General features: G+C 41.4%; 3 protein-coding genes across 3 annotated transcripts; 2 read left to right on the top strand and 1 right to left on the bottom strand.

Moving 5' to 3' along the window:
- The first annotated feature begins 26,470 nt into the window (after positions 1-26,470).
- LOC114300076 (uncharacterized) lies at positions 26,471-27,697 on the top strand. Its single transcript, XM_028244931.2, has one exon. It carries the CDS (start codon positions 26,471-26,473, stop codon positions 27,695-27,697), a length of 1,227 nt encoding a protein of 408 aa, XP_028100732.2.
- Positions 27,698-27,876: 179 nt separating this feature from the next.
- Positions 27,877-30,923, top strand: LOC145819912 (uncharacterized). Its single transcript, XM_082913934.1, has 6 exons — positions 27,877-28,270; positions 28,425-29,637; positions 29,779-29,976; positions 30,160-30,211; positions 30,528-30,632; positions 30,681-30,923. Exons 1-6 carry the CDS (start codon positions 27,877-27,879, stop codon positions 30,921-30,923), a joined length of 2,205 nt encoding a protein of 734 aa, XP_082770060.1.
- A 463-nt stretch (positions 30,924-31,386) lies between these two features.
- LOC145819929 (uncharacterized) lies at positions 31,387-39,271 on the bottom strand. Its single transcript, XM_082913980.1, has 4 exons — positions 38,974-39,271; positions 34,055-34,312; positions 33,798-33,968; positions 31,387-31,499 (listed from the first exon to the last, which is right to left on the bottom strand). The coding sequence occupies exons 1-4, from the start codon at positions 39,269-39,271 to the stop codon at positions 31,387-31,389; spliced, it is 840 nt and encodes a 279-aa protein (XP_082770106.1).
- Positions 39,272-72,089: the final 32,818 nt, after the last annotated feature.

A 72,089-nucleotide genomic window follows, 5' to 3' on the forward strand; every position in this document is an offset into this window, starting at 1 on the left:
AGGATTATGCCATGAGTGCTACTATTAACACTCCATCAATTATTTTGGACCCCCCATTTTTTAGATTTTTTAATTATAATAATAACCTCAAATAAAATTATTGAAAAGGACATCAATAATTTTGGGACACTCCATCTCACAATTAAGCCATACGTCCACTACATTATTAGTTAGGTTTTATAAGAGCACCCACCTCAGTTACCACCTATCAATCTTCCCCAAATCTCACACCTTTAAAACCTACTCACCCTCAAAACCTTGAAAATCCTTTGGCAACAATATTTCGGCGGCAACGGTAGCAACTATTTGATTACGTACACTTCTCTAGCAATGACAATGAGTGAAATTTTTTTTGGCAACCACAACTCCATGAGATGAGAGGAGTATAACAATAAAAGCTCAGAAGAGGTTCATAACTTTGATGGTATTTTTAGCACATAAGAGATTGGCCTTATAAGGGTAAGTTTCTTGAAAAAAATGACAAAAATAATAAAACCACGCGTCATTTTTTCAAGCCTGAACTCCTGAATATATGACCGAAATTCGGGAATAAGGACCCGAATATTTTTTATTTGTTTGGGAACAAGTAACCAAATATTTCGTATTTGCTCACACAAAGAACATACAAGCATAGTGAGGCCATGAATAAATTACAAAAAACCAACCAAGAAGTATGAAAGTGGATTGTATTGTGTGTGTGAAAAAAGGTAACATCTCAACTAATGGTTGGGACCTACTTTAATTGCACATTAAAGTCACCATAAAATCATTTTTTTCCAACAATCTCCCATATGTATAAAAATTGACCGAATAAAGAAAACGGGCAACGTTTACACCAAAGACTCGGAGAGAGAGCACATAGACTAACCTTGCATCAGAAAAAGTAGTCGTTGGTCTTGAACCTTTCGTAGTGAAAACCTATGGAATTTACTAGCTGACCGTTGAACATGATGTCTTGAACTGTTCAGCCGTTTGTGTAAAGCGAGACAATAGACCTCACACAAGAGTTAGTCATTGTTCTTGTTCTCACTGGTGTGTTTGGTATGGCCCTAGAACACTAGCTTGGTTCAGTGAGTATTTTTAAAGAATTTAGCCTTACAAATTCTTAAAGAAGCGGCCCCACTTCGCACTCACATAGGTGACCTATATAAGGTATCTCATTATACCACGATTGATTATTCATCTCGCTTAGGTTCTTAAAAGTATTAGCTTTACCTACCACCCTCACAAGGTATCACTGTACAAAAGAATGGGTAAGAGAATTTATCTATTCAGTGACTCATCCATTACACGAAATTCGGTTGTCCCTTTGAACCTAGATCTTGGGATCTCTAGTCAACTAAGTTGGGTTTTCTATCCTGGTAACATTACTAAAGGCCTTAACTTCATTCCTCTTGATGACGTTTCTACTAACTCTCGAGTTAACCCTTTGGTCAACGGATCTGCAATGTTGTCCTTAGACTTTACGTAGTCTATTAGAGAGTAGTTATCATATAGAATTATATCTATAATGGATATGTCTAAACTCTTCATTATACATAATACTCTGTACCCATCCAATCGCTGATTAGCTATCACAATGAATATAGATAGCAGGCACAAGTTCCGGCCAATGTGGAATATCCTCAACGAATTAGTGAAGCTATTCATCTTTTTCAGTTGCTTTATCCAAAGCAATAAACTCAGATTCCATCGTTGATTTCGATATACACGTTTGCTTGGAAGATTTCCAAGACACAGTTGCCCCTCTGCATGTAAACGCATAACTATTGCTGGATTTAGAGTCCTTTACATCAGATATCTAACTAGCATTACTTGTGAGACCCCTAACTTTTGTAAACCTTATTAGGTCCCTAAATTTTGAGTTATTATAATAAAGCCCTTAATTCGTTGATTATTCACAAATTAAACCCTAGAACCAAAAACGCATCATGGACGAACCCATACATACCCTAATTGACCCTGGAAGCTTAGAAATCATTTCTAACACTCTAATATTTATTATTTAACTCTCAAATTTTAGATTAATCGCTCTAAACCTTAACTTCCAATTTTCACAGTTTTCGTTCGGTTATTTACTTTAAATTCAAAGCAAAATAATACAAATTGAATTATTTTTCCTAACACTAATTTATTAACTCTACACTTGAAATAGATACTTTAATTGAGCCCAAGTCCTCACATTTTTATTAAATCACAAATTGACCCCAAACAAGTACCATTATATATTTATATATACACTTGTATCCTAAAATCTTTTTTTAAAACATTTTATTTTATAAATTCCAACAATGTACAGAAAAAAATAAAATATAAAATAAATATAAAATAAAATATAAAACAAGTCCATCAATTCACCATCACATGGCTAGCCATCACCATTGTATGTGTAATGAATGTACTATGAGACAATTTTCCATGATTTAAGGAAGAAAAATCTTTGACTTGGTACAAACTTTTATATACATGTATATAAGCAACTAGGCTGGTTTGATTATGAGGAAAACCCTAACTAGATCATATTTAGGAACCTAATTAAGACCTTTAATCCTCCACTATTCCATTGAATTCAAACTAAATCCAAACTATCCAATCCAATTCCAACCAAGGGGCATTTAGGAACCTTTTTCACTAAATTCATTATATAAACAACCCCTCCCCTAGCATTTTCCATACAAGAACAACACTTATACACACTATATTTAGCTGAGAGAGAAGAAAGGAAGGAGGGTGAGCTTGGTAGAAGAGAGGAGAGGAAGAAAAAGTTTGCTAGCAATTCCAACAACCCTCAAGTAAGCCACAACACAACTCTTTCTTCCATTTTTCTTTTTCAAATACATGTTATTAGAAGTTTAAAATGGTATTTTTAGATGTGTCATAATGGTATTCTTGTGTCAAAAATGAAAGGAGTTGAGCCTTGATTCTACCCTTCTTCTATTTCTCTTAATCGGTATAAGACTACATTTTCCCCTATCAATCTCTGAAAATTTTCAAAGGCACACCTTCACCTTAAATATCTGAGTTTAATACATATTATTTAGCATGTTTTCATCACAAGATAAGTGGAAAATTTCCCCTAGCTGACCTCTTTTCTCACAAACTTTCTATTTTCAAAAACTGTGCCAGAAAAGTCTGTTTTACAGCCACCTTGCGAAAATTGTAGAACAATGTATAAAAATATTTTGGACCTCCATTTTATGTAAAAATCTTTCTTAAGGAGTTATCTTTCAAGGAAAATTAGTTTCATTGAAAACGAGTGAGCGGTTTGTGAGAAAATCTGATTTTCGTAACGATCGCCGAATCTAGACAGAGCTGAAGTATTTCTGAAATAACTACAAATCTGGAAAAGCTATTCCATTTCCGAAAAATGTTCTGAAAACCAGATAAAATTCCCTACGAACCATAGGAAGGTCGGGCTCTGAAAAAATCTGAAATAGCCCTTTTGAGTATAATCTTTAGGTAGTACTGAATCTGGAAATTCTGTTTTCATTAGTGTTTTATGCTCTTGTGTTCATGAATATGCTTATTAATTTATGATCATGTCTCAATATGACATTTCACATGTCATAGGTTTATTTATTGTATTCTAATCCTTCGATGGTGCTCACATTTATGTAAATCTGGAAATTATATCCATGTGCAAATTTATTCCTTTAACTACTTGAATATGCCCAGAGCTACTTACGCCTATCTTCATATGTGAATCTCATGTGTTGTAACCTTATTTCCTTCTATTTGTACTATTTAGTTGTTCAAACTTGTGCAATAGATGTTGTTTCAAGAGCATGTCCTAACTCTAACTTAAATTATCTAACTCAAATGGGAAACATAATGGGTGGTAATGGATTGCGAATTTTTGGACAAGATTACTAAGATATTGATTGGTTGACGGAATGCGTTCCCTATTTGGAAGTTAAAATCTTGCGCAAGTGGTTTTCGGAACCCTTGAACGGAGTGGTTGTATTCGGACCCTAGGAATTTGGTGTAAGGAGGGATTTGGGCAAGGCCCATTATTACCGTCTCTTTTAAGTTTTCCTTAGAGAAAGTTTGGAACCATTTTGCTCATTAGTCTAATTGTGCTTTTATTTATTCTTTTTGGATTGTAATAGTAATGGAACTCGTGTTGTAAATTTAAAATTTGAGACGCTGTAATTATTATTTACTTTGTAATCCTATGCTTATCTCTGCATTGCTTATGAGACCTTGCGCCAATGCCTTTTAAGATCTATCAAAAGGGTGGTGCCCTACCTAAGAAAGCTGGACTTAGAAGGGAGGCTATCTTGACTCTTCCGGCGATCTGGGATCTTACTCTGTTATTGGCCATAGGACTCATTAGTGTCGTTTCCTAGACTCCTAACGTTAGATAAACCTTGTATTTAATTGATAATATATTCTCTGAAGTTCGCGATTTTTGGGGCGTCACATTACTATACCCTTCTAATATCGCTGGGTATCTGGTATAATGTACCCCATAATCCCGAGTGTAGCGTAGATAACCTAACACCAGCATAATGCCCCTCCAATGAGTAGCATTCAGATTACTCATGTATTTACTAAGCCTGCTAACAGTATAGGCTATATCCGGCTTTGTACAACTCATCAAATACATCAAACTCCTAATGACTTGAAAATATTCTAGTTGAGAGACACTCTCACCGTTATTCTTGGTCAAGTGTAGACTCAAGTCTACCGATGTCCTAGACACACTTGTATTTGATTTACCAAATTTCTGAAGTATTTTCTTAACATAGTGAAATTGAGAAAGTACAATACCACCAGATGTTTTGATAATCTTAATACCCAGAATTACATCGGCAAAGCCCATATCTTTCATGTCAAACCAAGAGTTGAATAATCTTTTGGTAGTTCTATCATTTCATCATTACTACCAACAATGAGTAAGTCATCGACGTATAGACACAAAATGACATAGCCTCTGTCTACGTCTTTGACATATACACATTTGTCACACTCATTGATTTTAAACCCATTTGATAACATAGCGTTGTCAAATTTCTCATGCCATTTCTTAGGAGCTTGCTTCAAACCATATAATGACTTGACAAGCGTACATATTTTCTTATTTTGCCCCCCAGAACTGAAAACCCCTTGGCTTGCTCTATGTAGATTTCTTCATCTAAATCTTCATTTAAGAAGGCTGTCTTTACATCTATTTGATGTATCTCTAGACCACGTAAAGCGGCTATCGCTATCACCATCACCGTGCGAATGGATATAATCCTCGTCACAGGTGAATACGTATTAAAGTAATCTAGGCCTTCTTGCGGCTTGTAACCTTTGATAACTAGCCTAGCTTTATACTTATCAATTTACCCATCCGCTTTCATCTTTTTCTAAAGATCCATTTACTCCCCAAGGCCTTACTGCCTGGGAGTAGATCAACCAACTCCCAAGTATAGTTCTATAAGATGGAGTTAATTTCACTCTTAATTGGTTCTTTCCATAAGGGACTTTCAAGTGAAATCATAGCTTCATGAAAAGTTCGAGGTTCTCCTTCTAACATATAAATCAAGAAGTCTGAACCAAAGAACTTGGCAGTCCTAGCCCTCTTACTCATTTTTGGCTCATCAACTTCCTCATCTTGATCATTTACTTGATCATCTTCAAGTTTTTTTCTCAGAACTTTGATCCTCTCCTCGGTTTCAACAAGGAAATACATCCTCAAAAAAGGACGCATTCCTTGACTCCATTATGTATTCTTATGTATATCTGAAATATTAGACTTGTGGCCTTTCCATAATTCATATGGAGTCTTGTCTACTTTCTTCTAAGGTATTCTATTTAGAATGTAATTCGCAGAGAGAATTGCTCCCCCCCCCCCACAAGTTCTGTGCCAACCCAGAACTTATGAACATTGCATTCATCATTTCTTTTAACGTTCTATTTTTCCGTTTAGCAACACCATTCAACTGAGGGGAGTAAGGTGCTGTGGTTTGGTGAATAATCCCAATTGAGCACAAATCTCAACAAACAGAGATTCATACTCACCACTACAATCACTTCTTAAAGCCTTGACCTTTCGGCTTAGTTGATTCTCAACTTCAATATTAAAAAGAATAAATTTATCAATCGACTCGTCTTTGCTTTTAAGCAAATACACATAACAGTATTTAGTGCAATCATCAACAAAAGTGATGAAGTACTTGTTGCCACCACGTGATTGTACGACTTTCAAGTCATACACATCACTGTGCACTAAATCCAAAGGCTCGGTACTTCTTTCAACAGAACGAAAAAAAGTCCTTGTCAATTTTGCTTTTATACAAGTTTCACACTTGTGATTTTGATTAATCTTGAAAGATGATATGTGATCTAACTTGATTAATCTACGCAAAGTGTTAAAATTTACATGACCAAGTCTACCATGCCATAATTGAGGGAACTCAAGCATATACGCAAAAGAAAAAACTTTCTCATTAATCTTATAGATAATAGTTATTATATTGAGCTTAAACATACTGCCTGACAAATACCCTTTCCCCACATAGACCCCGCTCTTGGTCAACACGACCTTATCAAACTCAAACACCATGCGAAAACCATACTTGTTTAAGAGCAACCTCGAGACAAGGTTCTTACGAATGTCTGGCACATATAGAACATTGTTCAGAGTCAACTCTTTTCTTGAAATCATCTTCAGGACCACCTTGCCTTTACCCTCAATAGTTGAGGTAGCAAAATTCCTTATGAACAACTTCTCACCATTTGAAACTAGTTCAATAGTTGTGAACGTCTTATTCTCAGCATATATGTGGCGAGTGGCCCTAGTGTCCACCCATCATTCTTTTGTGTTGGACCCCATCATGTTCACTTCTGAGACGATAGTTGACAGATGCATGTCATCCACATCTTGTGACATATCCTCCATTTCAGCCTTGTGGGCATGACTCTTGTTCTGTGGAGGGTAATTCTTGTAGGATTTTGTCTTCTTACGACCGTCAACCACCCGATGCCCATCACTTCCACAGTTGAATCACTTTCCATTGAATCTAAAAGTAGGTTCTTGTGGCTTATAGACCGGCCTTTTGGAGACACTATCTCTTGCCCCCAGCTTTGAACTTTTGCCTGTCGGTGGCTTTTTCTTTACCCCTAAGGATTGGCCATGCTCAACCACGTTTGCTTTCACAGTGGAGGTATTCTTCCCCTTTCTTCATCTTGTCTTCGTCAATCCGGAGCCTGACAACGAGCTCTTCGACAATCATCTCCTTTCGTTTATGCTTTAAGTAGTTCTTGAAGTATTTTTAGCCGTTTGGCAGCTTTTCAATCAACGCAGCAGCCTGGAATGATTCACTTAGGAACATTCCCTCTACATGAATCTCGTGCAGAATCACTTGGAAATCTTGGACTGACGGTTTTTGAGTCCACCATTTTGAAGTCTAGAAACCGGCCAACAAAAAATTTTTTTGCCTCAGCATCCTTGGTCTTGTACTTCTTGTCCAAAGCATCCCACAGTTCCTTTAAAAAGTTCTTGGCATAAAACACGTTAAAAAGTGAATCTGTCAAGCCATTCAGAACATAGTTATGATGAAGGAAGTCTGACTGCTTTCCTAGCATCTAGAGCCATGAGTTTCTACTTGTCTTGCTCATTCTCTTCCACAGCTAGTGGGTCCTCACTATAAAACCTTGCGAGGCTTAGAGTAGTTAGGTAGAACAGCATCTTCTGCTGCCACCTCTTAAAATTCACTCCAATGAACTTTTCTGGGTGCTCATGATGGTTGAGCGGGCCTCCCGGAACAGCAGGAGCAACAAGGGTTAGCCACAGAGGTCATAACAACAAGGTAGACCACAGAGGTCACAGTAGCAGGGGTTGGCAAGCCAGTTGCCCCGAGGTTCTAATCCCTACCAACATTAGCAACAACAGTAGCATCAGTGACAGTTGCTATTTCTGAAAAATACAACAGAATTTCACTATTTTGTATTTCTAGAAATTAAACTTAACACTAGAAAATCCCAAGGTTGAAAATTTAATTCAAAACTAGTCTCACCACTTAATCTAGAATTGAATATGGTCAGGAATGTTTCCAAGAAGACTGGAGAGGTCACACTAGTCCCACTTAAAACTCAATTAACCTTAGACAAAATTTTCAAGAGCATGTTAACTCCTAATCCATGGAAAACAATCTTTAGAATTACATTTTCCAAGGGATAAAATAGGTTAAACCAAGCCAAGTTCCAAACTTACATGCAACTTTAAAAAGTACTCACAACAATTACAAGTAAATAAAATGCTTCAACCTTGCAAGCAAACAAGCTTGCTTAAAAACGTAGGTAATTAACCACTACTAAACACAAGTAAAAAAATTGCTTCAAATATAAAGAAATATAAACCAATCCAAATAGGATTCTTTTTGGTCCAAAATCTCTTTCCACGCTTAGGTATTTCTGTTCAACAAAAAGGTTAGTAGTCTAAATTTTTATTGGATTTGAATCTTGTTTTTTATTTATTTATTTTTAATGTTAAGAATTAGACCAGAAACACAAACTGGAAGCAAACAAACATGAAACAATTAATTATTAAATAACTTGAATTGCAATAGTAGACTTTTTTTGTTCACCCTTTATGAATAACAGTAACCTTCTATATGCTATAGGTAGTCTACTTGAATAACAAAAGCAGTAGCATAAAAAATTAATAAGTTGGAACATCTCATGTGCAATACTCAAATGGAAAAATGCTTAATCATGATCTTTAAGATAATGGGAAAGAATACTGTTTCGGTTTCCAAAAAGCAATAGCAATCAGTTTTTTTTTTTTTTTTTTTTTTTTTTTTTTTCAATCACTTAGGAGAAACCAATTTCCAGAATAACATGTAATAATTCAAAATTATTAACTGAAGCAGAGAAAGCTCCTACATTGCATAAGAATTTATTTATCCGATTTCATGGAAACTATAGAATTTGTTTTAAGATTGTTGTCTAAATTGTAAAATAAAATAAAATAAATAAATTCATGTTTGATAAATTGAATTACAGAACGTGAAACATGATGAACAGAAATACATATGAAATAGAAATATTGAAAGACAAGGAATCAAACCGAAGCTTGTGTGGTACCACAGTCTCCTTAAAACAGATTTGCCATCTCACCGTGGGTGCTGAAGGTACGTCAGTGTCTGTCTCTTAGGATACGATGGCTTAAACTTGCTAACACAGAAGCACCTTCAGTTAGCTTTTGTGAAACGACAATAGCAGCACTCTCTCACACTGGAAGAAGATTACAGGAGCAGACTAACTGTATAATGGAAGCCAAAAAAATTCTATCTTGACAACCAAAGAAGTTCATCTCTATTTATACACCATGGGAGAGAGAGGAGAAGCCTCCAGCCATGAAGGCTAGCAACCAATAAAGCCCATTACTCCTGCAAAATTGCTAGAGTAATGCACAAAACTGATGTGAATTCAATGTGTGAGTTACACACAATATACACATGTGTATATGTACATATTTGCAACCACTTAACAGACTTGGCCCAAAAAGATTAGGTTGGTGGACCACCAATTTGGCCCAGCTCAAACCTAACCCATTCCAGCAAGTCTCAAGCCCAAGCCCAAGATCCACGACTCACGACCCACGAATCACGAACCTGGTCTAGTTTGGGCAAGTAGGCGGGCAACGCACGCGTGACAATTTTTCCATAACCAACTTGGACTATAGTTTTGACCCAAGCCCATCCTTGAAGCATCCATAACTCACTTCCTTTGAAAAATTTGGATGTCCCAAAGGGCTCATGCCCTTATCAAAATCTTGAGGTTTAAAAATCCATCAAATTTTTCCTCTACAATCAATGTGGGATTGGTAGTTATACACAATTCTCAATACCTCATTCATGAGGCCAAGTTTATGAGACAATTTCTCATTCAATTCTTAATAATATTTTGTCATTCTTTTTGTGGTGTAAAGATCTTGTTACAAAGAAGCTAAACCCATTTAATCTCACCTCAACTAATGATTCAGACCCACTTTAATTGCACATTAAAGTCACTATAAAAGCATTTTTTCTAATACTCTTGACTCACTTTATAAAGTGTATCATGCCTCCAAACTTTCAATAGTCTTTTTTTAGTCAACGGAGAATAATAGTGTATGTCTCGCGGTACAAAGTAGATTATAGCTTAGTGTTTGCTCCGATGGTGGGTTGCAATTTCAATTATAATACCAATTTTCAAACCCAAACCCAAACCCAAACTAAACTTGTTGAGCTTAAAATTAACACATCCCATAATTGCTACAATTTTAGAGTGATCCAAACGCGAGAGGGTAAACTATCAATAAGTCATAATAGTTAGACTTAATTTTTATCAAATTTTATTAAAAATAAATCACAGTAAAATCATCGCTAAAAATAATTTTTTATGACGATTTTTTGTGTATCACTAAAAATTGACAATTAATGACTTTTTTTGTCACGATTTTTATAAATTATCGCTAAAACTTACAATTCTACGACGAAATTTGTAAATTGTCATTGAAAATTGAAAATTAGCGACTTTTTTTGTGATGATTTTTTTTTAAATTGTCGCTAAAACTTATAATTAGTGACATTTTTTGTGATAAAATTTTAAAATTGTCGTTGAAAATTAACAATTAATGATATTTTTTAATAGTGTTTGATGAAAAATGTTATTAATTATCATAGGACCTATTGGACAATAAGTTCACCTATTAGGACCTACACGTAAGTCCCTGAAGAGGAGAAATGGGGGGGGGGGGGTCATGGATTTGGAAAGATAAAAGGAAAAGTTTCACCTACTTTTTCTTTTTTCCTTTTCAAAGCCTTACCCGAATCCATGAAACAAAAACCACCTAAGGCTGTATTTGGTTGGAGGATTTGATGAGAGAAATGGAAAGGGAAAAGGAAATGTAATTCTATTTTTTGTTTGGTTATAATAGAAAACACAAGGGAAAATAAAAAGAGAGAAATGCAATTCTACTTTTTGTTTTTTAGGTTCACTTACACTATTTTCTTTCTCTATTTCCCAATGTTTTAAAAACCGGACCGGTGAGCGAACTAGAAAATGGTCGGGTGAATGGGTCATCGGTTCAACCGTCGGGTTGAACCGGAATTGAACCGTGACACAATAAATATATTAAAATTATATTTAAATAAAAATATAAATAATAAAATTAAAAATTAAAAATATTAAATAATCTTAAATATTTGTCCTAATATTTTTTTACAGAAAAAATATAATAATATATTTTAAAATATTATTAATTTTAATTTTGGAAGAGGAAATCAAATATTTAATATTCCCTCCATATGATTGTAATTCAAATAATTTCATTGAAAGAAGAGCAAAACTTTTGGAGGGATATCAAAATTTTAATATTCTCTCCAATACATTTGATTGAATCCCACAAGGATTTCTTGAGTTTTTTTGAAATAATTTTTTTCTTATAAATAGGTGGAGACTTTCACAATAATTTGAAGCTCCTAAATGGGATTCCTTACAAGAGGAGACCCTTGAAAGAGAGTTTCCAATTAAAATTTTCTTATACTCTTATATATTATATGTGTGTATATATATATATATATATATATAATAAGAAAGAAAGAAAGAAAATAAAGAAGAAGAAGAAAAAAAGTTAGCAGAAATCAAAAAAGAAAAAAAAATTCCAAACCCATCAACCCGATGAATCGGCTCCGAGTCGACCGGCTCACCGATTCAACCGCCGATTTTACTGGTTCTCTCTAAATAGGCCGATTTTTAACTTCGAACAGTTTAGAGGGAATATCTGGACCGGAACCCCGACCGGTCGACGGTTCAATCGGCCGGTCCGGTCCTATAGCGATCCCGATTTTGCCCAAACCTTTATTGTGCTCCGGACTCAGATTCCGTGATTGTACATTGTTGTCTATGTCTTGTTTCATCCCTTTAATTCTTTGAATTTGAGTTTTGGGACTTGTTGGGCGAGTTTGGAACAGGTTGGTTGTCTTTTGGTACAAATAGTTGTTGAACAGATTTTGGCTTCTTCGCTTTAGCGAGGCTTTCTATGCTCGAGCGAACCCTGTGAAAATGTTTCTTCACTCGAGCGAGGCTTCTTGCGCTCGAGTGTGTGTCTGCGTTGAGTGGCAAACCTGAAGCTTCAAATTCTACGCTTGAGCGAGGCGACCTTTGTGTGTCTGGTCGCTCGAGCGAGAACTCCTTCGCTCGAGCGAGCCTATGTATATCAGATCGCAGCAGTGATGTTTTACATCACTTTTTGATTTCATTTCTTCCCTAAAACCCTAATCCGGCTGTCTCTCTCTCTAAAACTCACATTCTCTCTAAGATTTCATCTAAATCCATTGTGTTCTTGACCCTAGTGTCTTTGAGAATAAGGTAAAGGGCTTCAAGAGCTTCGTTTTGATCCAAGAAGTAATTGGTTTCGTCATCTTTGAAGTTTCACCTTGTTGCTTGGGTTTTCTACACTTGAGGTAGGGAATTTCTACACTCTCATATGTTTTTTAGCTTAGTTATTGGCTATTGTGTGTAGATGATGAGATTTGGTTATGGTTTAGACAAATCTAGGATTTGGGTGTGAAATGAAAAGAGGGGTTTTGATGAATATGAGGTAAATGAGTATGAAGCTTGACTATATGAACGTGTTGTGCCAAAGTAGTTGATTTTGGTGTTTGGGTTGATATTTGGAAAAATGGAGATTTTGCCCTAATTTTGATTAAATTGTTATTTTGTATAAATAATTGGGAATTAGCATTGAAAATGCGAAATTGGAAGGTTATGAGTATAGATGGTGCTATTGGATATGTGTTATCTCACCTACGTAAGTTTTGAATAAAATATTTATTTTGAGATTAAACATCTCTTTAGAAATAATTGTATTGGGCTATCAGTGGAGGATAGCAATGATTGTGGTACAAATTGCATGAGGATTAGGCGATTTAATGCTAATCCATAGTTGGTGTCATTGAATATGATCATGTTATAAATATATTGCATATGTATACTTGTTTGGGAGGAGAAAGGGGATGGACTCCATTTTAAAGCAAGTTGGCCAGTATGTCTTGGGTGAAAGACCCGAAATTTCACATATAAATGGGTGCTGATTCCTTCAGACGAAATATCCGTAAAATGGCAGATTTGAAGTGTTTATGTGTGTTTTGCATAATTGGAAACCATTGAGTTGTAGTCTCATTTTGGTTATTGAAAGATAATGAATTTAACTCATGAATTGAGTAGCATATATGAACTTGAAATAAGTTGAAGGAAAATGAAAATGAAATTGGTCTTAGTGGCACATGGATATGCAGGCCTTGTGGATGCTTCCATATCAGTATTGTTTATATACGCGGTACTTATACCTTTGCTAAACCTCATACATTGTGCTAGATTATCTCTACTGGGCTGTTGGCTCACGCTATACGGGAATATCATTTTCAGGTGCAGATGAGATGTTTTCTCCAAGGCAATAGCGTGGATGGACTTTCGAGAAGCAAAAGCTTCTTATTTAGGCCTTATGTGTGTATGTTTGTTATTTGTGAAACCAAGGGCTTAAGATGTAATGAGCGAGACTCAATTTGTGTAACCAAGCAATGACTTGGAAAGATGTAAGCCTACATGGCATTTAACTGGTTGTTAAACAGTGAACTCTGATGTATGAAAGTATGTTGTTTCTCATATTTATTCTGCATATCAATTATCTTTATTGTATTATTTTGGGGGCGTTACAACTTAGTATTAGAGCGTACTGGGTTTGAAAACTTTGGGTACGTGGGGAGTGGTTAGCACCGCAATGGGTTTGTCTTGCTTGATTGAGACGTTAGCATGTGTTGTATGCTTATGTGATAATATGCTTATGTGCTTATGTGAGTATGGGATTTGATTTCTAAGATGTTGATTGAGTCTACGGGTTTGTGGAAGTCCTATTAGAAGAGCACTTGATCACTGCTATTTCTAACTAGAACTCTAGCAACACCGTGGGACAGTTATTATCTAGGAAAGAAATTCGTATGTGTTTATGTGATTACATGTCTATGTGGAGTGATTTATTGTTGTCTAATGTATTAGGCCACGAGTGAGTTAAACCTGGCATGTTTATAAATGTGCTAATCTTGTTGTTACCTTCATTAGGATGTCAGGACGTGGACGTGGTAGTAATAAGCGTGGTTGGCCTAGAAGGCATGAGGTGCCTTTACCGGAATATATTCCGACATAGGAGGAAGGAGTTGGTCAAGTCAATGTGGCTGAGCCGGTTAATCAACAAGCCATGGAGGCCTTAGCCCGTGAAATGGCCGGAGCATTGAGAGAATCTATGGACATTCTCCGAGCTGAGAATCAAGTCCAGGCCCAAGTAGCTGAAACAGGGCCATCTTTCTTGAGAAGGGAGTTTTTCCGATCGAATCCGAATGAGTTTTTGGGTGATCCTAAGGAGCCATTGAAGGCAGATGAGTGGCTAGAATAGTTAGTGAAGACATTCGAGATGCTTGGCATCGAGGATGATCAGTTGAAAGTGACCTTGGCGTCTTTCCAGTTGAAGGAGGATGCGAGTTAGTGGTGGAAGTATGCGCGTGAACACATTAGAGGAATTTGGGAGGCTTTTGTTGAGGCTTTCCAGGACAAATTTCTACCTCCCACGACTAGGGAGAAGTTGAGAGATCAATTCTCTAAATTATTGCAGTTGAACCCGCCAGTGGCTGAATTTGAGGCAGCCTTTACTAGTCTGTCGAGGTTTGCACCTGAGTTGGTGGTGACTGAGGAGCGCCGTTGTTTGGAGTTTCAAAAGAGGTTCAGGACTAGGCTAATGTATAGAGTTGTCGGTTCCATGACTGGAGATTATGGGCACCTTGTGCAGTCTGCAACCCATCTTGAAACTATTATGCAAGCAGAAGAAGAAATGATGAGGGGCTCCAAGAGGAGTCAAGATAGTCAGGGAGACAGTAAGAGGCAGAGGGGTTCCTACCCTCAGCAGTCTCGGGGGACTCAGTCGAGGTCCACTTTTCCAATACTGAGTTCAGGTTCTGGAAGAGGTGGACAGGGAGATTTTACTTGCTTTAAGTGTGGTCAGTTGGGCCACAAGTCTCCAGCTTGTCCTCAGAGAGGAGGAGGACAGTGAGCAGCATCATCTTCGGCTTATTTTCAGAACCAGAGTCAGGGAAGAGGCCAGCTGCTCACTTGTAATTAGTGCGGGTAGGCGGGGCACCTGAAGAGGTTTTGCCCACAATTGGGTGGTACACCTGGTGCGTCTGGTTCGAGACAGACACAGAGTCACCAATCAGCACAGTCAGCTCAGGCCTCGAGGGCCAATCAGGGAGTCTCTTCAGCTTAGTATATGCATCAGGCTTATGCTTCGAGTGGTGAGCAGGTTGAGCAGAGGCCTACTGGACGTATGTATACAGTTGTAGGGCCAGATCTTGTACCTGATCCGTCTATAGTGAGAGGTACTTTTTTGTTTTGGAATTCAGTTGCTAATGTGTTGATTGATACGGGTGCATCCCATTCTTTTATTTCGTATGCGTTTGCATTAGTTTTGGGTTTGGAGTTGGCACAGTTAGCATCTCCTATTTGTGTAGAGTCACCTATTGGTGGTCAGACTGTTTTGACACAGGGATGTCGGGGTTGTGACATCGAGGTTGCTGGTCATTGATTACCTTTTGCATTTGTATTGATTGACATGCTTAGTTTTGATGTCATATTGGGTATGGACTGGCTATCGTCATGCCGGACTGTTATAGATTGCTACCATCAGAAGATTACTGTATGTGCCTTGAGCGATGATTACTTTTATTTCTTAGGAGACCAGGTGGATAGAGTCTTATCACCGATATATGATCCCCGTGGACGGAGTGAACTTAGTTGTCTCCTTGCTAGCTTTTTGAGTAGTGAGTGTGATGAAATTCGGGTTGAATTGCCAAGAGTAGTTTATGAATACTCGGATGTTTTTCCCGAGGGTCTTGTTAGTTTACCATCTCACCGAGAGATCAGGTTCTCTATTGATTTAGTGCCTGGCACGGCACCGGTTTCTATGGCTCCATATAGATTTGCACCTGCTGAATTAAGTGAGTTGAAGATTCAACTCCAAGAATTGTTAGATAAGGGCTTTATTCGCCCTAGTACTTCACCTTGGGGAGCGCCAGCTCTCTTTGCTAAAAAGAAAGATGGAGCATTACGGCTTTGTATTGATTACAAGAAGTTAAACCAGGTAACTATTAAGAATAAGTACCCAATGCCTCGTATAGATGATCGGTTTGATCAGTTGAAGGGGTCTTGCTGTTTCTCTAAGATAGACCTGAGATCGAGTTATCATCAGTTGAGGGCAACGAATGAGGATATTCTGAAGACAGCATTCCATACGCGTTATGGCCATTATGAGTTTCTTATGATGCCTTTTAGGCTAACTAATGCACCAACTGTGTTTATGGATTTAATGAATTGGATCTTCCGTGAATTCTTAGATCGTTTTGTGGTTGTCTTTGTAGACGACATTTTGATTTATCCACCTTCTGAGGAGGAACACGAGGAACATTTACGAGTAGTACTTGAGTTACTTAGAGCCCATAAGTTGTATGCTAAGTTTGGGAAATGTGACTTTTGGTTGGAAGAGGTTAAATTCCTAGGGCATGTAGTGTCAAGGGAAGGGGTGACTGTAGATTCATCCAAGATAGAAGCAGTGCAAGATTGGGCACAACCTAAGAATGCTTTCGAGATTCGTAGTTTCTTGGGGTTGGTCGGGTATTACCGTCGGTTTGTGAAAGATTTCTCTAAACTAGCTTCACATTTGACTAGGTTGACAAGGAAAGAAGCAACTTTGTGTGGAGTGAGACTTGTGAAAAATCGTTCCAAGAGCTCAAGATTAGACTCACCACTACTCCAGTATTGATTATACCGGAGAGGGGTTTGAGTTATTCAGTATATTGTGATGCTTCAGGAGAAGGTCTAGGCTGTGTATTGACGCAAGAGGGTAAAGTGGTAGCCTATGGCTCACGCAGTTGAAAACACATGGAAGAAATTATCCCACCCATGACCTAGAGTTAGCAGCAGTGATATTTGCCTTGAAGATTTGCAGGCATTATTTATATGGTGAGAAATTTGAAGTGTTCTCTGATCACAAGAGTCTGAAATACCTATTTACACAGAAAGGCTAGAATTTGAGGCAGAGGAGATGGATGGAATTCATAGAAGATTATGACTTTGAGTTGCATTATCATCCCGGGAAGGCCAATATTATGGCCGATGCTTTGAATAGGAAGCTAGTTAGCAGTGTAGCTTCTATCGCCATCCGAGAATGGGAAATGTTGGGTACTCTTAATGAGTTTGACTTGGAACTGGGCGAGTCTGTTGAGTCTGCGACTTTGTTGAGTCTGCGACTTTGTTTTCAGTAGTTGCACAACCTACACTTGTGAATCGAGTGTTAGAAGCGCAAAAAGGTGACCGTGAGGTGGAATCATTCCGAGAGAAGATTTCCAATGGGAAGGCAGAAAGAGGTTTGACTGTGTATCCCGACCTGAGTGTGAGATACCATGATCGTTTGTTTGTGCCGGAGTCTTGCCGAGATGAAGTACTCCGAGAGTTTCATCATTCACGCCTTGCGGTGCATTCGGGAGGCACAAAGATGTATCATGATCTTAGTCGCCAGTTTTAGTGGAGAAGTATGAAAAAGGATGTGGCTGTGTTTGTATCAAAGTGCCTTACTTGTCAACAAGTGAAGGCCGAGCATCAGAGGCCAGCGGGTTTGTTGCAACCCTTGCCTATAGCTAAGTGGAAGTGGGAGCATGTTATGATGGACTTCATTGTGGGCCTCCCGAGGACTCAACGGGGTAGTGATACCATCTGGGTGGTCATTGATCGGTTGACTAAATCAGCGCATTTTATTCCCATATGCGTAAATGACTCGGTAGATTATCTGGCTGACTTGTATATTAGGGACATAGTAAGGTTGCACGGGGTCCCCGTGATGATTGTTTCAGATAGAGATTCGCATTTCACTGCTCGGTTGTGGCAGAGTTTGCAGAGTGCCTTGGGCACTAGATTGACTTTTAGTACCACGTATCATCCTCAAACTGACGGGCAGTCTGAACGTACCATTCAGATCCTTGAGGATATGCTTAGAGGCTATGTCCTTGATTTTAAGGGGTCGTGGGAGAGACACCTACCCTTAGTGGAGTTTGCCTACAATAACAGTTTCCAGTCGAGTATTGGTATGGCACCATTTGAGGCCTTGTATGGTCAACTGTGTAGATCTCTAGTGTGTTGGGCCGAGGTGGGTGATACACCTTTGTTGGGTCCAAAGTTGGTTCAAGAAACTGCGAAGAAAGTTGTACTTATTCGTAAGAGGCTATCTACGGCTCAGAGTCGCCAGAAAAGTTATGCCGACCGTAGAAGCAGACCTTTGTCATTTGAGGTGGGTGATCATGTCTTTTTGAAAATATCACCTAGACGGGGTTTGATAAGGTTTGGGAAGAGTGGAAAATTGTCCCCTCAATTTATTGGCCATTTTGAGATCCTTGAGCGGATTGGGGAGGTTGCTTACCGTTTGGCGTTACTGCCACAGATTTCTGGGGTTCATGATGTGTTTCATATTTGTATGCTTCGGAAATATGAGCCGGATCCATCGCACGTGCTGGATTGGACCGACTTAGAGGTAGATGAAGATGCCTCTTATGAGGAAAGACCGGTAAGAGTCTTGGATAGACAGGATCAAGTTTTGCGAGGCAAGACAATTCCCTTGGTAAAAGTATTATGGAAACATCACAGAGTCGAGGAAGCGACTTGGGAACGTGAATTAGAAGTCCGAGAGAAATATCCGGATTTGTTTGTTAATGCATGAGCATGTATTGAGAATTTATTGCATTAATGAAAAGTCTAAGCATTGTATATGTTTTAACTTATGAAAAACATTGTATATGTTATAGTTATTTGGGAAGAACATGGATTCAATATAAACATTGCATATATTTTGAGAATTTGGAATATTGATGATGTTGTATCATGTTCAGAAGCATTATACACTACAATAAAAAGCAGATTTGGCGACTAAAATTGGATATTTCGTCGCTGAAAGTAGTAGAATTGGCGACTAAAATGGAATTAGTCGCCAAAATTGGTCACTTTTGCCGACTAAAAGAGTTTAGTCACCGAATATAAGGGTTTTAGTGACTAAAAGTTAGTTTAGTCGCCGAATTAGGGGTTTTAGCGACTAAAAAATTTTTAGTAGCCAAAGGTTAAGGTTTTTGGCGACTAAAAACATTTAGTAGCCAAAAGTATAGGTTTTGGCGACTAAAAAACAGTTTGGTCGCCGATTCTACGTGTTTTGGCGACTAAAAACAATTTGGTCGCTGAAAGTCAAGCTTTTTGGCTACTAAAAAAAAATTAGTAGCTAAAAACAGTCAATTGGCGACTAAAATTCACTTTAGTAGCCAAAAGGGGACGTTTTTGGCGACTAAAAACAGGTTTAGTCGCCAAAAGGGGACGTTTTTAGGCGGAACATATTTTTTTAGCGACTGAAAATTAATTAGTAGCCCAAAATTATAGAATTGGCGACTAAATCCATTATTTAGTCGCCAAAAGTGATCTAAATTTTTTTTTACTAAATAATTTATTTTTTACATAAATTATATTGAATATATATAATTATATTTATATATATAGTTTTGTATTAATACCGGTCAAAAGTAATATATAAATAATATATGTTGCATTTATATTCATGTGGTGTTGTAGTGGCATAGTGTGGAAAGTGTGCTGGTAAATGTTTGGAATGTGGGAGGTCTTAGGTTCGAAACCTAGGAACAACAGAGGGTAATTTTTTTTTTTTTCAAATATGCTTTTGGCGACTAAACTCTGTGGTCGCCAAAAGATTGACTATTGGCGACGAAAAAAATAGTCAGCAAATGTATAAATAAAAAAAAAATTCACTATTGGCGACTAAAAGTTTAGTCGCTAAATGAATAATTTTCAAAAATGGAATTGACTATTGGCGACAAATTCTTTGGCCGCTGAAGACCAGTATATTGCCGACTAACACTTTTTAGTCGCCAAAGGTATTCGCGACCGGGTATTCGCGACAAAACCGGCAACTAAAATATTTAGTCGGGGAACGTGAAAGTTCGACTTTTGGCGACTAAAAAAGGACTTTTTGCAACTAAAAATTTAGTCGCCAAAGGTGTGTTTTCTTGTAGTGGTATATGCTATGTACGATTTTTGAAAATTTGGGCTTTAGTTAAAAATTGTAAATGTTTTGGGAAAATTGAAAATTTCATTTTAATTTGGGACTTGTGAATCGAGTCGGTGTGAATAGATGACCGGGGAATGGGTCATGGTGTTGGACTTCTGGGAATAACATAGTTGTGAATAGTTAAATTTTGTTTTCGAGCCTAATTTGTAATTTCGGGGAAGAAATTTCCTAAGGTAGGGAGGTTATAGCGATCCTGATTTTTCTCTGACCTTTATTGTGCTCCAGACTCGGATTCCGTGATTGTACATTGTTGTCTGTGTCTTGTTTCATTCCTTTAATTCTTTGAATTTGAGTTTTGGGACTTGTTGGGCGAGTTTGGAATAGGTTGGCTGTCTTTTGGTACAAATGGTTGTTGCCCAGATTTTCGCTTCTTCGCTCGAACGAGGCTTTCTACGCTCGAGTGAGCCCTGTGAAAATGTTTCTTCACTTGAGCGAGGCTTCTTGCGCTCGAGCAAGGCGACCTTTGTGTGTCTGGTCGCTCAAGCGAGAACTCCTTCGCTCGAGCGAGCCTGTGTATATCAGATCGCAGCAGTGATGTTTTACATCACTTTTTGATTTCATTTCTTCCCCGAAACCCTAATCCGGCTGTCTTTCTCTCTAAAACTCACATTCTCTTTAAGATTTCATCTAAATCCATTGTGTTCTTGACCCTAGTGTCTTTGAGAATAAGGTAGAGGGCTCCAAGAGCTTCGTTTCGATCCAAGAAGTAATTGGTTTTGTCATCTTTGAAGTTTCACCTTGTTACTTGATTTTTTACACTTTGAGGTAGGGAATTTTTACACTCTAATATGGTTTTTAGCTTAGTTATTTGCTATTGTGTGTAGATGATGAGATTTGGTTGTGGTTTGGACAAATCTTGGATTTGGGTGTGAAATGAAAAGAGGGGTTTTGATGAATATGAGGTAAATGAGTATGAAACTTGAATATATGAACATGTTGTGCCAAAGTAGTTGATTTTGGTGTTTGGGTTGATATTTGGAAAAATGGAGATTTTGCCCTAATTTTGAATAAATTGTTATTTTGTATAAATAATTGGGAATTAACATTGAAAATGCGAAATTAGAAGGTTATGAGTATAGATGGTGATATTGGATATGTGTTATCTCACCTATGTAAGTTTTGAATAAAATATTTATTTTGAGATTGAACATCTCTTTAAAAATAATTGTATTGGGCTATCAGTGGAGGATAGCGATGATTGTTGTAGAAATTGCATGAGGATTAGGCGATTTAATGCTAATCCATAGTTGGTGTCATTGAATATGATCATGTTATAAATACATTGCGTATGTATACTTGTTTGGGAGGAGAAAGGGGATGGACTCCATTTTAAAGCAAGTTGGCCAGTATGTCTTGGGTGAAAGACCCGAAATTTCACATATAAATGGGTGTCGATTCCTTCGGACGAAATATCCGTAAAATGGCAGATTTGAAGTGTTTATGTGTGTTTTGCATAATTGGAAACCATTGAGCTGTAGTCTCATTTTGGTTGTTAAAATATAATGAATTTAACTCATGAATTGAGTAGCATATATGAACTTGAAATAAGTTGAAGGAAAATGGAAATGAAATTGGTCTTAGTGGCACATGGATATACAAGCTTTGTGGATGCTTCCATATCGGTATTGTTTATATACGCGGTACTTATACCTTTGCTAAACCTCATACATTGTGCTAGATTATCTCTACTGGGCTGTTGGCTCACCCTATACGGGAATATCATTTTCAAGTGCAGATGAGATATTTCCTCCAAGGCAATAGCGTGGATGGACTTTCGGGAAGCGAGAGCTTCTTATTTATGCCTTATGTGTGTATGTTTGTTATTTGTAAAGCCAAGAGCTTAAGATGTAATGAGCGAGACTCAATTTGTGTAACCAAGTAATGACTTGGAAAGATGTAAGCCTACATGGCATTTAACTGGTTGTTTAATAGTGAACTCTGATTTATGAAAGTATGTTGTTTCTCATATTTATTCCGTATATGAGTTATATTTATTGTATTATTTTGGAGGCGTTACAGGTCCGGTTTTCAAAACCTTGCTATTTCGCAATTTGGAATTTGAATCTTATCAATTCTGTTTCGAATTTTTTATTGATAAATCCCATTTGGAGATGTTCTAACCCAATAAGTCCACCAAAGAAAATTATAACCTACTTAGTCCCATGTCTTTATACTTTTATTTCATGAGGTATTTTTTCTTAATTTATATTATTTGTTGGACTACTATACCCTTATGTCTATTATTGATATGTATTACATAGAAAAAGGATATACATATTTCCTTTTTGTTGCTACCTCTATTTTGGTAGTTACCATTATTCACGTTTTTCTTTTTGATCAGTTTCATTCACATTTGTGATATTGTTTCATTGTGCTGAGGTTTGAAACTCTCTATTTGGTAGGGTTTAGAAACTCTAGTTTACACATGGTGTTGAAACAATATTATGCTCTTTTATTGTTGCGGCGAAACTTTTTATTCCTCCATTGTCACGTTATGTTCAAAGTTCTGTATTGTCCATTGTTACTTTGTGTTCGAAACTCTATGTTTCTCTATTGTTGTAAGTCGAAACTCTGTTCATGTCCAATCAATTTTGTTATAAACATATTCAAATGTGGGTTTGGTTTGATTTGGATTGGTGGAATGGTGAAATTGCATAGATTGTTAATGATAGTCATAATAATAAAGATGGTGATAAAGATGAGAATGTGGGTGATATTATTTTTTTTTAGAGTGATTGAGTTTTTTTTTTTTTTTTTTGATTTCGAATTCTATTGCTACCATTGTTTCTATTTTTTTGATAATTAGTGTGAATGTTCACATTTCACATTATTTGAAAGTCTGAGAAATAAGTGTTGGAATATAGATATTGACATAATTATATATTTTGCAAGATGTAAATGCTCACATATCATTGATTATTTGTTAATATACTTGTTGTTTGAACAATCATTTTTTGTTACCATTAAACAATTAAAATAATCATTTTTTTCTTTCAATTTTGTTTCATATTGTAGTGTGAATGTTCACATTGGTATGAATTTAATTTTTCTAAGGTTAGTTGTATGTTAATTGTAAATTATGAACATTCACCATGTGTTTTGGTATGAGTTTCTTTTTGAAGTTTTTTCGAAAATTAGTTGTATTTTGTTATTTTTTTTACTATGCTTGTTGGGTGAACAATAATTTTTATTACCATTGAACCATCGAAATAGTCGATTTTTACTTTTTTTTCAATTTTATTTTATGTTTTCACATTGTAGTGTGAATGTTCACATTGGTATGAGTTTATTATTTTATTTAAAACTAATTGTATATTAATTGTAAGTTGTGAACATTCACATTGTATTTTGGTATAAGTTTTGTTTTTTCGAAAGTTAATTGTGTGTTTGTTGTTTTTGTTACTATGCTTGTTAGTTGAACAATAATTTTTATTACCATTGAACAATTGAAATAGTCAATTTTCACTTTTTTCTGTTTTATCTTATGTTTTCACGTTCCAATGTAAATGTTTACATCGGTATGAGTTATTTTTTTTTAAGGCTAGTTGTATGTTAATTATAAATTATGAACATTCACATTATATTTTGGTATGAATTTTATTTTTTCGAAGGTTAGTTGTATGTTTATTGTTTATTGTGAACATTTACATGATATTTTAGTATATGTTTTGTTTTTTCAAAAGTTAATTGTATATTTTGTTGTTTACTATGAACATTCACATTGTATTTTATTTTCATTCGCATTTTTTGTTGCGTTATTTTTAAAATTTTCAAATTATAAAAAGGTTCAAAGTTCATAATTTGAGATTTTCTGCATGGAATGCGGGAGAGATTTTCTCCTTAGAATAAGAAAGAGATTTTCTTATTGGAATAAGGGAAAGATTTTCTTTTTAGAATGAGGGTGAAATTTTTCTCCATAAAATAAGGAACTATTGATATGTATTAGTTTCAAAATAGAAACGTGTACAAAAAAATTAGAAAGAATGATTTGGTCATATTACATTAAACATGACTTAATGGAATACTGAAAAAGAATATAGGGTTAAATGGAATAAAACACTTAGAAAAAGAGATTTATCCAAAAATGGCCAATTCTTTTTCCTTTTCTTTCTATTTCTCTTTTTATTTTGTCCATCAAATCCTCCGGTCAAACATAGTCTAACTAAATTAAAGTTGATTATGACAATCATTATAGCATAGTGTCATTAAGTATTAATTAATATGGAATTAAATGGGAAATTTTAGCTACAAACCTTTCCTCTCTCTTTCATAATGGAACTCACAAAGTGGCATTAAAGCAACATCGTTAAATAGTCTCAACAGGAAACCCAGCAGCAAACCACATTTTCTGGAGGCCGGAGGATGGAATCCGGTGCTTAGAAGAAGGCGTGTGGCTAACCAAAACAGTCGATCAGTGGATTATGGAGTGTTTACTATCTTTGTGGATGAGATCCCAAACTCAATGACCCCAAAGTGTTTGTTTACTCTGTTCAATAAGTTTGGCGTAGTTTAGGATGCCTTCATCCCGTCGAAAAGACGAAAAGCGACGGGGTTGAGGTTTGGTTTTGTGGGATATGAATGCAAGGTGGCTGGTGAAATGGCGGTGCTGAAGGCTGATGGATTATGGTGCGATAATAAGGCTCTAAAAGTAAAGAAAGCAGACTTCAAAAAAGGGCAGTTTAAGCAGCAGGCAATGAAAAACGGAGGTGATGGTCCGATGATGCAGCGCTTATAGAGGAGTTTTGGGCAAAGAAGGTGGGATAGTGTAGGTCGAAGATCTTTTGCAGAAGTAGTTCAGAGTGGTGGCAGCAATGAGAAGTTGAAGATGGTTGTAAAGGCAGTTGAAGCCGGCAATGGCTGGCTCTATGATAGTATAATATTGAAGTTGAAATCATTCCTATCCTTTGCTGAGTTCAAAAAAGAGGTCGGTAAAAGAGGTATGGAGGAAGTAAGAGTCAGAGAATGAGGAGGAAGGGTAGCAGTGTTAACTTTCAAGTCCCAGCAACATAGAATGGGAGGCTAGATCCAAGTTAGAAGAGTGGATGCTAGAATGGTGTGAGTCTATTACAGATTGGGAGAAAGGCAAGTATGTTGAACAAGAAAGGTGCGTATGGCTCGTCTATGTAGGTGTACCATTTTATTTGTGGAGTGTTAATACATTCAGAAATATTGGCAAGCTTTGGGGATGATGACACTACTAGACAAAATACTCTTCAGTGAGGAAAGGTACGAGTAATTACTTCCAGGATGGAGTTCATTAATTCGTAGATTCATGTTGAAGGCAATGATAGCCTGTTCCCAGTTAGAGTTTGTGAAGAGATCCCAGCAGCACTAAAGCCATGCCATTGCAACAGTTCATGCAGGGATAATGAGGTCAGTTGTTATACGGCTCAAGATGAAGTAGATCAAATGTCAAAAAATGATGGGACAGATAAGGAGGAACTTGAAGCTGATCACACAAGGAAGGAGGAGCTGAGCAGAAAAGATGAGGTACCAGATGATGACCAGGTTATGGTGGACCGAGAGGCAGGGAAAAAAGGTGAAGGTAATGAGTGTCTATCCCCATCAGCCATAAAAGGAACTGAGGATGACATGGGAAATCACAAAGTCAGAGGAGCTAGTATGGAGGTTAGTATGGAGAATACGGCAACCCCAAGAAAAGAAATTCAAATTGTCGAAGGCCATGTATATACTCCTGGGTTTATTAGAAGCCTGAGTGGGCCAGAGAGTTCAAGGCCCAACTTAAATTTAGAGGTGGTGCTGGAAGGGCCTCAGGATGGGATTTAGGAGATTAGGCCCATCACTGATCTTTCAAATTTAAGTGACTGTGCAGCCCAAACTCAACTTAGGCCCCTTGCTCATCAAGAAGCCAAGTTAAGAGTAGCAGAACAAGACAACCCAGCAAGAAGGGGAAAGCGTACTAAATCAGTGGTAAATAGATGTAATAAGGATGGAGGTAATCTGCAAAATAGGGAAAAACTGAACAAAAATCAGATCAACCAAAAAGGTGCACTGCAGAGGAACTGTTTCAGGCAAGGAGCTATCTTCAGAGCAGCAGCTGCTGCTATTTCAATGTCAATAGAGCAAAGCCTTAACACCAGGAGGAGAAACAAGTTATTAAATGAAGCCCAAGCTACCATGGAAGTTGGGAAAATTCTGGGATTGGACTTTGAAGGTAAGGAGAAAGAGGTGATTGGCAAGCTGACTGAACTCGAACAAAAAGACTTGGAGAGGATAGAAGGAGAAGGTGTTGGTCTGTAAGTCAGGTCAGGACTTATGGCAGGAGGATTTTGGAGTTGTGCAGATTTTATGATTGTATTATCATGGAATATTAGGGGTCTGCGAAGACCCGAGAAGAGAACAAAAATAAAAAGTGTAGTTCGGGCGAGGAAGGTAGATATTCTTCTGCTGCAGGAGACAAAGAGAAGCTTAGTAGATGTTAATTTTGTTAAGTCATTATGGCTGTGGGAAGAGTTGGAGTATATGGAGCTATGCTTGTGGAATCCACAGACTTTCGAGCTAAAGGAGTGTTGCTGCTCCAGGAACTTCATGCTTTTATCAGGTATGGTCCATCATTCTTTCAATTGTACTCTTATCAATGTTTATGCACCCAATGATGTGCTCAAAAGAAGAATACTTTGGAAGTCCCTATCAACACTGAAATCATCCTTCCCAAGCCCTTGGTGTATAGGAGGTGATTTTAATGAAATCAGATTTATGAGCGAAAGAAACGGGTGTTCTCGAAGGGAAAGAGGGATGAAGGACTTTAATGAATTGATTGAAAAATTGGAGTTGGTAGATATGCCAATGCTGGGCACACAGTTCACGTGGTGTAATGCGATGGATGGAAATAGATGGAGTAGAATCGATAGATTTTTAATCGAGCCTAGGTGGCTGGAAGAGTTCAAGTTTAAGCAGTGGGGACTGCCTAGGAGCATCTCTGATCACTGTCCAATACTCCTTATGGAGGATGAGAGGGATTGGGGTCCAAAACCATTCCGGTTTATTAATGCATGGGGTTTGCATCCCAAATTTAAAACAGAAGTGAAGAACTGTTGGGAAGGATTCCAGGTTAGTGGTTGGGCTAGCTTCAGACTTTTGAAAAAGTTAGGAAACCTGAAAACCCATCTGAAGAGGTGGAACTGTGAAGTCTTTGGTAACATTGATGAGAAGTTGAAAAAAGCAGAGGATGAACTGCATGAATGGGATTTAATAGCTAAAGGTAGGAATCTACAGGATGCTGAGATCAAAAGAAGGGTAGAAATAAGAAAATTAGTTTGGGATCTGAGTAAGAAGAAGGAATGGTTGTGGCTCCAAAAATCTAGAAGGGTATGGGCTGAAAATGGGGATAAAAATACCAGATTTTTTCACTTAATGGCAACCAAAAGGCAGAGGATAAACTTGTTAAACTCAGTTACCGTGAATGATGTGATTCATGATGAGCCTGGGATGATTAAACAGGTAGTGGCAAGTCATTTCAATTTCCTTTTCACTGAAGATTGAAAGAGTAGACCAAAGTTGTCAGGTTTTTTTGACTCAATTAGTCCAACTAACTCATCTGAGGTGTTAGAGGCAAAATTTCTAGAGGATGAAATCTGGGAAGCAATTAAAGATTGCGAGGGAAATAAAGCCCCGGGGCCGGATGGTTTTAATCTGAAATGTATCAAAAGTGCTGGGCCATCATGAAAGGTGAGTTTGTGCAGTTGATGAATGAGTTTCATTCTAATGGAAAGTTAGCCCAAGGAATAAATAGTTCATTCATTACCTTAATTCCCAAGAAGGAAAATCATGTGGGGTTGGGGGATTACAGGCCAATTAGCTTGATTACCTCCGTATACAAAATCATAGCTAAAGTCTTATCAAGAAGGCTGAGGAAAGTGTTGCCTAAGATCATTAGTGAAGTTCAAACTGCATTTTTGAGTGGAAGGCACATTATAGATGGGGTTCTAATTGCCAACGAAGTGGTGGACTGGTGGAAAAGGTCAAAGAAGAAAGGTCTCATCCTAAAGCTAGATTTTGAAAAGGCGTATGATTCCGTAAATTGGGAGTTCTTGTACTCAATGATGAAAAACTTCGGTTTTGGAGAGAAATGGGTGGGGTGGATGAAGACTTGCATATCCACAGCTCGAATTTCAGTGCTTGTAAATGGCTCACCAACTTCTGAGTTTTCTCCCATGAAATGGCTTTAGGCAAGGAGATCTGCTCTCTCATTTTCTCTTTAATATTGTAGTGGAGGGTCTGAACATTCTATTGGAAAGAGCTAAAGAAGTGGGACTGATTAGAGGAGTATCCGCAGGACCGACTGAGTTGAAAATTACACACTTACAGTTTGCCGATGATACCATTATTTTTTGTGAAGCGGAGTGGGAGGAAGTTGTAGCCGTGAAAAGAATTTTAAGGTGCTTTGAGTTGATGTATGGACTCAAAATAAATTTCCATAAAAGCAAGGTATGTGGGGTAGGTGTGCAGGAGGATATTGTCCAGGTCTTTGCAACCAAACTAAATTGTTTCAGTCAAAAGTTGCCAATGAGTTATCTGGGGTTACCATTAGGTGCAAATCCAAGGAGAAAGGCTTCTTGGAAACCTGTGGTAGACAAGTTTAAGAGCAAGCTAGCTTCTTGGAAGAGAAGGTATTTATCCTTTGCGGGCAGAGTAACATTGATCAAGTCCGTCCTATCAAGTTTGCCAGTATATTTTCTATCAATCTTCAAGCTGCCAGTGGGCATTGCAAAAGCATTACACAGAATTCAAGCCAATTTTCTTTGGGGAGGGTCTGAAATCAGGAAGAAAGTGCACCTAATTAACTGGAAGGAGATATGCCTAAGTAAAACTAAAGGTGGGCTAGGTGTGAGAAATCTAAGTCAGGTTAATGAATGCCTACTAGTTAAATGGTGGTGGAGGTATGGCAAGGGGGAGGCAGCTTTGTGGAAACAAGTGATATGTAGTAAGTATGGAGGTCTAGGTGGTGGATGGTGCCCATTTTTGTCTAGTCCAGTATGGCTGTCGCATACGTGGAAAGATATAATATCAGTGGCTGTAGTTAACACTGCTCTGCGTGATTTCTTCTTGCAAAATTTCAGGTTAGTTGTTGGAAATGGTAGGAGGATGCATTTTTGGACTGATAGGTGGTGCCACAACCAAAACCTGAATGTGTCTTTTCCCAGATTATTCACATTATCAATTGATAAAGATGGAAAGTTGTTTGATTTTTTTCACCGAAGAGTGGCAGATTCAGGCTGGAATCTGATTTTCAGAAAACCCCTTCTAGCATGGGAAGAGGAGGAAGTGCAAAGACTTAATGATCTACTGCAGGGTGCGCCTAGGCTCAATGAAGGGGTGGTTGATTCTTGTGCTTGGCTAACCCACCCGTCTGAAGAGTTCACTGTGGCATCAATTTGGAAGTGGATAGAAGCAAGTCAAGGGGTAGACTGTACAGTCACTAGGTGCATTTGGAACAATTTAGCCCCTTCCAAAGTTCAATTCTTGAGTTGGCTAGCGTGGAGAGGAAGGATTAAATGTTTTGAATTTTTGCAAAGAATTGGAGTGTTGAGCCCAAATGCCTCTGCTCTTTGTGTGTTCTGCAGATCTAGGGTGGAGTCTGTAAATCATGTTTGTCTACACTGTCCTATTATTTGGAAATTCTGGGCCAAGCTAGTGAACTGGTGGAATTATAAGTGGGTTATCCCTGGATCAGTGGAGGGATTACTTCTGTCGTGGTCAGGTATAAAAATGAAGAAGAAGTTGCAAGCAATATGGAAGATAATACCACTAACAGTTATGTGGTCTGTGTGGAAAAGCAGAAATGATTGTTTATTTAATAAGGTACAACCGGATTGGAATGCATTGGAAGACCTGATAAAGGTTTGAGTTGCGTTGTGGGTTTCTTCATCTTTGAAGGGGTTTAACTATTCGGTGCATGATGTTATCTAGAACCTGAATCAAGTGTGTCTCTGTGTGTAATTCAGTGCTAAATTGCCGGTCCATGGGGATGGAATGATGATCTGGTTTTTGTGGCTGGTATGTCCTGAATTGATGTCCTCAGCTGGTTTGTGTTGGCTTCTGCTAGTTTGTCCTGAACCTTGGTCTGCTATGTTTCTATGCTGGTCCTGATTCAAGGTCTACATTATATTAATGAATTCTGAAGTCTGTTTTGAGCTGGTGATCAAATGGTCCAGTTGGCTATGGCTAGGTCTTTGGTCTGGATTGTATTTTCAAGTCTCAATTCTGTTTGATTCAGTTGACAGAGTTGGCTGGGTCTATACTTTGTTATGCTCTCAGTTGGGCAGTCCTGAATTCTGGTGTATTATTAAGTTTCAATTCTGTTTTGATCCAGTTGTCAGACAGAGGAGTGTCCATCTGCATTCTTGGTATGCACTCAAAATTTGCAGAGGTGGCTGGTTCAGAGGAGGTTGATTCAGAGTTTGCAGATTCAGCTCTGGTCTAATTGAATAATTAGAATATACTCCATAATTGGAGTGATGAACAGTGCTTGACAATTTTGAAGAATTGCTATGAAGCATTGCCAAAGAATGGGAAGGTGATCATTATAGACATTGTGTTGTCAGAGACTCCAGATTCTAGTTTTGGTGCTAAGTATGCAGCCCAGCTTGATAATGTGAGGTTACTTGGAGGAAAAGAGAGGACTAAGAAAGAATTTGAGTTAGCTTCTACTGGGTTGTTTGGGTTGACTATGCTGCTGGGTTGTTTGGTGCTTGAATTAGCTTCTTGATTTCACTAAACCCTTTACTGCTGGTCTGCTGGTGCTAGAGTTAGCTTGAGTTGTTTGCTGGTGTGCTGAGTGGTGTGGGTTTCCAGTCATGGCCTGAATTCTGTGGCTGCCTATTCCTTCATTTCTTGGTTGCTGATCTGTTATGCTTTTCCTCTTGTTTTCTTTGTTGGCTTCTCACAAACTGGAGCTTGGAGCTTCATTTAGTTCCAAGCTCCTCTTTATTGATGTTCTATGTCTGTTTTGCATGTTTTCATCAATAAAGATCTTCTTTGCCGATAAAAAAAAAATATGGAATTAAATGCTGGAGTGGAATTAGTACTGAATTTGAATTATAGATTTTGAAAAAATAAGAAAAAAATGAGTGTAAAATGTAGGTGAAATATAATTATATTTCATTTATATTTTTGTCTATTTTTTAAAATTTTTTTTATACTCTTATTTAAATTTATAATTCAAACCTAACCTAAAGGTTCAAACTTTTACCACAACCTCCACCTGAAGTGAAGTAGCTAGCAGGATTCTCAATGTCTCCTGTACTTTGATGATCTGCATTCTTTTCCAATTTCACAAGAACATCTGTATGAGAGAACAAAAAGTGAGGTGAGCTATGATTGTATAATGGATTATTCAAAGCAAAGCGAAACACAGTCGTGACCACTGACCTCTTTGGAGCATAATTGGTATAATCTTTTTGTTCGAATCACTGGCCTCATTGTTAACTTGTTTTCGATAACCAGCTATCTGGTTTATTGGACCAATTAATTTGGAAATCAATCCGATTGCTTATTTATGGGATTTAATTAAAGTCAAGATAAATTTTATATGGACTAGTCTCAATAAATTGTTTACACTTGGACCGATTAATTTGGAAATCAATCCGATTGCTTATTTATGGGATTTAATTAAAGTCAAGATAAATTTTATATGGACTAGTCTCAATAAATTGTTTACACTTAAGAAGTTTTGAATCCGAGACGTTGGAGGTAATACACCTCCAAACCTCAAGCTTGACCATTATGCCAATCCCTTGAAATTAACTTGGAAAATAAATAGTTTGTAGATGAATATTATCCTACTTCTGTACCCCACTTGCCTATTTTCCTTCAAAATTCACCTTTTATCATTATTTATTTATTTATTATTGTTATTAACGAGTGTCTTAATGCTATATTTGTATAGTAGAATTAATAGTGAGGGGATTAACAATTTATGAAATTAGTGTAAGATGTTATCCAGCTGGATGAGTGAAATAAATAATCTCCTCTTGTCCACGTTTCTTTTGGAATGGATATAGAAAAATATAAACTGAATTATATGTTTGTTTTGTATTATTAGTTGTAGAATTAAAAAATTTGCCAATTTATTAGATAGATGTCCTATTGAAATTTAATCTGAATAATAAAAATTGTAACAAAAAATTAAAATATGAGTCACTCGAGTTAATAATTTTAATTCTATCTTATCCATTCTGGGTGTGAAGTTTATGGGCCAACATGTGAGACCTGAATATACCATCATTTTTTTGATTAAAATTTTTAGTCAAGATTCTAGGTATGTAGTAAACGTGTGATTTTTGTACATGAATAGGTATATTCATATGGTACATTTTACTATTATGATTGGTGAAAGGTAGTAAAATGAAGGGCATATTGTTGGATGCTTGTGATTGGTAGATGAGTAGTGCCACTTGGTACCCTGTTGGTATACAAAACTTTTTCGTAGCAAATGGTCCTTCTATAATACACACCTCCAAAAAAAAAAAAAAAAGTGTGATATTCATATAAAAAAGTGTCATAATTAAATTATTTTTAGTCATAATTAAAAGTACCGCAATAAGTCATATTCAAACACCCACTTGAAGAATAATGAAAAAAACTTTTCTTCATAACCACAATAAGTTCTAAGTCATAACTAATACAATAGTGGGTTGTAGCCAAGTTATAGCCAACACTACACAATAAGTCATAACAAAACACCACTAGAGATATAACAAAAAATATCATCCGTTATAACAAAAATAATAACACAATAGTTCATAACTAAATAATAACTAGCACCACAATGTATTATTCTAGCAATATAATTAACAAAATAATCAGCATGAATAATATAATATCAGTGACAATATATATATATATATATATAGACAAAAACAAGAATAGAGAAAAATAATTGTGAGAGTTTGGGAGTTACATTGTCACTGTTCTAAAACTATTTTTCCTCATTCCATGAAAACATAGCCAAAGTGAAGCAGTTCTAAGATAAAACTCATATTGCTCACAGAATTCCTCGTCCAGTGGTCACGGCCACTAGGAGATTCAGAGTTATTTAAAATACATAAAATATACTAAAACTATTTCTTCCATCTCATGGGTAAAAAACTCAATTTATGTACAATTGCCCATTGATCCTGAGATCAACCCAAGTATAGAAAAGAATAAATAAAAAAAAAACCATTCTACAGCCTCCTTTCTATATTTTTCTCATTTAGAAATCATAAGAATTCATATATATAGATGTACCATTTAATAAAAACAACCGGATATAAATATAATATTAATTTTGACGTAAAACTTGTAATGATTGTAATAAATTACATTTATCTTTGTAAAATTATTGGACATAAATATTGTAATTGTAATATTTAAATCATATCAAATTTGTAACAATAAATAATTTAATTTTATGAAAATATCCTGGCACAATGATTAATAACCAAGTCGTAACTAACACATAGTTAATCGTAATTGGACATATGATACATCTATTTTTCGGGGGTATGTAGGCACAAGCCAACAACAAGAATACATGAGATCCAACCGAAACCCAAACAAAACAGAACATCCATAAGTTTGGTGTAAGATGGCAACTAACCCGAATAGATGTAGCTCTGCAACCAGTTGAAGGATGTTCCACTTTTGGATGAAGAAGGCTTTCGAGCAAATGCAACCAAAGAATGCAATTCAATATCATTTTGTGTTTCTTTCAGTGCCGGAATGAAGTATGCCCTCTCAGGTTTGTCTTGAAGCAAAGCCAGAGCGATGTCTGTATGTATGTAGCATTAATAGAAATTAAGTTACTAGTAGGAACAAGTAAAATATTTATTAATTATTAGTAATTTACTTAGTTACCATAAAATCCATTAATTGTGAGTTGATGCAAAATTCTGAAACTAGATTCACCATCAAACGGGGTAGGATTCCACCTGAACTCCTCTATCCCCATTCCTATTCTTTCATCATTGCCTATTGGTGTTTGATTTTTAGAATGTGGGGAAAAGCCATTGGCAGACAACAATTGGGACAGAAAAGTTGTGGAACTCATAGGCCCGGACTCATCTCTAGTGACACTCAATAAGTAAAGAACCATGTCACTACGCCCACGAGTAGCTGCAAAAAACAAAGGAATTCGTTTATCATAGTGTAGACACCCCATTTTTGACCAACCTTAAGACTCAGACGTCACCGATTGAGCGCTTGGTGATGTTGCATAATGCGCTTGTTCAGAAGTTTCGGAGTTACGGCCGTGAGCCCTGCCTCCGGACTCCCGAACCCTTTTCTGTGCCTTGTCTCGGTTTGCGAACCAGACTCGGTTTTCTCTGTTTCTTTTCCTAAGGGGGGGGAGAGGTCCCGTAGACCATCTCTCAATGTCCGTAGGCTACATTTGGTGGCCGTAGGCCATTTTTCCCATTTCGGAGTCCGGTTCCCGGTTTCCGGAGCCGTCAGGCCGTGTGCCTCGGTTCGGGACCGCTTAACCATCTCCGTTTGCTCCGGTTTTTGGCATACTTCCTATTTTCTCCCTTTTGAGGGACACTGGGGGCTGAGAAACCCACTTCGAGGTCGAATACCATTTTCGGTGCTTAACAGCCCATTTTCGGGACCCCGAACTGCGTGTTTTGGCCCCGGAATATTCGTTTTGCAACGGTTTTTGTTCATTTTTGGCAGGTACCTCTGTTTTATCACGAGGAAGGTCACTGAAGGGTGGGAGGCCAGCAATTGTTGCAGCAGCCAGTTATCTCTCCTCCGGAGCCTCCCGGCGCCCGTTTTTCCGACTTCCGGGCTAATGTTGAATACCTTGGAGCTAGTGTTGCCAACTTTCAACCACATATCTGTGATCTACACATCTGGGAGGCCCCTAAAAGTTGGTGGCCGGCCATTAAGGTCACCTGACCCTTTTGACCCCTTTCTTCCGGGCTAATGTTGAACCCCTTGGACCTTTTTTCTCGAACTTTCAACCACATATCTGTGATGTACACACCTGAGAGGCCCCTAAAAGTTCATGGCCGGCCAGTAATTCAACTTGACCCTTTTGACCCCCTCTTTCCGAGCCAATGTTGAACCCCTTGGACCCACTTTCTCGGACTTTTAACCACATGGTTGTGTTGTACACACATAGGAGTACCTCCCCAGTAGCTGGCCGGCCAGAAAAGCTCATTGACCCTTTTGACCCCTAGCCGGCCGGCTAGGTGGTGTGGCCGGCCGGCCACCTCCAACAAAAGTGAGAGGCCGGCCGTGTTCTTCTCACTGTGCACTTTACAGCTGTGGGGCAATATCCCCCAGATATTTTCTGTATCCGGGGGATATTTTGTGGGGGAGTTTTACTCTCCTTTTCCCCCACCTTTACACCCCCTTTTGAACCCTTATAACTAGCTGGTGGCCTTCTTGGTTGGGGTTAGAAGAACTCCTCTTCAAGCTTCCATAGCCAACTCCATCTTCTTCCTTCTCAATTCTTCAAAAAACCCTAAGTCACCAACCATCATTCCTTCTACACCACCAAGCTCTACCACCACCATCTCATTTCCAGCAACAAGGGAGGATTCTTGAAGGCTAAAGAAGTTGCAAATCCATCCAAGAAGCAACAAAAGTTCGAATCTTCAAGGGTAAGTAACACTTTTACCCTTTTGAACCTTTTTCTTGACCTATTTCTAAGCCCCACTTCTTTTGGGTTTCAAGCTCCGGCCCTAACTGAAAAGGGCCATATTTTGAGCTCATCTTTACTTTTCATTAAGGGCTCAACCCTGTTTGAGCCCTCCATAATACACTTGCTTCAATACTCCTCGAAAATACCGTTTTCTTGCATGCTATTTTTGGCCCATGAGCAATCTGTTTTCGAGCATGTTATAATCTGTGAATAGGCTTATTTTGAGCCCCTCTTCAACATTGAAGAAGGGCTCAACACCATTCGGGACTTCCATGTTATACCTACCCTTTATCTCTCTTTTATTCCCCATTCTTGCATGCAATGGAAGCCTACCATGCTTAGGTTTTTGGCCATTTTACAGTTCTGAAAAAGTCCTTATTTTGGTCCATTATTCATGTTTTGTTTAGTGTCTTTCATGTTTTGGGGCTTCCATAGGTCACTTCATGTTTTATCTCCCTTTTGGTTCGTTTTTTTGCATGTTTAGTTAGCCTACCATGCTTTTGTTTTCAGCCATTTTACAGGCCTAGATATAGTCTTATTTTGATCCATAATTCATGTTTGATTAAGGGTCTTTGGCTGTTTGGTGATTATTTGGTATACTTCATGTTTTAGCACCTTTTGAGCCTCATTTTGCATCACATTTTTAGCATATTTGTATACTGATTTTGAGGCTGCCATATACTGTAAATGTTCATATTTTTGGTCCATATTCAGTGTTGTAGAAGGAAATTTTTCAGTTTGGGTTTTGCTTATGCCACTTGCTTCATTACCCCTCTTTTGGCCCCTTTTCTTGCATGCCATTTTTACCATACCTATGCTTGCTGTTTGGCCATGTTTGTAACTGCGAAAGTGCATATTTTGGGACTGTCTAGCTTCTGTCTTTGCATTGCATGTCCATATTGTGCATGTTTAGCATAGCTATAGGCCATTTCGGGTGCTTAATGTTGCATTTCGGGACATTTCCTTGCATTTCATGTCATTTCGCTTCATTTCGGGACTGTTTTCCCCCATATTTTGTTGCTGAAATTCCATTAGTATGCTTGCATATCATTTTCGCCATGTTTCATCATATTTTGTCACCGCCTCGGTTTGCGTGCCCGTGTGCACGCATTTCGAGGCACTTCATTTTTATCCGACGGCATCCTATGTGAGTGTGGCTGAGGCTCACTCATGTTAGTATAAGCCCATTTGTCATTTCCATGTCATTTGCATTGCATTTGTCATTGCCTCGGTTTGCGTGCCCGTGTGCACACATTTCGAGGCACTTCATTTTTATCCGACGGCATCCTATGTGAGTGTGGCTGAGGCTCACTCATGTTGGTATAAGCCCATTTGTCATTTCCATGTCATTTGCATTGCATTCGTCATCGCCTCGGTTTGCGTGCCCGCGTGTACGCATTTCGAGACACATATCATCGCCTCGGTTTGCGTGCCCGTGTGCACGCATTTCGAGGCACCACATTTTTAGCATTCTGTCATTTTCTCGGTTCGCGTGCCCGCGTGCACGCATTTCGAGGCATGTCATTCTACAGCATTCTGTATGTTAGGATTGTATCATTAGTTGCATTTCATGTTTATCATGCATATTGCATCGTGTTCGGAATAGGAGTTAGTCCGGGCACGGGAAACGAGGTACATTTCGTACTCCGAGTGACGGAAGGTGTCTCAATTCCCCAGTCACCGATACTCCGGATTATCCATGATGGAGTTAGGTTTTAGCTGTAGTTTCGTGTGCATTCATCCTATATTGAGTTGTGCATTTCGACTCCTCGGCCATCATGCCTCGGTATGCGTGATTGGTGGCACGAGGATCGAGACATGCATATATCTGTGCAAATACATTGCTATGCCCCTTTTCTGCTCTCTGTTGCAGCAAAACGAGGAATCTGCAACTTTCTGGAACTTAGCACGCATTTCAAGAACAGGTGTAAACAGAGGCTAATTGGGGCATTCCGGTGGATTTCCGCGCAAGACCAATCCGGACATGCATCATCCATCAGAAGCAAGACAGTCCCTGGCTTGCACGCCAGTTTTACTTGCTTTCTTAGTTAATTCATTAATTAATTAGGATCTGTAATATTTCGGGACTGTAATATTCTTTTATTCGGGACTGTAATACTTGGACTGTATATTTATTCGGACCCTCTGTGCGAGGGCATAACTGTAATAAGTGTGGGTGAGTGTGATGTATGTCTTCCAACCCCACGTCTTTCTCCCTTTTATTTACCCGCTTTTGATGGTTAGATTAGGGCATGTTTCAATTAGCATACAGTATGACAGCATGTTTGCATCATTCATCTGTATTGCATGCACTGGGCTCGGCGCATCATACTAACCGCATTGTACTTTCAATTACAAAGTTGAATACATGATAGTTGTAACATTTCATATGTCATCTTAAAATAGCCGAGCCTGCTATAGTTGCATTTTGTATGTGTTGCATTAGGCATTTCTGTATACTTAGGATTCATGCATGATTTCTAACAAGTGTCTATTTTGGCTTGGAGTACTCGGTAAGCTTTATGCTTTAGCATCCTTGCATGCGTGTGAGTGCTACCATGAATAGCATGCTTACCATGAGGCTATGTGCTTATATGATATATCTGTCTGAATGCCTGTGGGTGGAGGTTGGGTTATCTGAATTGGAATAATTCATGAAATGCTTTGTTCCAATTCAGACGATCCAGTCTATACTTATATGCCGTGAGCATCACATAGTAACCTAGGCTAATAACCGGGATAAGAACTCACAATGTTTTCAAAAATTGATATCATGGTTAGTAGAGGCCGGTCTATGACCGGGCGAGCGGGGGTGCTCACGAAGTGACCTTCCCCAATCGTACCCAAGTTCCCGAGCCGAGGCAACTTTGGTGATGACGGACACGTGGCCTTTTGGCACCGAGTCAGGGTTTCCTAAATTTCCCAAAATAAAATATTTAGGTGGCGACTCTGTATCTGGCAAAGCAGTCCATGTTTGGCACTTCTTTCAAAAATCAGTTTTCTCAAAAACGATTTGCCAGATTTGGACTCTTTGGTTCAAGATTAAGAACCGTGACTACAAAAGTCGAGTCCGAGCTGTAGCGAGGTCCCCCGCGGGCTTGTTACACATAGGTCTGAGTATTTGGCAGACATCGGTTCCTTTCCACTAACAGTTCTGTTATCTCCCTGTTGTTAGCTCCTGCAGCTCTGTGAAGTGCTGTCCTTTTTCTGGTGTCACCCAGAGCTACATCCTTCTCTGACATCTTCTTCAATTGGTGTTTTACAAAATCATTTCTCTTCGTCGACTTAACTGCAACAATCAGCGCTGTTTCTAAGTATTCCGTTATGCCTGCCCTCACTGCCACTGATTTTTCTTCTATTAATTTGCTAGCTTCATCCCAGTCGCCTTTGATTGCAGCTTTGTGCAATCGATTTGCATTGGCTGACATTAAATAAATAAAATAAAATTATTTAAAAAGTATAAATATAACTATAGATGTATATATATCAGTGAGTGCTAGAATAATGTATAGAGCAAGATAAAAGAGAGAGAAGATTATATTGTTGTAAATCTTATATATGAATTGCGTACAAAGAGCTCCTATATATTGGAGAGAATACATTCATCTTGGGCTCACTACAGTTCAGGACTCTCAAATTGTAGACATCCCCGAACGCCCCGGGAGGGATGAGGTCCCGTTCCGTTCGTCTTGGGCTCACTACAGTTCAGGACTCTCAAATTGTCACGATTCTCAATCTGAACCAAAGAGTCCAAATCCGGCAAATCGTTTTGAGAAAACAGATTTTTTGTAAAGAAGTGCCAAACATGGACTGCTTTGCCAGATACAGAGTCGCCACCTAAATATTTTATTTTGGAGAAATTTAGGAAACCCTGACTCGTTGCCTAAGGCCACGTGTCCGTCATCACCAAAGTTGCCTCAGCTCGGGAACTTGGGTACGATTGGGGAAGGTCACTTCGTGAGCACCCCCGCTCGCCCGATCAAAGATCGGCCTCTACTAACCATGATATCTAGTTTTGAAAACTTTATGTGTTCTTATTCCGGTTATTAGCCTAGATTTACTATGTGATGCGCACAGCATACAAGTATAGACTGGATCGCCTGAATTGGAACAAAACATCTCATGTTCGTTTCGAAAATGGTTTGCTACTCGCAAGTAGGATTAAAATACAGATTTTGCCACCCTCAGGTGGGCTTAGAAAACATGGTTTTGCCACTATCTAGTGGGCTTAAAACTCACAGTTGATGATTTGTTCCAATCAAAATAACCCAACCTTTACCCACAGGCATTCAGGCAGTTATATCACATAAGCAATTAGCCTCATGGTAAGCATGCTATCATGGCAGTCACTCACGCACATGCAAGGATGCTAAAGCATAAAACTTACAGAGTACTCCAAGCCAAAACAAAAGCTATGTTAGAAATCCATGCATGATCCTAACTATACAGAAATGCCTAATGCAACACATGCAAAATGCAACTATAGCAGACTCGGCTATTCTAAACATGGCATATGAAATGCTACAACTAACATGTATTCAACTTGGAATTGAAAATACGATGCAGTTAGTATGATGCGCCGAGCCCGGTGCATGCAATACAAATGAATGAATGCAAACATGCTGTCATACTGTATGCTAATTGAAACATGCCCTAATCTAACCATCATAAGCTGGTAAATAAAAGGGAGAAAGACGTGGGGTTGGAAGACATATATCACACGCACGCACACTTATTACAATATTGCCCTCGCGCGGAGGGTCCGAATAAATAATATACAGTCCCAAATAATAATTACAGTCCAAATAAGTACAAAACCCTAATTAATTAACAAATTAATCTAGGAAAGCAATAAATTGGCACGCAAATCCATGGACTGCCTCAGCTCTATTCCGAAAGATGGATGATGCATGCATTGAGTCGCCTTGCACAAAAATCCACTGCGATGCCCTAGTTTGCCTCTGTTTGCAATTGTTCTCGGGATGCGTGCCAAGCTCCGGAAGGCTGCCGATTTCTGATTTGCTGCAACAGAGAGCAAGAAAGGGGCATGGCAAAGTATTTTCACATATGTATGCACGACTACTCTTCAGGGAGTGTAGTCCTCGATCCTCGTGCCACCAATCACGCATCTCGATGCATGATGGCCGAGGAGTCGAATTGTACGACACAATATGAAATGAATGCACATATGGACACGACAAGGCCCAGACTCCATCATGGATAATCTGGAGTGTCAGCGACCGGGAATTGAGACACGTTCCGTCACTCGAAGTACGAAACGTACCTTGTTTTCCGTGCTCAGGCTAACTCTTATCCCAAGCACTATGCAATATGCATGACATGCATGAGTGCAATCCTAGCATGCAACCTAGCATGCACAATGCTATGAAATGGCATACACAATGCTCGATGTAACGAGGCATACACAATGCTCTAACATACAACCTAGCATACGCAATGCTATAAAATGAACTGGCATGCACAATGCACAATGGACTTACACCGACATGAGTGGACCTCAGCCACACTCACATCAGTGGCCATTAGATGAAAATGGGACACTCGAAATGCGCGCACGCATGCACGCAAACCGAGGACCAAGCCTAAGGCATAGCATGCAACTCAAACAAGGTATGGCAAGGCATGAAATATGGCATACAAGCATGTAATTTCCAGCACTAAAATGCGATGCAAAATGGTCCCGAAACATGGAAACATGGCATCCGATGCATGGAATGGTCCCGAAACACAAAACTAGGCGCATGGAATGGCTTATAGCTATACAAAGCATGCATTATTTGATCATGAAGTCTAAAGACAGAGCCAAGGAAGTCCCAAAATATGCACATTTCCAGCTTAAAGCATGGCCAAAAGATGCTAGCAAGATGGCCTAACATAGCATGCAAGTTCGACTAGCAAACATGGTTTACATGGCAAGTGTATGAAGCACATGGAATCTCACCAAACCAGAAAAAAAATCAGTGAACAAAACATGTGAAAATAGGCCCAAATAACCACTGATGTGCGACCATGGCATGCAAAAATGATGAGTTGCTTTAGGGGGCCATGCAAGGAGTTATTAGGCACATACAAGATAGACATGAAGCATGGCACAAAAAACTCTGAAAATCAAATATGATAGTCCCGAAACTCATCAAATTGACCCTAGAAAGTGACTTCAAAGCATGCAAGATAGGGTCTCTTTCGAAGGCCAAAATGGCCACCAAACAAGCCAAGGTGAGAGGGGGTCACCCCCCTCTGATTTGGAAACTCAAAATAGTGTCTTAGCCACTAAAAATCCACTGGATTTCAGTGCCTAGAAGGCCAAACAAAGCATGCAACAAGGGCTTAGGTGTAAGGCTCAAAATAGGAGACAATCAAGCATACAAGGAAGCATATGACCTCAAAAAAAAATGGAACCTCAAACAAACTTTAAGATGATGTCAAAAAAAGCCCTTTTCCAGTTTATGAAAACTCTCAAAAACAAACACAAGTAGGGCTAATCTATCATGCAAAAATGGCCCTAAAAGAGAGAATAGAGACAAGGGACAGCAACTGGCCTCAAACAGTGAAGAGTCCTTCAAAAGAGTTGAAGAGGGGCTCAAAATAAGGCCTTTTATAGTTTATGTCAAGCTTCAAAAATAATCACAAGTAGGCCTAAAATATCATGCAAGAAAAAGGCCTAAAAGAGGGATAAAAAAACAAGTGATAGCTGCTGGCCTCAAACAGAGGAGAGCCCTTCAACAAAGTTTAAGAGGGGCTCAAAAAAATACATTTTACAGTTTATGGAAAAGTCCAAAACAGCTCACAAATAAACCTAAAATATCATGCAAAAATAGGCCTAAAAGAGAGTTAAAGAAGCAAGTGATAGTAGGAGACCTCAAACCGCAAGAGGTCCTTGATCAAACATGAAAAGGAACTGAAAATATGACTATTTACAGTTTGGATCAGAGCCCAAAAATGCTTTCAAATATGGCTTAGATATAGAGCAAAATAAGGCTAGAAAAGGGAAGAAAAGGACATACCCTTGTAGAACCAAACTTCAGTAGCTTTTGGACCAAGGAAAGGTGCTCCTAAACTCTAGAAAACAGCCTCAAGTTGCTGGAAGTGGAGTGTTGGTTGATAAGCTATGAGTTGGTATAGAAATGGTGTAGGAGCAAGGTGGTTTTGAGGCTTGGAGTAGAAAGAGAGAGAGAGAGATTTAATGCAAGACTCTCAAAGGAATTTTTGTAACCCTCAAACATGGAGCTGAGGGGCTGGTTTTATAGAGGAGAAGAGGGGAGGAATGGAGGGAAAATCAAATTCAAATTTCCCCCCAAAAGGCAGCCCCCCCGGATACAAAATCTGGAGGGAAACAAAGTACACAGCTGGATCACACTTGGAGAGGGGGTTCAGGCCGACCAGGTTCAGAAGGTTCAGGTGGCCAGCCGGCCAAGGTTCAAAAGGGTCAATAAAGATTGCTGGCCGGCCACCCCAAATTGGTGGCCTCCCATATGTGCACAACACGAATATGTGGTTGACATCGGGAGAACGTGAACCAGGAGAGAGAAAAACCCATTTTTCAGAGGAGTTCAAAAGGTTCAGGTGAAATTGATGGTTGGCCACCAAATATTGGTGGCCTCCCAGGTGTGTACAACACAAATATGGGGCTTAGGGTCAAAGAAAGTGGCCCAAGGGTGGTCAACATTGGCTTTCAAGCGAGGAAAAACGGGCGACGGAAAGCGATGAAGAAATAAAGCTGGATTTTCAGAACAATTGTTGGCCTCCCACCCTCCTACAAGCTTCCTAACCATGAAAGTAATGTCTCCACCAAAAATGAAACAAAACGGACGCAAAATGGAGGTTCGGGGGACCGAAACGCGCGGCCCGGGGCCCCGAAAATGGGCTGTTAAGCACCGGAGGTCGCGTTCGACCACGAAGTTGGTTTCTCAGCTGACAGTGTCCCTCAAAAGGGAGGAAATAAGTTGCATACCAAAAACCGGAGCAAACGGAGGTCGTTAGGCGGTCCCGAACCGAGGCACACGGCGAATGGCTTCGAAAAATCAGAAATCGGACTCCAAACGGGAAGAATGGCCTACGACCACGAAACGTAACCTACGGCCACTAAGAGATGATCTACGAGACCTTTCTCTCCCTTTGGGAAGAGAAAATAGAGAAAACAGAGCCTGGTTCACAAATCGAGGCAAGACACGAAAGAGTCCGGAAGTCCAGAGGCAAGGCTCGCAGCCGAGACTCTGAAACCTCAGAACGAGCACAAAATGCAATATCACCGAGCGCTCAATCGGTGACGTCTAAGTCTTAAGGTCGGTCAAAAATGGGGTGTCTACAGTTGCCCCTCTTTGACAGAACTTGGAAGTCACGTGTGACGGGAGTAAATGTCAAAGCTCAGAGACGATCCATTTTTGACAAGGCCGAAGACTTAGACAAACAGGTGAGATGAACAGAAACATGTGCCCGCAGGCATGTCCGCAAGCTGGGGGCAAAATGAAAATGATATGCAAGAAGCCAAATATAACTCATGATCATGCGAAATGCAGCAAGCTGTAATGAAGCAAATATTCACAATAGATGCAACAGTTTTAAGCAAGAATGCAAAGCGAAACTACATTTCATGCAGTTGAAGAATGCGGAGAATCATTGAATTCTCGCCGCATCTCACACGGAGAAGATACAATATTTGCGCGGTTCGTCTGGTCGCACCAGCCTCAAATGAACCGTACATACAATATTGTGCCTGCAAAAGGAAGAAACTCAACAAGCACAATATATTTAACAACATATGTTCAACGTGATGTCGAATGCAGATAAACACGGTGCCGGTGGAAAAGTGCAACGCAATGCGAGGAGTGACGTGCGTGACAACACGGGTTAAGTATGAGGGTATGACAATACCACGGAAACGTGCATAACAATGCAAGTTATGTGCATGAGAATGCACGTGACGTGCATAACGATGCAGGCAAGTGCAAACTAGAACGCATGTTTGTCGCAAAACGACGAGCAAAGTAATGCAAGTTTCTGATGAGGGTGACTCGATCGCGACCTCCGGTTTACCTCCCAGAGGGGTCGCAACACATTCAAAAAGTATACATCTCATTTTTGATGAGTAACGATGAGAAATGCCTCGAAAGTTGAAGTTGAAGTTCCGGTAGAGCGATTTCACGACGGAAAGTGCACTTCTCTTGTACTTTTTCAGGTCCCGGGGACTCAATCCTTCCCGAAATTTGCAGAGAGCTTGGTGGGCACCTGGGAAACACCACCGGCCAGCTCTCTTCCCAAGGAGAGGCCACCAGCTAGGGTTGAGGGAGATGGGTGGCTGGCCTGCCCGAAAAGGTGGCTAGTCGGCCACTTTTTCAAATCCATGGGCATTTTGGTCTTTTCACTCTCATTCTTTTAAACCCATTCGGCCAAACACTTTTTTCTCATAACTCTAGCTCCGAAATTGTCTCCTCTACCTTGCTAGAGCATTTTCCCTCTCAGATCTGCGCCCCATACACGTTTTCCAACGCCCCATGCAAGTTGTTTTCGCGAAATCTTTCAGTTTTCGTCACTTTGAACCGATTAAATTTTGATTTCGGCGCTTCTTTTCTCATTTTCACCACTTGAGGTAAGTTTGTCTCAACATTTGGAAGATTTTCTCAGGAGTTGACTTTTGTTGACTTTTTCATTTTCCGAGAGTTGACTTTTGTTGACTTTTTCCAATTTTAGCTCATTTTGCTCATTTTTGCTCCTTTTTGCAGATCTTTCGAGATGGCTGGTCATTTCCCTCATGGCGGAGGTCCTCCAGGTGCCGGAGGAGACCCAGATATTATGGCTTTACCTCCGAGAGTTCGGTCATTCGATCCCGTGAGGTATCATCCCCAGGTGCACGTCCTTCCTCAGGCGGTTTTCCACCACTTCACTGACTTTGATGAGCGAGCGCCTGCAGATCTACTACTGCGGGAGCCAGAGTCTCACCTCTCTCACAAGGCGCGAGAGGTATTTACTTCATTCTTACATTTCCTGCAATGTATTCTGCATTCTCCGTGCATTTCGTGCTTTTGCTATCTGCCCATTCAAGCACACAACTTGTTCTTTTGAATGTTTAGTCCATAGCACCGTATTCCGTTTGCATCTTGAACACACAGCTCAAACACTCTGACTTTATGAACACACGGCCCGTATATTGGTTGTGAACACACAGTACACGCTTGTTGAGATTTGAACACACAGCCCAAACTTTAAGATGAACACACGGCCCACTGAAGGTGAACACACAGCACACACTGATTGAGAGTTGAACACGCAGCCCAAACTTTGAGATGAACATACAGCCCAAGCACTTGATGTCAAACACACAGCTCGTTGTTGAGGTGAACACACAGCCCACTGATCTTGAAATCTGAACACACAGCCCAAATATTTGAATTTTGAACACATGGCTCATACTTTGAGGTGAACACACAACCCACTGATCTCGAAATCTGAACACACATCCCAAATATTTGATGTTGAACACACGACTCGAACTTTGAGGTGAACACACGGCCCACACTGATTGAGAGTTGAACACGCAGCCCAAACTTTGAGATGAACACACAGCCCATACTAATTGAGAGTTGAACATGCGGCCCAAACACTTGATGTCGAACACACAGCTCGTTGTTGAGGTGAACACACAGCACACACTGATTGAGAGTTGAACACGCGGCCCAAACACTTGATGTCGAACACGCAGCTTGTTGTTGAGGTGAACACACAGCACACATTGATTGAGAGTTGAACACGCAACCCAAACTTTGAGATGAACACACAGTCCATACTGATTGAGAGTTGAACACGTGGCCCAAACACTTGAGATGAACACACAACCCATACTGATTGAGAGTTGAACACGCGGCCCAAACACTTGATGTCGAACACACAGCTCGTTGTTGAGGTGAACACACAACCCAAACTTTGAAATCTGAACACACAGCTCAAACACCTGATGTCGAACACACAGCTCATACTATGAGATGAACACACAGCCCATACTTTGAAATCTGAACACACAGCTCAAACACTTGAATTCTGAACACACGGCTCATACATTTGAACTTTCTGAACACACAGCCCATATCCTGTATCTGATTTGATTTTGCACATAGCTTATACATTTCATTTGCACGCAGCTTATTTATTTGCACGCAGCTTATTTATTTCATTTGCACGCAACTCATTCATTTCATTCTGAAACTGAATACATGTGTTCATCCTGAATGCAGGTGACTTCTCGTACTGCGCGAGGATATGGCTCCATCGCGGCGAGGGAGTGGTATGTCGAGCTCCTGGAGGCTGTCCGTGATTTGGTTGATTTGGCAGGGTTTGGGGCCTTTTGCATTGGGATATCCCACTGTCCTGCCAGTAGGATACTGATGGGTGCTTTGGTAGAGAGATGGTGGGACACCACCAACTCCTTTCATTTCTCTGCCACTAGGGACATGACTATGACCCCATTTGACTTCGCTGTATTGACTGGCCTTGATGTGGGAGGTTGGGCTATCCCGTATGACGAGGATATGGGTCAGTGGAGGCCGCCTGGATATATTTATTGGGGGTTCGTCCGCCTGTTGACAGATCTTTGGGCAGAGTCCGATACACCTGGTTCTCTTCCCATTTTCGGAGGGCGGAGATGGAGCCTGAGACTCCTGAGGAGGCAGCCCAGTATACTTGCGAATTTCTAATGTTCCTCTTTGGGACCACCCTGTTTGCCGATAGGGGGAACACTGTCGGGCTTTACCTATTGAGTGCTCTGGTGGACCTATCACAGGTCAGTCGATATGACTAGGGTGGCGCCAGCCTGGCTACTCTATATTGCTATATGAGCGCGACCTCCCGCGGACGGGGGAACATACTCGGAGGCTATTGGAGAGCCTGGGAGGTACCTTCTGTCCTCTTGATTTTCATTTTTGCTTCTCATTATTTGTACATTGCACACACAGCGCACTTTACATTCTGTATCTTGCACTTTGCTCTCAGCATTTCGTATTTACATCCTACACTCAGCATTCTGTATTCTGATGAGCATTGCTCTATTTTCCACAGCTATGGGTTTACGCGTACTTCTCGACACTAGCTCCGGAGCTCGAGGTGGCGATGCCTCCCATGACCCCTTACTCGTTGGTATTTGAGGGCCCGTACCGGCCGAGACCTCAGGAGTCTTTCCTCTACCTGCGGCAGTACTTTGATACAGTACGGCCATCAGAGGTATTGCAGAACTCTCAGTTCTTTATGTTCCCAAACTTTGATTTGTCTTGCGCATTTACAATTTTTGATCAGCTTATGCATTGGTTATTCGCAGATCACATGGCAGCCTTGGGCGCCTTTGGGTGGAGACCTCCGATTCCAGTTTGCCGGAGGATGGGCCGCCTCCCTGTATAGGATCTTGTTCGAGGGGCCAGTTAGTAGGGCCTGGTTCTTGGGAGACCGCTTCCTTCGTCAGACTATGGGCTACCCTGAGCCGAGCGTCCCTTCAGCACCTCCGGACGATATGCGGCTCGCTGACAGGCTTACTCCCCAGGGTGTCATTGACGCCAGGCTGGGTACTGATGTACTGCTGCATATAGAGGACGAGGAGTACGTGACCTACCGTCACACATACTTGATGCCTTCGTTGACGGGAGTCCGTACTCCGATGAGGAGACCCGCTGGTATGCCCTTATCGAGCCGGGCTCGGGCTGCAGACGTCCCTTTCACTAGCAGGGCTGGTACATCCAGAGGTGGGGGTGGACTGGTTCCCCCGATTCCTCCGACTAATCATCATCCCGGATAGCCAGATATGCCGACTGAGTTGATGGGATGGCAATACGGGACTACCTCCCCGATTCCGATTCTGATTCCGATAGAGCCTCCGATGCCTGGCCATCGATATTTCAGTGATCCTGAATCACCACCGATATGTTCCACTGTTTCCTGTTTATCACACAGATACTTTGGCAGTTGTTTATTCACTGATGTCTTGAGCTTGTATCTGCAGCCAACCAGGGAGTACATGGATGAGGTGCTCGAGATAGTAGCCTCTCTTGAGGGCATGGTCCTGAGGAGAGAGGCGCAGTTATCCATTATGGGTGTCCAGGTTCCCTTTAGTTTTCTTGCATTTATCATACTTTTGATGACGTGCACGAACTTGATCATTTCACTGCATTGATAGGTTGCCTGTGTAGAGCACATCTGACACACACCGCATTCATATACTGTATCTGCATACACCCTCATTTCATGTAGTTTGCTTGCATCTGTATCTAATACACACATTTGAGCTAATGTATTCAAACTGCACTGTCTATTTTCAGATGCCTCCGGTATATCCGCCACAGACCGGGCCATCCAGGCCTTTTCAGGGAGCCAGGCCATCTCGTCCTTCTGGCGGGGCTGGGAGAGGGGAGTCATCCCGCAGACGCAGAGCACATATCGTAGAGGAGGAGCCCAGTGAGGACGAAGAGGAGGAGGAGGCTGCAGATCGTCAGTCAGAGACCTCTGCTGACAGAGAGGAGGGTTCCGACCCTAGTTCCGGGAGTGGAGAGGAGGCTGAGGAGGATCCCGAGGATGACAGTTCCGACTCGGATGGTGTCAGTGGTGCAGAGCCTGTTCCGCAGAAGAGGACGAAGAGGGCCTCTTATTCCTGCTCTTGAGAGCATCGATGCATTTGTTTCCTGCTTTATTTACCTTTTTACTAGCAGTTGTAGCACATTGTACATTGTTAGATAGTTTTATTTTTTGTAAAACTTGTACCCTTGTTGTAAAAAAGTGTTGTAACAAAGGAAGCATGTTGGAATGAAACAGCTTTTGAAAAAGTGTTGTATTTTACGTTCTCAGCATTGCATCGCCTCATTTTGCACAAAAATGAGATTGAATGGAAATGTGCATTGTGTATTTGCCCAGGCAGGTAGTGAACCGACACAACAAACTAAAACAACTTAACTCACAAAGAAATAACAGAGTCTTAGTAAGTTTACAACTCGATAAGCAAGACACAACAATGTTGATAAACAAAGAGTAATAACTCAAAACACAAAACTCGACAACTATAAACAAGACTCGGTAAACGAAACAGCTCGACCAACAAAACAACAACTCGATAAGCAAGACTAAACACCAATTCAATAAACGAAATACATTTCAGACGATCTGGGTGACGGAACGCATCCGAAACTGAGGAAAACTCGCACCTTCGACACTCCCGATGCATGGACATGCTAGGAACTTTCTTCTAGAGGGTAGAATGGGACCAAAGACACAAATTGCAGCATGGCCGGCCACCTTTGGGAGCTGGCCGACCAGCTTTTTGCATTGGAGAGGAGAGGGGTGGCCGGCCTGCCCGAAAAGGTGGCCGGCCGGCCAGCCAGAAAAGGTGGCCGGCCGGCCACCTAGCCCAGCAATCACCGAATTTTTGACACGTGTCCCCCAAACAGTGCCTTATCCTCTTTAAAAGTCTTAGCTTCGGGGTTGATTCATTTCATCTCAGTTTTTGCACCAAAATGGAGGCGTTTCTCGTCGAAAATCTCACAGCTTGGATCGCTTCTCTAGATGGCTCGGAAAAGTTGAACTTCTGGGATTTCGGCTTGAATGCACTATTCACGCTGATCTGTACTCCGCTGCACCTCCCCTTTCTTCATGCCGCGACGAGGTTTTGGAACCCGGTGACACACGTGTTTAGCTTCGGCGGGCAAGAGGTATGTCCAACTTTCGAAGATTTTCAAGTTTTGATGGAATCTGAGCGCTATGAAGAAATTTTGCCTCAGTTTCGCTTCGGCCACGGCCAAGCTTTAGGGCGGATGTGTGGACTCACCATGCATGACGCTCGGTCTCTGATCTGCAACGGGGAACTGGATATCCTCGGCTTGATTCATCGTTTTTTTGATGCCGGTGACCGCGACGACCATTATTGGCAAGGTTTTCGACAACATGCCCTTTGCTTGTGTATGCTATCTCACTTTCTGCTTGCGTCGGGCTTTGGTGGATCTAGCCTTCGCCTGATTGAAGTTGCTCAAGGCTTGAAGGATGGAAAGAGTTGTATTGCGATGACACTGGCCGAGACACTGATGGGCTTGGATGCTTTCCATCGCCGGGAGACGACCAGACTTGCGGGGAGCCCACTACTGCTACAGGTAATGTTTCCTACCCCATCTCACATATATATTGCTCACACCACTCGACCCTCAGGCTCGTTTTTTCTCACAAAACCCATGTCTTACTTTTCTCTCATCGTACATCTCTCTATTCTTCATTCTCTCATTTTTCATCCCTCCCCAGGTATGGTTGATGGATAAATTGCAGGTTGTGGACTCTTGTCTAGCCTACTCAGCTCGTGGTTACTTTTTCTGGAAACGCCTAGTCGATGCCCTTGATGAGGGATGGTGGTTTGACTGGATGTGCAATTTTTCTGCAGATCGCATCGCTTGGCACTGCCCTTGGCTCAATCTCCCGGCAATGAGCTATAGCATGTCCCGGCAGACTGGGATCCAATTGATTGGTCTGACTCACTGTGTATTCTACTTTCCGTTTCGGTTCCAGTGCCAGTTCGGCCATGATCAGACTTGCCCGCCAGAGGGGATAGAGTATCCTGCTGCATTCCCGGTTCAAGGTGCACAGCTTGCCCGATATGCCACGGCATGGAGGACTAGAGAGCTCTTGGCCCCAGCTCCCACTTTCAGTTGCACTTTGTCTGACGAGTGCTTGGATCGGCTCAATGAAGAGGCAAAGATTGGGCCCAGCTCGGTATCGAAAGCTTCGACCAGCTCTGGGAGGGGGCGCGGGGACACCTGACTTGACTATGCCCCGGATTTATTGCTTTATTAGTACTTTCAAGTTTTCTTCATGAATGTAATAAAAAGCAACTTCGATCTGTATGCAAGAGCAGGAGAACTCTGTTTTGAAATCAATGAAATTGAAGGTTGTGGTACTGAAAATTTTCCGCTTTGGTCCAAAAATGGTCTTAGTTGTAAAAAGATTAATTTGAACAAAATCAACTTTTATTAAAACTTTTCAAAACCATTTTCGATATGGGTCAGAACTGGACACGCCTGAGATCTGTCACTGAGATGCACAACCCCACACCCCTGCAACTGGAAAGTTGCCCTTAGTCTGCATAGTACCGCGACACTGCACAGCAACGAAAAGTTGCCCCTAGTCTAAGAAACACTGCACCGGAGATCTTAACCGAATTCTTTAAACGCTGGACGGAGAAAGATGGCCGAGATGATCAAATGGACAAAGTTGATCGGGGAAAAGTTTATGGCTGAACTTCAAGACGAAGTTGCCTACGTATCCCAAAGATGGGAATCAAGCCTTACGTAGTTCAAGCTCAGGTTCGCTCGGGTATTTTCACTCTCCTTTTACGCTCTAACTTTTGCCAAGGCCGCCCTTTGCGGGTTTTCAACCTTGCGAGCTCAGTTTTTATATTTTCAAATTTTCTATGTTCTGAGGTTTGCCTAGGTCGCCCTTTCGGGTTTTCGGCCTAGCGAGCCTCTCAAGGGTAATATTTCTTCAACTTGCCCCTTGGGTCATGGATGGGAGCTCGGTTGTCCTTGAGCACCAAATCTCCTTCCTTTAGATTCCTGGACTTAACTTTCTTGTTGAAAGCCCGGGCAATTCTGCGCTGGTAACCTTGAACATGGTACAATGCTTTCAGTCTTCTCTCATCAAAGAGCATGAGTTCCTCAAACCTGCTCTGCTGCCAATCTGCTCTGGCCATTTGACACTCAGCCAATACTCATAATGACGGAACCTCAATCTCGATAGGTAGAATGACCTCCATCCCATAAACCAATGAATACGGAGTCGCTCCGGTAGAAGTTCTGATTGAAGTTCGGTAGCCCCACAGAGCAAACGGTAGTTTATCTGGCCAGTCCCGGTAGGTTTCCACCATCTTTTGCAATATGTGTTTGATGTTCTTGTTGGCGGCCTCAACCGCTCCATTGGTTTGCGGCCGATAGGTAGACGACTTATGAAAAGCCACGTTGTATTTTTCCAACAAGTCAATCACTTCCTTCTTGAAGTGGGAACCGTTGTCTGAAATGACCTCGTTTGGGACTCCATAACGATAGATGATGTTGTTTCTGATAAATTTTGCAACATGTGACGCCTTCAACACCGCGTAGGATTGGGCCTCAACCCACTTCGTGAAGTAATCTATCGCGACCAGGATGAACTCATGCCCATTCGACCCCTTTGGAGTGACGGCTCCGATCACGTCAATTCCCCAGATTGAAAATGGCCATGGTGAAGTCATGTTGTACAGCTTCGACGGCGGGATGTTCATGCGGTTTCCATGGATCTGACACTTATGGCATCGTCAAACAAAACCGATACAATCCTCCTCCATGGTAGACCAGTAGTAACCCTGTCTGAGAATCTTCCGTGCTAGCATTACTCCGTTCATATGCGCACCGCATTCTCCTCCATGGATGGCCTCCATCAGGCGCTTCGATTCCTCGGCTTCAACACATAGCTTATGTATTCCTAGATAACCTCTCTTATACAGTTTACCCCCCACAGATGATGAACTGAACGACCATTCTTCTGATTGCCCTTTTATCCTTGGCGTTTACCCCTGACGGGTATGCTTCCTTCTCCAAGAAATTCCAAATGTCGTAATACTAGGGGTTTTCGTCCTGAACCTCATCTATAGCAGCAATCGACTCGTAGGCTGGCGCAAATTTCTGGTCAATGATGACTGGATGCATCCGGACTCCGAGCGGGATGTCTATCATGGAAGATAGAGTTGCTAAAGAATCTGCAAACCTGTTGTTCTCCCTTAGTAGATGAGCAAAGTTTAGCTTCTCAAACTGAGGAATTAACAAGTCCAAGGTCTGGTGGTACATCATCATCTTTTCTTCTTTGACTTTCCAGTCCCCTTTTGCTTGAGACACAACAAGGTTCGAGTCCCCGATGACGTCTAACCGTCTTGCCCCTAGTTCCAAGGCCGCTTCTAGACCGGCAATGCATGCCTCATATTCTGCTTCGTTGTTCGAGACTTTGAATCGGAGTTTGAAGGCTAGAGGGATACGGGACTTGTCAGGTGCTATCAGCAGCACTCCTATCCCATACCCGTACTGATTTGACACTCCATCAAAGTATATCGTCGATATGCAAAATGGCCTCATCTGGGAATAAGTACTCGACTGCTTCACCCCCTTCCACTGGATGGTCGGCTAAGAATTCTGCTACTGCTCTTCCCTTGATCGACTTGCGCGTCACATATTTTAGATCGAATTCGGAGAGCAACAACAACCAACGAGCTAGCGTACCCGTAGGTGCCGGTTTCTCGAAAAGATATTTGATGGGATCGAGTCGTGAAACCAACATTACGGAGTGAGCTAACAGGTAGTGCCGCAGCTTCCTGGTAGCCCATACCAAAGCTAGGCAAGCCTTCTCTAACGGTGTGTAGCAAGTCTCATACTCTAGCATCTTCTTGCTCAGATAGTAGATGGCTCTCTCCACTTTGTCCTCTGATTCTTGCGTGAGCATGCAGCCCATTGTGGTCTCAGTCACCGAAAGGTACAATATCAACGGTTTCTCTGGCTCTGGTGGTGACAACACGGGCGGGTTCTGTAAGTATTCTTTGATCTGTTCAAAAGTAGCTTGGCATTGGCCGTCCCATTGGAATTTCTTCCCTTTCTTCAGGAGACCAAAAAATGGTTCACAAGTCAAGGTTAATTTTGAGATAAACCGTCTTATGAATTGTACTTTACCCAGAAAGCCTCGCACCTCCTTTTCAGTCCTTGGTGGTGGCATTTCTAGGATGGCCTTGATTTTGGAAGGGTCGACTTCGATACCTCTTTGTGTAATCAGAAACCCCAGCATTTTCCCTGCTGTAACACCAAACGTACACTTCTGAGGATTCAGCCGCAACCGGAATTCGCTGATCCTTTGAAAGAGCTGTTACAAGGCGGTGTAGTGGCTCTCTCTTTCCTTGGACTTGAGAATCATGTCGTCCACGTACACCTCAACCTCTTTGTGGATCATGTCATGCAATATTGTGGTCGCGGCCCGTTGATATGTAGCTCCAGCATTCTTCAACCCAAACAGCATTACCCTGTAGCAGTATGTCCCCCACGGGGTGGTGAAAGCAGTCTTTTCCCTGTCTTCAGGTGCCATCACTATCTAATTGTATCCTGAGAAGCCATCCATGCATGAAAGCAAAGCATGCCCTGCTGTGAAATCCACCAACTCATCGATATGCGGTAAGGGAAAGTCGTCCTTTGGACTAGCTCTGTTCAAATCCCTGAAATCCACATACACTCTGATCCTGCCATCTTTCTTCAGCACCGGAACTATATTGGCCAACCAAGTCGGGTATTCGGATACCAGCTGAACCCTGCGTCGATTTGCTTGGTGACCTCTTCCTTAATCTTGAGGGCTTAGTCCGGGCGGATCCTTCTGAGTTTCTGTTTGATGGGTCGGGCCTCGGGGTTAAGAGGGATCCGGTGCTGTACAATCTCAGGATCGATTCCAGGCATGTCTTCATAGGACCACGCGAAAACATCTTTGAACTCTTTTAATAAAGCGACTAAGCGCTCGCGTTCCTCTGAAGACAACATGGACCCGATTTGGACCAGCCGCGGGTCCTTCTCAGTACCAATGTTCACAGTAGTGATTTCATCCATTAAGGGTTTAACGAATCTTTCCTGCTCTTGTTCAATTAAGCGTTGCGAAATCGGAGGGATTTCTTCCTCGTCGTTTTCATCAAAATTTTGAAAGTCTGAGTTAATGCAATAAATCAAGGGCACAGAAAAGTACTCAGAAACCATAGCCACAACATTCTCATTAAGTACATCCAAATCGTCCGATTCTTCGGTTACAACAGACTCAAAAGAGAAAGAAAAAGACAACCTGGACAGGACTGTGGTATCCGGGTTATCACCACCAGGATTACCAGACTCAGACTCAGACTCAGTCGAGCTGGAACCTGATTCCGACTCACAAGACTCGGTGGAATCAGATTCCGGCTTACTACCTGACTCGGTGCTGCTGGACAAAAATCCCTCTTCATACTGCCAAACGAGAGAGGGTGCGATAGATGCATCCAAAATAGTTGCTGGTGGGCCTGCAGCCGTTTCATTCCCAATCATGGAAACCATGAAGTTATCCCCCAAGCACTTCTGGTCGATCGAAGGATCTGAAAGTAGACACGCCAACGCTACCCCTATTTCGTTTTCAGCGTCCTCAGACTGTACTTTCCTACTCTGCTCAGCCTCAGCCAATGGGTTCGTCTGCTCTTCGGCAACATCCTCCCCGGATAACTGCAGATCAAAGAAGATCTCAAAACCAGGCACGCGCTTCCTCTCTGCGTTCATCCACGGCTCTGGAAAGCCACAAAATGAAAAGTCCTCCCCCTCCCGGACGAAGTGTCCGTTTAGGGTACCCTGAATGGGCCGATGCATTAAGTCAAAAGGCTTCTCTGCCTTCTTTGCTTTGGCTCTCCCAGCCATTTCCTTTCCTTTCCTTATCCAATCTTCTTTGGTAGGTAGATAACCCAAGCCAAAAGTATGGGGGTTGTGTGGCACTTCCGCCAATGCTGCGACGCCTTTCCGGCCGCTCTTTCGTAATCCCATCCCGGGGATGTGTTGAAGCTTGTTCATGAGGTATACAGATTGAGCGCTGACATATACTCCCTCATTAACAGCCATGATGTTTTGCACAACCCGAGCCTCAGCTAAGGTAAAACCTGACATAAACACGTCCTCCATGTCGTGCTCAATTTCTAGGACTGGTGTAGATACCTCTAGAGGTGGATGGATTGACGAATTCCCAAAAACAATGGCTACTCCCTTTTCATAGGGGTATTTCACCATCTGATGCAGAGTGGACGAGATGACCTTCACCTGGTGCAACCACGGCCGCCCTAAAAGCAGATTGAAGGTTGCCAAAACTTCTAAGACGTGGAAGTCTATCTCATGTTGTCCTGGTCCAACTTGGTCTGCATTTTTACCTTCCTCATTACTTCCCGGCTCGTGTTGTCATACGCCCGAATCACCTGGGCCATTGGTACAAAATCGGCGTTCTTTAAACCGATGGCATAGGCTGTCCTTGCCGGGCATACGTTGATGGCGGATCCGATATCAATAAGAACCACCGATATCCATTTATTTCTACACTCCACAGAGATGTAGAGTGGATTATTGTGGTTCGCACCCTCAGGTGGTAGTTCTTTATCAGAAAAAGTCAGCATCGGGGTAGCTCCTCCTGGAAAGACTAATCCCACTAGTTGCTCCGGCGTGGTTTCTATAGAGAGCTTGGCCTTGTCCATAGCTGATAAGACGGCCTGTCTGTGTACTCGTGATGCCATAAGCAGTCCCCAGATGGAGATGTCTGCTTGTATCTTCTTTAACTGCTTTAGTACAGCTTCTTCTTCGATTTGTTTCTCTTTCTGTCTTTCAGCCTCCTTGTCCTTCCCTGATGCCTCTGGCTAGTCCAGGTGTGGGGGTTTGAAATACCGCCCGCTCCTTGTCATGTGATCAACCTTGTCGAGATACCAGGTGTCGTCTGGTTGATCGCTCCCCCAATCCTCGTTTGTGTGGGCAAGACATATATCATCGTCTTCCCACCACGTTCCATCAGGAGCAGACAGACACCTGTCCGGCCCCGGTATGACTGTACCCGCAGTACCTCCGGCTCGCATGCTCGCAGCAGCTTCTGTCTTTGTGCCCACAGCACTTTCGGTCCCCTCATGGGCTTTAGGTTTCCTGATTCTCTCAGAATCCCAAAACCTTTCTTGTTCCCTCTGTGTCAACACAATTTGTTGTTCAACTTTCCCTGTGTTCTCAATGCTTCTGTTCTGAGCGAAATTCTTTGTACCGGCGCTCTCCGGCAATGTACTCTGACTTCCGGCCCTTCCGGCCACAACTGATACCTTTGCCCCTGCCGGGCCATGTCCTGATTGGAACTCTTCCACCACATCCGGTTGATCATCCAACCACCCAGTAGCCTCTGCTGATTCCTTATAATCAAACCAGTTGACTGCTGTGCCCCCTGGATCTTGGTCACTGAAAAACTGTAGGTTGGCAAAGTCCTCTTCTACAGCCGTCAAATCATCCGTCCCCTACTCAAATCTATCTCCCCGGATCACACACAGTTCTTCTTTCCCTGGCAGTTCTATACTTGGCTCAGGCTGGCCCGCTGACATGATGTACTTACTCGGATCATAGGCTTCCTCAGCGAAATTCCCAGACTGCTCAATCCCAGACTCAACAATTCCACTCTCCTCTGAAGTTTGCTCTGTCCCATCTTCGATGGTCACCACCGTTGGTTCCAGTTGGGTTGTGGAGATGTCCAACATGCACAAAGAATCAGTGCAGTCAGGAAGGAACACCTCCAGCTTAAGTAGGTGGGATGGGGTGATATAGATGCTAGGATCGTAAGGCACGATCCCAGTCTAGATAAAGTTGATTCTTTTGGAAGGTGGAGCTTGGTTGTGTAGTGGGAGAGGGTTTGTGGTGACATTGGGTTTTTCGGGAGGCACAATCACCTGCTTATCAATGAGATCTTGAATCTCATGACGTAATCTGAAACATTGGTCAATGTCGTGACCATGTTGTTGGTGATATGCGCAGTATTTTGCTGGGTTATGAGAGGGAGGGAGTGTAGACGCGCCCGCGGGGGGGGCCTCGCTACAGTTCGGACTCGATTTTGTGACGGTTCTTAACCTGAACCAAAGAGTCCAAATCTGGCAAATCGTTTTGAGAAACAGATTTTTGAAAAAGTAGTGCCAAACATGGACTGCTTTGCCAGATACAGAGTCGCCACCTAAATATTTTTTAATAGAGGAATTTAGGAAACCCTGACTCGGTGCCGAAGGCCACATGTCCGTCATCACCGGAGTTGTCTCGGCTCGGGAGCTTGGGTACGATCGGGGAAGGTCAGCTATGAGCACCTCCTTTCGCCCGGTCCAAAGACCGGCCTCTACTAACCGTGATATCTGATTTTGAAAACTTTATGTGTTCTTATTCCGGTTATAAGCCTAGAATTACTATGTTACGCGCACAGCAAACAAGTATAGACTAGACTGCCTAATTCGGAAATAAGCATTGCATATCCGTTTGTTTTGAAAAGCGCTTTGGAATTTGCTACTCGCAAGTAGGCTAAAACACGGATTTCAATGAGTTTTCCAACTCAAACAATCCAACCTTCACCCACAGGCATCCAAACAGTTTATCACATAAACATTTAGCCGCATGGCAAGCATACTGTCATGGCAACACTCACACGCATGCGGGATGCTAAAGCGAAAATACTTACATCGTACTCCGTGCCAAAACAATAAACTAGTTAGCAAACATGCATGCCCTAGCTCATATTAAATTGCCTAATGCGACACACACAGGGTGCAATCAAAGTAGGCTCGGCTAACCTAAACATGGCACATGAAATGCGATCAATTTGATGCACGTATTCAATTTTGAATTGAAGTACAAATGCAGTTAGCGTGATGTACCGAGCCTAATGCATGTAATACAAATGCATGAATGCACACATGCATAGCATAAGGTATGCTAATTTCAAAAATGCCCTAGTCTACCACCATAAGCAGGTAAATAAAAGGGAAGAAAGACGTGAGGTTGGAAGACATACACACCACTCACGCACACTTATTACATAATTGCCCTCACTCGGAGGGACCAAATAAATATTACAGTCCAAATAATAAGCAAATAAATTATTATAGAATTTCTAATTAATTAATAGCAAGAATGCAAAAGAAAGAAGAGGATGGCCGCAGCCTCTGCCTCGGGATGCACGAATAATGCATGCTCGGAACCCGGTCTGCCTGGAAAACCCGTACCGTACCCCTGCCACCTCTGTTTATACTGCCCTGTTCTTCTGAAAATTGCCAAAACCCTAGGACAGGTTCTTTGCATGCTTCAGAGCACCACCGGCTAGGGGAAATCCCCATCGGCAGTGCAGAATTTCCATCGACTGTTCTTGGATTTACCGGCCATTCAAAGATTGCCGGTCGGCACTGAATTCTGCCGGTCGGCAGAAACTTCCTGCAGAAGACAGTTTTGACAGCAACAGAGAACAGACAGTGTATGGCATGGGATTTCAGGCATATGTGAGCATGGTCATGCTTCCCATCATGCTTTGAACTCAGGGAAGCATGACCCTCGATCCTCGAGCCATCAATGGTGCATGATAGCCCAAGGGATCAAGTTTGCCACTTGATATAAAGATGCATGCGACACACAAATGAGGGCCAAGGCCTTATCATGTCGAAGTCAAAGGCCCCGGTGACCGAGAGTTAAGGCATGTTTCACCACTTATAGTATGAACACCCCTTAACACTCACACTTGGTTTGACACCCCAAACCAAGTAATGCAATGCATGTTATGCAAACATTACTCAAAATGCAACATGATAACAAGATACAAGGCATACCAAGTGTCATGCAACTAATATGGCAAGCATGCAATGTTTAGGCATCAAACATGGACAATTTAAGCAATGGAATCATCATGCTACAACACCTAATGAAGCAACCATGCAACAAACATGAAACAAGCATGCAATGGTGGCTCAAAATGGTAAAGGGACAGACCTTCACCCACCTCAAAAAAGTGGCCAAAAGTGTCCGAAAGGTGGACCAATGCTCACGCCAACAAGCAAACCAAAGGTCCTAAGGTTAAGGCACAAAAAGGAGGCACTTCACTCCCACCAACACGACCACTCATGTCATGACTTGGGCAAGCCAAAACATAATTTTAACATGCAAAAAGGGACTCCAAAACCTCCTAATATGGCAGCTAAAGTGGCTCCAAAGAGGCATATGCACCGAAGCTCATTCCTAGGCATAAGAGGGCACACCCTCAAGGCATAAAAGAGGTCACACACGCACACATGTAAACAAGATTTTGGACTGAAATATGATCCTAAATGATGACAAATCATGGGGATGGCCTAAGCTATACATGTTGGAGGTCAATATGCTCAAAGCTTACAAGCCAAAACACAAAGGGATGACATCAAACCATGCAAGCATGACTGAAATGAAGGGCCAACAGAATTTAAACATGGTAAAATAATGCCAACATCTTCATGGAACCAAGCCAACACATGCAAGAATTAAGGTCTAAACACAAGATACCATTCTAGGCCAAATGGAGGAGTGTAAAGCAAGTATATTAAGCATGCAAATGAGTACAAATCCGGCCAAAAGCAGAGATCATATATGACCTAAAACATCTAAAAAACTTCTGAAATGAGGCCAAAAATGATCAAGCATGCATGTTACCCTTTTAGGCCAAAATGCAAGGAAACAAGACAATGAAGGGAGAGGGGTGTCCCTCCCCTATGCAAGACTTCAAACCACCTTCTTTTCCACTGAAAATCCAATGGTTTTCAGTGGTGAGGAGACCAAAACACTTAAGCAAATAAGGCCTTACCAAGGAGGCGACAAAAAGGCCAAATGAGGCCTAAGAGGGTGAGTTTGAACTCAAACCACTAAAGACTCTTAATGAAAGTTCTAAAGCATGAAAATATAAGCCTTTTTTATGTTATGCACAAAAACTAAATCAGCAAGCAAAATAGGTAAAAAACTAGCGCAAGCTTGGGGAAACTAAAGTAAAATGCTCACCCTTGAAGCACACTTCAAGAACAGCCAAGGAAGCCCCCTTCTTTTGATAAAAAACAGTCCAAAAACTCAAGAATCAACCCTCAAAGTCCTCAATCTCGGAGCAAGGTGTAATAGTGTGTGTATTGGTGCAAAAGTAAGGTAAAATCACACTTTTAGGCCAAGAAACACACACAAGGGAGGAGAGAGAGAGAAATATAGAGAGAGAGTGTATCTATATATGTAAGCTCTGGTTTTTGCCTTCAAAGTCTCTAACCTAGAACAAAGAGGAGAGCCTTCCTCTTATAGGAGTCCCTCTTGCAAAGCTTATTCAACAAGCTTGCTTAGAGGGAGATCCCTCTATACACGTGTATGGAGGGAAGCAGAGTTGGTGCCAGCTATCACAGCTGGCACAAAATATCTCCATAAAGTAGATGAACAGTGGTCGGCTGCCCAAAAATACAATTTTGGCAAAAAAGAGTGCCGACCGGCAGAAAATAGTGCCGACCGGCAAAAAAAGATGCCGACCGGCAAACTTCAGTGCCGATGGAGACAAAAGCCAGCCGGTGGCCTTTGGCCATGGCCGGTGGTATGTGGGGATGCCTCACAAGGCATTCCCTCCCCTTCCAAGGCAAAACACAAGTGTTTGGTGCAAAACCAGACACTAAACGGTCGAATTCGGAGATCCTGAGGCAAGGCGCGTAGCCGAGACCTCCGGGAACTCCAAATGAACACAAACATGGATGATCACCGAGTGTTCAAACGGTGACGTCCAAGTCTTGAGGACGGTCAAAAATGGGGTGTCTACAGGGAGTGGATTTGGCAATGGCCTCGGCTCCAGGGGCTTTAGATGCCCTTTCCTGATTAATACCCCTAGAGCCTTGGACAGTGGCATATACAATGGGGTGAAGATTCTTTGGCCTCTGGGTTGGTATTTGGTGGTCTGTGTACTGCTTCCGGATGCACCGGAGAAAGGCGTGGCTACCATGGGCCTTGGAAGGGGAGGGGGAATGGTGGTGACCATGTTTACTTTCGAAGCTCTTGCAGTTGCAGCGCCACTTAGGCCTGCATTGTTGTTGCGGTTAAAGGTTCTTCTGGGCTGCTCTCTATCTTGGTCAATCAGACCCTATTTCATTGCATCTTCAATTTGTACTCCCATTTCATGTAGATTTCAAAAAGTGGGGAAGGGAAGCACAATCATTTTTTGTATCAGTTTTGGCTGGAGATTGCGCACAATCATCCTGATCTGGTCTTTATCGGTGGGCCTTAAAGTCATCATCGAGGCCTTCGCCCTCCACCGGGTCATGAAATCCGAGAAACTCTCTTTCGGCTCCTGCCTCGTTGTTTCGAGATCCCGGGTCGTAATCTCGATTTGGGTGTTGTAAGAGTATTGCGTGACAAAGGCCTCGGCCATTTCATCCCAACTCCGCTTGACATCATCCTCTAACTTTGCATACCAGATAGCGGCCACACCAGACAGGGTCCGGCCGAATAGCGAAAGCTTCTGGGGTCTGGTGAGGCCCATTGACCGTAATATATCTGATAATAGCCGGAGGTGGACCATGGGATCACCAGATCCGTCGAAGCGATCGATCTGCGGCATTTTGAATCTATCCGGTAATGTTACGGCCACGTCGGTATATCCGTCCTCGATATCCAGGATAGCCTTTACCCCCTGGGATTTTTTGAATAGCTTCTCGAGTTTGCTCAATTTCAGTGCTGTATGGTCTACCTCGAACTCGAAGGGAGAGTCCGGTTGGTTGACAGACGTGGGTGCCTTAGATAGCTGGGGCAGAATTGGGGGCGGAGCTGGCCCCGTTGGTATGTCCGTATCTTCCTGGACATTTGGTGCCTCCTCGGGTGCTGGGATTCCCTGTGGGAGAGGAGCTGGGTGTGAAGCGGATGCCCCGGTTTGTTGTTGTAATCTGGCAATTAACTCTGCCTGCTGGGCCATGATCTCGACCTGTTGTTTGGCAAACTCATCCCGGCGAACAGCGTCCTGCTGCATGGCCCTCATGGTCTCTTGCATCTGATGCATCATTTCCTCAACTCCTGTCGGTGCCGCCATACTGTCCTGATCTGTCTGAACTACTGGCAGGTCTATCTCTATAGCAACAATGGAGATCTCAGTTCGACTGTCTACTAATGGGGGAATCCACTACTCTGGCAACCTCTGCTCGGATACACTGTGCCTTCTTGACCTCTGTCTGATAACTGGGGGTAGAGAGTGGAACACCGGTTGTCCGTCAACCAGATCCTCAGATCGATTGAGTCGGCGACCTCTTGTCCAAAGTGCTTGGGGAATATCTGCTTGGTCAGAAGCAATTGTGCTAAAACTACCCCTAGCAAAAAGATAAATAAAGCAATAAGGAAATAAATAACCAGACAAACGGATAGCATAACGGCTCAAAATAAACACACAACACACAGTTGGGCATTATAACACGCGGTTGATAAGCTGAAAATACTGTTCTCAAACACTGGTTGTTATCCCCAAATCACTGTCCCCGAATAACTGAATCCGGTACCCGCAGATAACTGATTCTGAAATACTGACTGATGCCCGCAGGCCTGATACCCAAAATACTGAACTGGCGCCCGCAGGCCTGATGCCCAAACTTGTAAACTGATACATGCATTTGTATAGAGACGCACTCTAAAAGCACATAACAAGCAAGTGAGAGCCAAAACACCCCTATGTGGGGTAGGGTTTCCCTGTCCTATTTTGTCAGGAACTAGGGTTTCACTACGCACACAGCGGTTTCAAACAACCTATGATCGGGTAAGCAACCTGTCCTAGTTTGGAATGGTCACTACGGATTCCGAATATGCACTAGGTCGAATGGTCAAAAGGGGTGCCCCGGTAAAACCGGGGTTTGTGTTCCCATACTGGCAAAGCCCATAACCGGTCAGCCTTATGGTCATGCCTTGACAAGACAAGCCTCCAGCAAACCGTTTAGGAATAGCAGATGGCAAACACGGTGTCGTAGGCACACCAATGCACATGCAATGCAAAGAAACACATAAGTGTAGTCAAAACCAGATATCATGAGTTTCGAGTCAAGTTCTCTAAATCCCCAGCGGAGTCACCAGAAACTGTAGACGTCCCCGAACGCCCCAGGAGGGATGAGGTCCCGTTCCGTTCGTCTTGGGCTCACTACAGTTCAAGACTCTCAAATTGTCACGGTTCTCAATCTAAACCAAAGAGTCCAAATCCGGCAAATCGTTTTGAGAAAACAAATTTTTTGTAAAGAAGTGTCAAACATGGACTGCTTTGCCAGATACAGAGTCGCTACCTAAATATTTTATTTTGGGGAAATTTAGGAAACCCTGACTCGTTGCCTAAGGCCACGTGTCCGTCATCACCAAAGTTGCCTCGGCTCAGGAACTTGGGTACGATTGGGGAAGGTCACTTCGTGAGCACCCCTGCTCGCCCGATCAAACATCGGCCTCTACTAACCATGATATCTAGTTTTGAAAACTTTATGTGTTCTTATTCCGGTTATTAGCCTAGATTTACTATGTGATGCGCACAACATACAAGTATAGACTGGATCGCCTGAATTGGAACAAAACATCTCATGTTCGTTTCGAAAATGGTTTGCTACTCGCAAGTAGGCTTAAAATGCAAATTTTTCCACCCTCGGGTGGGCTTAGAAAACATGGTTTTGCCATTATCTAGTGGGCTTAAAACTCACAGTTGATGATTTGTTCCAATCCAAACAACCCAACCTTCATCCACAGGCATTCAGGCAGTTATATCACATAAGTAATTAGTATAGCGATCCCGATTCTTTCTCCTTTGGTTGTTGTATCCGGACTTAGTTTCGTAGATGCCGGTTGTTGCTTTGAGCTTGTTTCTATCCTTCAACTCTTTAAATTTGAGTTATAGAATGTGTTAGACTTGTTTGTTCTATGTTGGGTGTGATTGGGAGCAGGCGGTTGCTGCCCAGGTTTTTGGTCCTTCGCTCGAGCCAGGGTTTGGTCGCTTAAGCGAGAGTGGAGTTTTGTTCCTGGTGGCTCGAGCTAGAGTGGCTTCGCTCGAGCGAGCGATTGCGTCTAGTTCTGGACCTGAGAGTAGCATTTCTTGGCTCGAGCGAGCTGGTTTGTTCTTCGCTCGAGCGAGCAGTCCTTCGCTCGAGCGTGCGTCAGGTTGCAGACCTAAAGGGTTGAGTTGTTGGCTCGAGCAAGATTTTCGTCGCTCGAGCGAGGTTCTGGGTTGTTGGCTCGAGCGAGACTTTCTTGGCTCGAGCGAGAGTTTTTTGTGTCTGGTCGCTCGAGCGACCAAGTCTTCGCTCGAGCGAGCATGTTATATATCAGTAGGCAACAGCGGGGAAAAGATCACTTTTTCATCCCCTTTTTGTTTTTGAAACCCTAGAACCGACTCTCTCTCTCTCTAAACTCATCTTCTCTCTAGGTTTTCATCTACTTCTAGTGTGAATCCATCCTAAGCTCTTTGTAAGGAAGATAGAGGGTGGCTTGGGCTTCGTTCTAATCTGAAGAATAGTGGATTTGGAGCACTTTGATTTCGGGTCATCTTCTCCATTTCTCCATTTGAGGTAGGGATTCTCTGTGTTTCTTTTCAATACTCCGTCTATAGATAGACATGTGGTAGTTTTTGTATTGCATGAAAATTATATCACGTTGGATTTGTGAAAATCATGAGATTGAACCTTGGGTTGGTTGTTGAATTTGGGTTTATTATCATTAGTTGTGGTTTGGGCTAATTGGAGTGTTAATTAGCATGTGGTTGTTGAAAGGGGAGGAAACCCAAATTTTTATTTGATTTAATAAATTAAAAGAGGGGTTTTGATCTTTGGGCAAATACTTAGGTATTTTGGGTCTTAAATGTGGTTATTGTTGTTTGTTGTTGTTAATTGAGCCTTTTTGGTCAATATTGAGAAAAAGGGAGGAAAACCCTAATTTAATGATTATGACTTAATTTGCATAATTTATTTGGAATGGCTTTGAAACGAATGTAGTGGATAAAAATGAGTTATGGCTTTATTGTCCATGGAATTGATTTTGTGAAAACAAAAGGGTATGGAGTTGGTTTTGTGAAAAACAAGAGACAATGGAATTTGTTTTGTGAAACGGGAAAGATATTTTGAATGAAGTATGAGAATTGGATGGTTGTAATTTGAGTGTTGAACACACATATGTGGAGGTTATATCTTTAACTACCATGTTAATGTTGTTGTTGGGTTTGTAATCTCATGATAATTGAGTCTTTTAATAGATGTATTAAACACTTGCATCTAGAGGTTTTTGTCCTTGGACATCGGTGGAGGATGTCACGGTTGCGTGAATTGTCGTGTATACATTACACCATTGTTGATTGAACATCTTATGTGATGAAAGGTTGAGATGCATTATATATGTATACTTGTTACGGAGGAGAGAGGGGTTGTACTCCAGTGTGTGTGAGAAGATAGGGGATGGACTCCACAGACCTATGTGTTCATATACTTTAAAACATTGCTTGTACCTTGATGGTTTATGTGTATGTGACACATGTTGATTGTACCCGGTTGTATTGTGGTATTTGGTGTTATACCCTGCGCTGATAATCAGAGGTACCGTTACCTTCCAGCTAGCGCCTGGAGAACTGACGGCGCTGATAATCAAAGGCACCATACCCTTCCAGCTAGCGCCTGGTAAACTGGTAGATTGTTGTGAGAAGTGTATCGTTGGCTTACTACGCACATAGCTAGTAGAGCAAAGTTTTGTTGTTATTGTTTCAGTGTATCTGGGAAGGTTGTGGATTGTGCTGGTTACAGTTTTGGAGGGCCGAGTTGCCTCATTGGTTTATCTTATGCATGTAGTTGAGTTGTTATCTCCCTTTTTATAAAGGCATGCATGTATAGTTATGATAGAATTGGGATTGAACGGAAACCCCTTTTGTCTTTTGGAAAGTGTGAACAGAATCGAACGTTTTAGAAATATGTTTTGAAAAGGTACATCTGTTGTATATCTGGGAAATGGAGAGTCGTGATCTTAGTGAATTTATTTCCTAAGTGATTGTTAATGTTATGAAAGATTGGGAACGTGGGTTAATGAAAGGAAACGAAAGATGAATCGTTTATAGCGTTGAATAAAATGGTTGTTTTTTAGAAAAGTTCATACATATATATATATTTTGTATTAAACTGTCACATTACTATTCTAGTACGAGAATGAGTGTTCATGATCATAGCTATCTGTAAGTTGTTATTGTTGAGGATCATGTTGAGATCCCTACTGGACTATATGTTCATCCCACGTTGTTGAATCTTTTTCAGGTGTTTAGCAGGATGTGCTATAAGATTTGGATCTTCTTATTTGTTGGCCACGGGGCCTCTTCGTTGTAGGCGGAATGCCATATGTGTAAAAGGGTTGCACCCTTCATTTGATTAGTTAATGTTGTAAGCCTGAGGGCAACTTATTTAGAATGCTCATGTTGTATTTAATTTGCATTCGAATGAGAGAGTGTTGTTCACTTCTTTTAGATTGGACATCTGAATTTATTTCCGCATGTTATCTCTGAAATTGAATTAAGTTAATGAACTTGGTAATGACTACGAGTAATAAAAAGTGGGGCGTGACAATTAGCCTCATGGTAAGCATGCTATCATGGCAGTCACTCACACACATGCAAGGATGCTAAAGCATAAAACTTACCGAGTACTCCAAGCCAAAACAAAAGCTACGTTAGAAATCCATACATGATCCTAACTATACAGAAATGCCTAATGCAACACATGCCAAATGCAACTATAGCAGGCTCGGCTATTCTAAACATGGCATATGAAATGCTATAACTAACATGTATTCAACTTGGAATTGAAAATACGATGCAGTTAGTATGATGCGCCGAGCCCGGTGCATGCAATACAGATGAATGAATGCAAACATGCTGTCATACTGTATGCTAATTGAAACATGCTCTAATCTAACCATCATAAGCTGGTAAATAAAAGGGAGAAAGACGTGGGGTTGGAAGACATACATCATACGCACGCACACTTATTACAATATTGCCCTCGCGCGGAGGGTTCGAATAAATAATATACAGTCCCAAATAATAATTACAGTCCAAATAAGTACAAAACCCTAATTAATTAACAAATTAATCTAGGAAAGTAGTAAATTGGCACACAAATCCATGGACTGCCTCAGCTCTGTTCCGAAAGATGGATGATGCATGCATTGAGTCGCCTTGCGCGAAAATCCACTACGATGCCCCAGTTTGCCTCTGTTTGCAATTGTTCTCGGGATGCGTGCCAAGCTCCGGAAGGCTACCGATTTCTGATTTGCTGCAACAGAGAGCAAGAAAGGGGCATGGCAAAGTATTTTCACATATGTACGCACGACTACTCTTCAGGGAGTGTAGTCCTCGATCCTCGTGCCACCAATCATGCATCTCGATGAATGAAGGCCGAGGAGTCGAATTGCACGACTCAATATGAAATGAATGCACATATGGACACGACAAGGCCTAGACTCCATCATGGATAATCCAGAGTGTCGGCGACTGGGAATTGAGACACGTTCCGTCACTTGGAGTACGAAACGTATCTCGTTTCCCGTGCTCAGACTAACTCCTATCCCAAGCACTATGCAATATGCATGACATGCATGAGTGCAATCCTAGCATGCAACCTAGCATACACAATGCTATGAAATGGCATACACAATGCTCGATGTAACGAGGCATACACAATGCTCTAACATACAACCTAGCATACGTAATGCTATGAAATGAACTGGCATGCACAATGCACAATGGACTTACACCAACATGAGTGGACCTCAGCCACACTCACATCAGTGGCCATTAGATAAAAATGAGACACTCGAAATGCGCGCACGCATGCACGCAAACCAAAGACCAAGCCTAAGGCATAGCATGCAACTCTAACAAGGTATGGCAAGGCATGAAATATGGTATACAAGCATGTAATTTCCAGCACTAAAATGTGATGCAAAATGGTCCCGAAACATGGAAACATGGCATCCGATGCATGGAATGGTCCCGAAACACAAAACTAGGCGCATGGAATGGCTTATAGCTATACAAAGCATGTATTATTTGATCATGAAGTCTAAAGAGAGAGCCAAGGAAGTCCCAAAATATGCACATTTCCAGCTTAAAGCATGGCCAAAAGATGCTAGCAAGATGGCCTAACATAGCATGCAAGTTCGACTAGAAAACATGGTTTACATGGCAAGTGTATGAAGCACATGGAATCTCACCAAACCAGCAAAAATCAGTGAAAAAAACATGTGAAAATAGGCCCAAATAACCACTGATGTGCAACCATGGCATGCAAAAATGATGAGTTGCTTTAGGGGGCCATGCAAGGAGTTATTAGGCACATATAAGATAGACATGAAACATGGCACAAACAACTCTGAAAATAAAATATGATAGTCCCAAAACTCACCAAATTGACCCTAGAAAGTGACTTCAAAGCATGCGAGATAGGGTCTCTTTGGAAGGACAAAATGGACACCAAACAAGTCAAGGTGAGAGGGGGTCACCCCCCCTGATTTGGAAACTCAAAATAGTGTCTTAGCCACTGAAAATCCACTGGGTTTCAGTGCCTAGAAGGCCAAACAAAGCATGCAACAAGGGCTTAGGTGTAAGGCTCAAAATAGGCGACAATCAAGCATATAAGGAAGCATATGACCTCAAAAAAAAAATGGAACCTTAAACAAACTTGAAGATGATGCCAAAAAAATCCCTTTTCCAGTTTATGAAAACTCTCAAAAACAAACAAAAGTAGGGCTAATCTATCATGCAAAAATGGCCCTAAAAGAGAGAATAGAGACAAGGGACAGAAACTGGCCTCAAACAGTGAAGAGCCCTTCAACAAAGTTGAAGAGGGGCTCAAAATAAGGCCTTTTACAGTTTATGTCAAGCTTCGAAAATAATCACAAGTAGGCCTAAAATATCATGCAAGAAAAAGGCCTAAAAGAGGGATAAAGAAACAAGCGATAGCTTTTGGCCTCAAACAGAGGAGAGCCCTTCAACAAAGTTGAAGAGGGGCTCAAAAAAAGACATTTTACAGTTTATGGAAAAGTTCAAAACAACTCACAAATAAACCTAAAATATCATGCAAAAATAGGCCTAAAAGAGAGTTAAAGAAGCAAGTGATAGTAGGAGACCTCAAACAGTAAGAGGTCCTTCATCAAACATGAAAAGGAGCTCAAAATATGACTATTTACAGTTTTGGTCGGAGCCCAAAAATGCCTGCAAATATGGCTTACATATAGAGCAAAATAAGGCTAGAAAAGGGAAGAAAAGGACTTACCCTTGTAGAACCAAACTTCAGCAGCTTTTGGACCAAGGAAAGGTGCTCCTAAACTCTGGAAAACAGCCTCAAGTTTCTAGAATTGGAGTGTGGGTTGATAGGCTATGAGTTGGTGTAGAAATGGTGTAGGAGCAAGGTGGTTTTGAGGCTTGGAGTAGAAAGAGAGAGAGATTTAATGCAAGACTCTCAAAGGAATTTTTGTAACCCTCAAACATGGAGCTGAGGGGCTGGTTTTATAGAGGAGAAGAGGGGAGGAATGGGGGGAAAATCAAATTCAAATTTCCCCCCAAAAGGCAGCGCCCCCGGATACAAAATCTAGAGGGAAACAAAGTACACAGCTGGAACACACTTGGAGAGGAGGTTCAGGCCGACCAGGTTCAGAAGGTTCAGGTGGCCGGCTGGCCACCCCCCATGGCCGGCCGGCCAAGGTTCAAAAGGGTCAATGAAGATTGCTGGCCGGCCACCCCAAATTGGTGGCCTCTCTTGTGTGCACAACATGAATATGTGGTTGACATCCGGAGAATGTGAACCAAGAGAGAGAAAAACCCATTTTTCAGAGGGGTTCAAAAGGTTTAGGTGAAATTACTGGTCGGCCACCAAATATTGTTGGCCTCCCAGGTGTGTACAACACAAATATGGGGCTTAGGGTCAAAGAAAGTGGCCCAAGGGTGGTCAACATTGGCTTTCAAGCGAGGAAAAATGGGCGACGGAGAGCGATGAAGAAATAAAGATGACTTTTCAGAACAATTGCTGGCCTCCCACCCTCCTACAAGCTTCCTAACCATGAAAGTAAGGTCTCCACCAAAAATAAAACAAAACGGATGCAAAACGGAGGTTCGGGGAATCGAAACGCGCGGCCCGGGGCCCCGAAAATGGGCTGTTAAGCACCGGAGGTGGCGTTCGACCATGAAGTTGGTTTCTCAGGCCACAGCGTCCCTCAAAAGGGAGGAAATAAGTTGCATACCAAAAACCGGAGCAAACGGAGGTCGTTAGGCTATCCCGAACCGAGGCATACGGCCAACGGCTTCGAAAAATAGGAAATCGGGCTCCAAACGGGAAGAATGGCCTACGACCATGAAACGTAGCCTACAGCCACTGAGAGATGATCTACGAGACCTCTCTCTCCCTTTGGGAAGAGAAAATAGAGAAAATAGAGTCTGGTTCGCAAACCGAGGCAAGACACGAAAGAGTCCGGAAGTCTGGAGGCAAGGCTCGCAGCCGAGACTCTGAAACCTCAGAACGAGCACAAAATGTAATATCACCGAGCGCTCAATCGGTGACGTCTAAGTCTTAAGGTCGGTCAAAAATGGGATGTCTACAAGTAGGTATTATTGTTTACATTAACAGCCCCCCTCAAACTCAAGGAGAATAGGCACAAACCA

Source organism: Camellia sinensis, chromosome 1, assembly GCF_055761805.1.
Source record: "Camellia sinensis isolate YWXY chromosome 1, ASM5576180v1, whole genome shotgun sequence".
NCBI classification, from domain to species: domain Eukaryota; kingdom Viridiplantae; phylum Streptophyta; class Magnoliopsida; order Ericales; family Theaceae; genus Camellia; species Camellia sinensis.

Bases quoted from the DNA above. Each gene is read 5' to 3' on its own strand.
- LOC114300076 (XM_028244931.2), top strand. From the start codon at position 26,471: ATGGCAGGAGGATTTTGGAGTTGTGCAGATTTTATGATTGTATTATCA.
- LOC145819912 (XM_082913934.1), top strand. From the start codon at position 27,877: ATGAAAGGTGAGTTTGTGCAGTTGATGAATGAGTTTCATTCTAATGGA. The intron at 30,212-30,527 runs GTATGTCCTGAA...GTTTTGATCCAG, and splicing joins TGATCTGGTTTTTGTGGCTG to TTGTCAGACAGAGGAGTGTC. The intron at 30,633-30,680 runs GTCTAATTGAAT...AGTGATGAACAG, and splicing joins AGTTTGCAGATTCAGCTCTG to TGCTTGACAATTTTGAAGAA.
- LOC145819929 (XM_082913980.1), bottom strand. From the start codon at position 39,271: ATGTCAGCCAATGCAAATCGATTGCACAAAGCTGCAATCAAAGGCGAC. The intron at 34,313-38,973 runs GTCTGCCAAATA...TGTTTTTTGCAG, and splicing joins GTTAGTGGAAAGGAACCGAT to CTACTCGTGGGCGTAGTGAC. The intron at 31,500-33,797 runs GTTAGTTGCCAT...TCTCTCATACAG, and splicing joins GCAGAGCTACATCTATTCGG to ATGTTCTTGTGAAATTGGAA.